Source organism: Pyrus communis, chromosome 1, assembly GCF_963583255.1.
Source record: "Pyrus communis chromosome 1, drPyrComm1.1, whole genome shotgun sequence".
Lineage (NCBI taxonomy): Eukaryota > Viridiplantae > Streptophyta > Magnoliopsida > Rosales > Rosaceae > Pyrus > Pyrus communis.
The window spans coordinates 26,446,098-26,517,266 of NC_084803.1; the positions used below are offsets into that span (position 1 = coordinate 26,446,098).

A 71,169-nucleotide genomic window follows, 5' to 3' on the forward strand; every position below is an offset into this window, starting at 1 on the left:
CATGGATTAAATGAATCTTATGTAAATACCAAATCTTAATTAATTATTTGAAAATAAAGTTTAGAAAAAGATGATTTTATGACCTAAAATATTAAAAACGAATTTAATTAAAAACAATTAAATAAATTGGCAAAGTAATGAAAAAAAGAGAGAAAATAGTTTTGAAAATAAATTTGAGCACTAGTTTTTGCTGTCACCTTAACAATCCTACATAGTTCTTCCAATTACTTATGAATTACCCATGCATATTTTGAAGGTTAGGTTTTCCTAATAGATTTCCTACTTGAAACCTCCAACATTGAACGTATATCTAACATGCAACCCGTTCATGGCATCCAGATCGAATGTGAACATGCAAGACTCATTAAGTTTTGTGAAAACCTTTTGAAAAACCATACAACCCTTAAGACGTGTTGTCCATCCTAAGAAGTTACACATATTAACCACAAGAAACCTTAGTCAATTCCAGGGACAGCCCTCCGCCAAAATTGCATCAAATTACTTTTTCAAATATCCTCATATGGTGGCCAATCATCAAGGCAATTTGATAGTTTAAACCGGTGATTAACAATTCAAACCTGCATGTATAATATTATAAGTAAATTGACAAGAAACTACATATTCTTGCTAAGGCTCGTGGCCTCGTCCTAGCTAGAGAGATTAGTTACAAACAATCATAAAACAAAATATTATTAAAAACAACGATAGAAAACACCTTGAAAATAAACTTGAATCGTCAAAAGCTGTGGGTTCTTCTCTCCGTGTTCTCCCCAAATGAAATCTTATTGGAACTTGAAATTAAAGAAAGTAAAAGCCACATGTTCTGGTATGCATGATGCATCCACACCCACCGTATGAAATGAAACAAACATATGCACGTGAGATATGTGAAACATACGAAATACATGAAACATGCAAACTACTAATGCAAAAATGAAAGAGCCAAGTTAAGATTAGTAGTAAGAGAAAAACTTGCATAAATCAATTCACCCGTGGCAGCTGAAAAAGCTGTTGGGAGAGCCTCCGATGTTTCTTTGGTTGCCCGGGTGGTAACAAATTCGTGCATATAAGGTGTTCCGCAATGTGTCTGAGTAAAACTCGGCATTGCCGTTGTGTGCACTACTAGCCTACTATCGACATTATCAACTTTTTCGGCATATGACCACATACTCGCTCTAAAGTTGTTCCCATTTGTCAACAGCCATGCAGCATGACGGTGCAAATGATTATATCCCACCAATTGTTGGACAAAGTATCACACTAAATAATTTGTGTTGTTTTGGTACAAAAATTTCCTCCTTGTGCTATTTCATGATTTTGTTAATTGAGTAAATTATAGCAATTGTTCTTCAATTTTAACCTAATTAGAACAATAGTCCTTCAATTAAAAATTCATTACCATTGGTCCCTCAACTCATCAAATATGAAAAATCAAATAACAAAAAATTGTAGCAGTGGTTCCTCAACTTTAATTCATCTGAATAAATGGTCCCTCAACTTTAACTTAATTGTAGCAATGATCCTTCCAATATAACTCATTTTGACAGAATTCTGACGGAGTTGACAAAATAACTAAACGTTTTGATGAAGTTGTGGGACCAATAGTAGTGAATTTTTAGTTGAGGAACCTATGTTCCAATTTGATTGAAGTTAAAAGACTATTGTTACAATTTATTCATTGTTAACCATCAGAATAAAAAAAAATAATAATAAATTGGTATATGAATAGGAGTGTAAACACGTGACGTGGGGGATGCTGGTGCTGTTGGCGCAAGCCGCCGTGGTTAGGAGGTAGAAGAGCCACATGCCCATCAGCCCATGCACGTGGTCTTGGCATTCTATTGTCTTTTTTTTTTAGGAAAACTAATAAAAAAGATTTGAAAATTTTGACTTTAACAAGAAGAATAAAATAAAAAGTAAAGTAAATAGTACTATGATTTATTTTTTAGTATAAAAATGTGATTCTTCGTTAAAATGAATAGTACCGAAAACTTTGCGTTAAAATTCTTTTCTTTTTTTGGTCGAATTCTCTCTATCATGTGGCTAGCTGACTGGCTGGCACACATGCTTTACATTTTTCATATTCCAAACACACGAGCTTTGTTTTGGTTTTGCTTTTGGCATACAAATCGCGACGGACTAAAGTTTCTGCTGACGAGTAGTATACTATTTAATTAAGTAAAAAACAAAACACACAACAAATCAATAACGCTAGAAAATCACTTTCACTTTTTTAAAACATCACTTTTTAATTAATTTCTGCTTGATGTGGTAAGTGATATATAAATATCATGTCAACAACTTTTTGTTTATATAATATATGATTCGTTCTTTTTGACAAAAGAAAAAAAAACAGAAGTTGATATGTCCTTGCTAAGCAATGTATATGCTATTTTATATGTTTCGAGCGTAACCTGGTGGTAAAGATGAGTGGTAAAGAAACGAAATAGCTAAATTAGGGTAATTAATTACAAAAAACAAACAATGAATATGAATGTGGTAACGAAACCAACTTTTTTTGAGAACCTACAAATACCCTTGAAAAAATCATTATTTCCGACCAAAAATTATTCTCCGTCGAAAGTGGTTCGACAAGAGGCGTATTATTTTCTACACTCAAAATGCCCTTGGAAAAGGGTTCTATTCCTGCCAAAAATAGTTGTTTTTGGAGGAAATTTTTGGCGCCACATTTATTTACGATGAAACTTGTATTCATTGGTAATAGTTGTATATTTTTTCAAGGGCGTGTTTAAATTGTCGCAAATAATTGTTTATTTCTAAGGGAAACAAGTGGTCGTCGGTAGTAATTTCTTTATTTTCGAAGGTTGTTGTCAGAATTGATTGTGTATTTGCAAGAGGAACTATGCCGTAAAAAATGATTATCTATTTACTCTTTATTTATTTATTATTCTATTATAAGAAGTGGGATAAATTTTACATGGGATGTTCAAATCAACTCGTATACATCAAAAAGATTGGTAGGCTGACAAATTTAGAGTTAATCTAGCAAAGTTTTTTACTCTCATACTCATAAATATTTTATTCTTAATATCACATACGTGAGATTAAAAAATTCCAAAGCAATTTTTGTGACATCCCACATCGCCCAGGGGTGTGATCCTTATATGTATATTCCCATCTCTACCTAGCACGAGGCCTTTTGGGAGCTCACTGGCTTCGGGTTCCGTAGGAACTCCGAAGTTAAGCGAGAAGGGGGCTAGAGCAATCCCATGATGGGTGACCCACTGGGAAGTTACTCGTGAGTTCCCAAAAACAAAACCGTAAGGGTATGGTAAGCCCAAAGCGGACAATATCGTGCTACGGTGGTGGAGCAGGCCGGGGAAGTGGTTCCCCCTGGGGCGGGATGTGACAATTTTAAGATACCAAAGCACATGAAAAAATTCATAATAATTAATTTACAAGTGTGAAAAATATGAAAAAAAAATAAAAAAAATAATGCAAACGCTCATAATAATTAATGTAGAAGTGTGAAAAATGTAAAAAAAATATACAATCACTTGTAATAACAAGCTTTACAACTTTCGTGAAGGTGTAAAATCCGAAATTTGACACCAGAATCCATAAACCCTAGATTTATATTTAACTGTCAATTGTTATTTACGCTCTATTCTTCTCACCGGATTTTGTTTTTCAAATTTTGTTTTTTGAAAACATGATCTTTTTAGCAGATGCAAACAAATGAATGGTTTAGATCGTTGATATCACATTCCGATATTTACGGTTAATTGAAATATGAGTTGATGTTATATAGTTTCTATATACTTTATAAACTCAAAGCAATAATTTCACTAACCGTAAAAATCTGAATGTGATATCAACGATCCGAACCGTTCATGTTTTTGAATTCACTAGAAGATTATGTTTTCTGAAAAGAAATTTTGAAAAATGAAATTCTGTGAGAAGAATGGAGTGTAAACGTAAACGACAATCAACGGCTAAAATTTAATCTACGGTTTATGGGATGATAGTTGCGAATTTCGGAGTTGATCTCTTCACAAAAGTTGTAGAGATTGTCATCACGAGCGTTTGTATATTTTTCTTATATTTTTCACACTTCAACATTAATTAAAAAACTTTACTACAATAATAACTGTAGGATTTAATCTCACATAAGTTTTGGCATGGCGCCTTTATTTTTAGCTCTCTATTTTCAAAATTTTGGCGTGGCGCCCAAAAACTTAACTCTCTGTTTCCAAAGAGAGCGCTGATTATCTCTTTCTCGCAGCTTCTCTGTATTTCCTCTTCAGAAACAAAACCCTAGCATCCATCTGTGGAAATTTTCAGGTCGACGGGCCGAGGGCCCACTCCAACAACACCGATACTGTCCCCACTTAACCACCTGCACAATCCTCAGGTGTGGGGTTTTATCACAAAAGGCCTCGGTGTTAATTAGAGAGGAGTATTTCTATTTAAAGCACTCTTCTCTTCTCCCTCTGTCCGATGTGGGACTGGGGGTTCCAACACTCCCCCGCACGTGAGACCCCACTTATGGGTCACACGTGAATTTCCACACATCGGCAGCCACGTGGAGCCATGTCGGGACTCACCCAATCACGCGGGGCCAATGGGGACCCACCCAAACACGTGGCATCTTTGGCCTACGTGGACTTCTCTTCTCCCTCTGTCCGATGTGGGACTGGGGGTTCCAACACTCCCCCGCACGTGAGACCCCACTTATGGGTCACACGTGAATTTCCACACATCGGCAACCACGTGGAGCCATGTCGGGACTCACCCAATCACGCGGGGCCAATGGGGACCCACCCAAACACGTGGCATCTTTGGCCTACGTGGACAATCACGCGGGGCCAATGGGGACCCACCCAAACACGTGGCAGTACGGGCCCGTCCCCTGGCTCTGATACCATGTAGAAATTTTCAGGTCGACGGGCCGAGGGCCCACTCCAACAACACCGATACTGTCCCCACTTAACCACCTGCACAATCCTCAGGTGTGGGGTTTTATCACAAAAGACCTCGGTGTTAATTAGAGAGGGGTATTTCTATTTAAAGCACTCTTCTCTTCTCCCTCTGTCCGATGTGGGACTGGGGGTTCCAACACCATCCTCCATCCTCTAGTAGCCATACGTGATGATGATAGAAACCATGAAATCGTCACACATGTTGTTTTTCAGTTTATATCATATAAGGTCTGACATATATATTTTCAGGTCTCGCCTAGATTTGAGATTTAGAAGCAGAAAACGAGAAGGCTAAGAGGATGGTGAAGGACGTGGCAACCTACTTCTCTATGACTTTGGGGGCTTTTGTGTTCTGGCAATCCATGGATGAAATCCACGTCTGGATTGCATTGCATCAGGACGAAAAGGTAAAAATCTCTTCTTTCTCATGCTGCAGGTGCAATTTCTTTTGGGGGCTTTTGTGTTTTGATTTTTTCATAGTGAAGGTGCCTAACGAAAGGGTCAAGGATAAGGATGAGTCAGCAGAGAATCCAAGCCTTTGTGACTTACATTCAAATATCTGCAATGTGTACGGCGGTAGACTGGTAATAGTTTCATGATTATTCAGTGATGGTGTTAATCTTTATTTCATTTCTGTTTTTTTCAAAGTTCTCCTTCTCTTTACTGGTTTTCAGGTTTCACTTGTAGAATAATAAATGACAAGGAGCTTGAAGGATTTATTTCTGCAGACCAAATTGGCTTAGCTCTGTTGGGGAGTTTTTCTGTACTGCTTTCACTGGGAGGAAAAATGGCTGCCACGAAATTGTGATCTAAAATTGATGCCTTCCATAGACAAGGACACGAGGCAAGGACAGGCCTGGCATGCAACCTATCATCCTTAATTTGACATTTGTTTCCACAGATACACACATATATATATTCTTTGAATTGTTCTGATATTGGTATCGTAATTAAACTTGTGGTTGTGTGGTTTTGGTGTAGTGAGATATGAGGAGTGATGAAGGAGCTACATAAACTCTAGCGAGCTCCTTGAAGTAGTGAGATACATGAAGGAGCTATATGAAGGAGTGATGAAAAAGCTATATGAAGGAGTTACATACACTGTATGTACGAAAGGGAAGATGCTTTTATCTGTACGTATTCGAAATAATTCAAGTTTGCATTTTCGAAGTTTGAGGACTAGTGTTAATATGTTCATACACATATCTTAGGTTTGTAATGAATGTATTGGCTTTACCATATTGATCTTATATACGTTTGTTTTTATTAATGATAATACAAAATATTCTTTAAACAATGCTCAGTGGAATTTTTACCAAAAAACATATATTTCTTGCCTCAATTCCCATTGGAAATGTCTATTATTTTTTTTTCCGATGAAAATAATATTTGTGACACGCTAGAGTAGTAGTTAAGGGTTGAAAATTGTAATTGCAACAATTGTGCACTCTCACAAATAAAAATTATTTTGTTGGAAATTTTTTTTCTGTCACAATTATTTGGAAATTTTGACAACTATATAATGATTTACGACCATATTTTCATGTCAAAAATAAAATAAGTTTGTCATTTTGAAAATTCATTTCCGACAAAAAGCTAACTACTAACTACAAATCTTGTGTGTTGATAATAAAGTATTTTCGACGGTTAGTTGGAAAAAAAAGTGTTTTCAGTGGGACAATTTGCGACGTCCAACGAGGGCTTTTCCCCTTCAAAAATAAGTATTTGTGACGGTAAAATGTCTTTTTCAAAGGTATTTGACCATCGCTAATGACATTTCGTTTTGTAGTGGTGTTGCATGCTTTTGCTAGAGTTGAGTAAACTGTCATTTCATTGTTTTTGTATGCGGCGGGAAGGTAGGATTATGAGTGAACATATCCCTATTAAATGCTGGTATAATTGAACCATATAGTTATATGAAAATGCTCCTATTTTCAATTGCGAAAAAATGACTTGAAAATATGGAAATTACAGTGTCCACCTACCAACCACCGGTGACCCGCAAGTGAGTTGATGCTAATGCTACCAAACCCTTTCGTCACCATTTTAATACCTACGCGGTTGGTAGCATGTGGAACAGTCACAGCCTCTTGGCAATCTTATCCGTATTCCACTGCCATGTAGACCATTCATTTTAATATATAACAACTACAAGTTGCGGAATCCGGATCCTTGCTCTTTGTGAGAATTCCGAAAATTCTTGAATCGTATCCATTCATCGTACATGATGCGGTCAGAAATTATTTTAATATTTTTATTTAAAATTAAACATAAATAGTACTTGAAAAAAATTGACTGCACCATGTAAAATAAACAGACACGATTCACAAAATTCTAGGATCCTCATCAAAAGATTCCACAAAGGATCCTGTTGGCAAATTATGTAGTCCATCGCATTACCGATCATATCAAGTGACCCAATAGTATAGTACAGATTGCGATTTTCCAATAAAAAAATATGGAAGGTTTTGAGTTCAAAACCCTGAGCTAGTAAATTTGCTTAAATGCTGTCATGAGCAGAGTGAAATTTCCAAGAACTTCTTCGAGCTCAATAAAAGATAAATGTAACTTCTTGTCTTCCTTTAAAAATAAAATAAAATAATTTGCTTTACCATCACGACCAAGCTGCCTTGGGGGCACAGAGATAGAGCGTACCCCTATCGGTGACTCTAACACACACACAAGAAAAAAAAAAAAAAAAACCGAATTCTGGTACACTACAAAATAGAATAGGTGGAGAATCCTCCTCCCATGCTCTGTGGCACGTCGCTTTAAATAAACAATGTGTTTGCAGAGAGGCGTGAGCGAGAGAGAGAGGAGAGAGAGAAGAGAGAGAAACACCATAGCCTGAAAAAAAACGTCTCAAATCTCTCAGTCGTCGATCCTGCTTCTGGTAATACGTATAGGTACGTGCCCCGCTCGTCATTCCAATATTCCTCCAATCCAAATTGTTGATGTCAAATGTTTGTTTGTTGCGCCGCCGCTTTTCTTTTAGATTTGTACCACATTATTTCGAGATTGATTGAATAGTTTTAATCTGATTGCGGTGGCGGTGGAATCACAGCTGTTGAGCTGCTTGTCTTGTTTGAGGGAGGATGACTATGGAGGCGGCTACGGTTGCGCCGAGATTGCAAATTTCAACATGGATGGTGGATTCCGACAAGGTTGCGAGGAGACTGCGGACGCGCTCGGCTGCCTCCTTCTCTCCGAGATTGAAGGACCGAAACATGACCCAGGTGTTGCTGCCTCACCTACCAACCCCAAAAGTCTCCAATCGACAACGACATGTCGCTTTGGAGGTTTCATGCTCTTACAAGAACTTTCCAGGTAACTTGTTCAACCGATTCAATTCAATTCAGTATGTTTATTGAATTTTGGTAATGTTTAATCTTGATTTGTGATGTTTATTTGGTGATTGAATCAATTCCCCATCTCCTTTTTTATTACCAAAGTTAATTAATCTCAACCTTGGTGTTGAAATTGCATAAGATGAAGCATTAAGGACAAAAAATTTAATGAATGTATCGAAGAAAGAATTACTGTTTAGCATGGTTTCGTGGGCCGTGCAAAATTTATAAAAGGCCCCCTCTTAAGATAGTTTTCCAATAAAAGTGAGATATTCTAAATCGCATGTTATCCTGTGTTCGATTCCTGGCGCTGACAAAATTTATAAAAAGCCGCTGCTGCTTTTTGATTAAGGAAAAGTAATCAGATTTGAAACTAGTTTTGTTGCATTAAGTCCTGAGTAAGTTGCCAGAGTTGAAACGTTGTTATCGTAATCATCGTCTACCTAACTTATGTTTGGTGTGCACCATTTACTTTAAGAAAAATCTCAATAATAGTAATTTAGCCTCAGCCATGACAAGCTTTACGACTGTGACGCACATTCATATTTAACCCAACTTAATTTCCATATAGTAAAATTCCGCAACTTGAAAACGACAATGGAAATAATTTGTTTTCACTGAATTTATTGTTTATAATTTCATATGGCGGAGCAGAATTGCTTCTCTTTTGAAATCCTGGAGTGTGATGCCCTCAAGGCTTGAGAATCTGTTTTAATGAGGTTTCACAATAACAGAAAATCTTACTTGTCATCTGGAAATATCTTTACGCAATCTATTTTCTTTCTGAGTACTGAATTCTCATTTAAAATCTCACTTGTCTAGCTTCAACAGTGGAATCTGGAAATTTTCATACTCTCGATGAATCGCTGGTTTTGAAGGTATGCGTCACACACCTTTTTCTAGTTTGTTTGGGCCGTGAAATTCTGTAAATCAAACCCCTTTCGGTCTTAATAAATAACAGAATCTGTCTTCTGTCAAATGAGAATGTGAACTTTGGCCCAAAGATATATCAAAACCATATATTTTACTTATTTATTTGTTTATGTGTGTGGCACACACATGCATATGTCTAACTAGAATTTAATAAAATTGCAGAATAAGGCACTAGCAATCGAGCCATATTTGAATGGACGTTGTATATATCTTGTTGGTAGGTCTCTCTATAAGCCTTTATATATAGTCTAGGATTTAATTACTGTGTACTTAATAAACTAATTCTGAGTTGCAGGTATGATGGGATCTGGGAAAACAACCGTTGGCAAGATTATGGCGCAGGCACTTAGTTATTCATTCATTGATAGGTATGTAATCTGCCTACTTTCGAGTTTGGTCTTTATAGAAAAAATGCATACTCTGTTGGGATTGCATAAAGGATGAGAGGAAGGACAAAGAGTTCTTTTTTGTCAATTATCTCATTTTTCCAAGTCTATCTGAAGCCTTAATGGTGTATTTAGGTTACTTCTTGCTAAACAGAATTCTGTATTTTGGTATATTCTTGTGGATGCTCTAGTGATTCATTGGTGGAGCATGATGTTGGTGGAACTTCTGTAGCTGAAATTTTCAAACTCTATGGAGAGGGCTTTTTCAGAGATAAGGAGGTCAGTTGAAAACTATTCCTGTTGATTCATTTTCTGCAGATTTCATGGTTGGAGACTGTTACCTAATGTTTCATGATGTACTAAGAGAAATATGTCTGATTAGCAGTTAGAGCTCAAAACTGCCAAATTTTATGTTTTCTGTATTATTGTGAAACAACATTAAGGTAATCAGCTTGTAATTTCTAAAATTGGTGTCCCATGATTGGTGGCATAGTTTCATGAAGTGCCGCTCGTAATAAAAAGTGGAAGGTGCAGGTTCTATTCAATTCTGTACACCTCACGTACATACGTATGTACGTACATACATACATGCATACATGTCTGAAAGTGAAACATTCTTAGTAGTTGTCCATTCAATATAGTTGACGGTAAAGAAACACCAAAGTTCCACTATGCAGCCTATTAATGTAGTTATGCACTATAGGTTGATTATATTTTTTTGCCACTCTTCTCTCTTCCATTACTGCAATTTTGGTATATAATTATACGTACTTCTTTTAGACTGAGGCGCTACGTAAACTGTCTTTGATGCATCGTTTAGTTGTTTCTACGGGTGGAGGTGCAGTTGTACGCCCTGTCAACTGGTTAGTAGTAACACAATTTTCTATGTTTTTGAATTATCTGAATATTATATTAACTTTGTTAATAACTTACCATATGCATATTGGTGCATCAGGAAGTGTATGAAGAAGGGGATTAGTGTGTGGTTAGATGTTCCCTTGGAAGCCTTGGCTCAGAGAATTGCAGCTGTGGGAACTGGTTCTCGGCCCCTTTTGCATCACGGGTCAGGGGATGCATACAGAAAAGTATGCCATTTATTTATAGCTGAAATTGTCACTAAAATAATCCTTAATTTTATGATTGGTCTATCAAACGAAAAGGAACCAACACATTGGTATGTTGACACTTTGCCTTCCATGCAGACTTATATGCGTCTGACTAGTCTTTTTGAAGAGAGAGGTGATTCATATGCCAATGCCAATGCTAGGGTTTCCTTGGAAAGTATGCAGCCTTTTGGCTTTAATTCTCGTCTTGACATAGTAAAATTAATAAACGAAAGAGTTTCACTTGTAAGATATTGATACCTTACATTATTTGTTGTGCAGATATTGCAGCCAAATTGGGTTATAGTGATGTATCCAATCTCACACCTACTGCCATCGTGATTGAGGTTTCCTCTCTTTCTCTCTCTTGATTTGCATTCCGATATAAAAATAACATTAACTAATCATCTTTTTAAAACAAAAAAGGGGCCATACCTGTTGGGGACTGCTTTTGTAATAATCACTTCTACTCCTAAGCACTTTTGCTAAAAGTGAGTCAAATTTTTCAATAAAAATCCAAGTGCTTGGGTAAAGAAGCTTTGAAAGTGGCTTTATAACCCAGAGGGAGGTTTAATGTTTTCTCCAAAGAGTTAGCTAGAAACAGTTTAGTTTTCTTGAAGTGCCTTTTGCCCTTCAGTAAGCATTGCGAAATAGGCCTTAAATGTTGCAGCATTATCATTACTCGGATACAAATTATGTGCTGTTTTGCATGAAGTTGTCTATAACCTATTCTTTTCGCTTAGCTTTACTGTACCCTTTGCCAGGCGCTTGAACAAATTGAAGGCTATCTGAAGGAAGAACACAGGCATGCACATATTACGTTCTAAGACCGCAGAACTTCTGTGTTGCATTCTTGTGGTATATTTATTATTTTCCTTTGCAAACATGTTAAGTTTCTCTGGTAACGAAAGATGGTTTGGTCTCGTGTTTATTCTGTTAATGGGGGTTTGTCATGCAAAAGTTAGCAGCAAACAAGTATTGTAAGATTTTGAATGTAATGTTAAGTACGCTGTAGCTGTATATATATGTTGTAGCTGTATAATGTTAGTTTCTGTACGATGTTCTAGTAAATTTTGGGAACAAGTTTTCTCCTTGAGCAATGAAGTCGTCGCCAAATTTTTTTTGCAGATGAAACCTTTGATTGTTAACTGAATTTTGAAATGATGTTGTGAATGTTCCCTAAGTTGCAGTTGGTTCATTTTTACTTTTCGCAGTGGCAGAAAGCAATCGTGCTTATGCATTTTGATTGGGTTTGTCCCCCACCAATCTCCCAAAGTAGAGTTTGGAATAGGGTTTGCCGTTGATATTTCTAACAAATTAATTTTTTTTCTACTTGTAAAATATATTTTCCGTGTATGCTACAGTTGGGTCATTAAGAAGGAATAATGCTCTAACAAAGGCCTTTGTATAGATACAACATTTAACAGTACATTAAAAAAAAAAAAAAATATTTGGAGCCCTCTACGGTCGCACCTATTGCCTTGCTCACAAACTGACCCTCGGATGTGATATGGTATGGTAGCGAGTATTAGACGGATAATCTACCAAAAGCATAAAGACAAAAAGAAATAGAAGAAAGCCCGAAATTCTTGTCTAGCAACTTAAAACAATAAGCATAATAAATAATAGGGTGAAATGTCAATTTAGTTCCTAAACTATCACGTCAGTGAAAATTAGGTATTTGAATTATTTTTTCAGTAAAATAAGTTCCTAAATTCATTAAAAATTTCTAATTTCATCCCTACTTTAGAGTGTAATACCATTCTATTCAAAGCTAATTTATCCAATTTTTTGTCAACTTAAGTCACGTGACATACTTTAGAGTGTAATACCGTTCTTTTCTCGCCAATAAGCCTTTAACATTTCATATAGGTTGTGAATCTAACGTTTAATTTACCCTCTAAAGTTAACTTCATACACTATTTCTTTATGTAAAAGTATCATCTACCCTCCAACGTGTATCACATACAAGTAACGTGACAAATTAATGGAAAATTGAATATAATAACTTCGAATATAATATTAGGGATGTACTTGACAGATTTGTATAATTTAAGGATTGGCTTTTTAAAAAAAAAAAAAAAGTTTAGGAATGTAATTTTCACTTAGGTGGTAATTCAAGAACTAAATTGGCAATTTACCCTAAATAAGATCCTCAAAAGTAGAGGTTTTGCAAATGCTAAATGCTAGGATGCTATTAAGCTCTTGCCACATCGCGTGACACGTCATCATTTGTGAAATGGTTTTATTGGTCTATGTGTAATATTTGCTAGGAAGTTAGTTTGATCTTTAGCTTGCAACAGTTTATATACTGTGCCCTTGTGTCGAGCAAAGTATGTTGAAGATATTGATTGTATTCTGGTTCTTGAGTACTAGCAATTATTCTTGTGTATACGAATCAAGGTTCGGACGGAGTCTAAAAATAAATGATTTAGGACACACATTCACAATGTGGAGTTCGATCTGCTTCTTCATTTGGAAGCAAAAAATTCTAGATAAATGACACTGATTGAACGATTTCTCAAACAAAAAACAGCAACCAAAACAAAGACTTGAGAACAGTTGTGCGCAAGTATCAAGAGCATAAGAAAGATCATGATGCGAAACCAACTTACGTATGTTCCTCGGAAGCTAGCTCGTACAACTTCAAATTCACTGCTTCCTTCCATACAAGAATCACCGTCTAACATATGCATTCGCACAAACAATCGAAAAAGTGAAGTCCACCGACATGACATTGCACTAAGAAGTTGAGCAAGTAACCATCATTGACCAATGAGTTTGCTGATGCAGCAGCGTGTGTATTAGAAAGCAGCACATATTCTGAAGAATTCCGTGGATCTAACTAAATGAGTTTCTCAGCCGGGTGTTGTCCCTTTCACGTATCTCCATGTAATCTGCAAGCAGCAAGTTTTGTGGCCCAAATTATAGCATTTCGTTCAACTACCTTCCCTGCAGTGAGGATGCTACACGCAGTGAGGACGCCAAGGAATGTGACATCGTCAGGCATAACATGAGATTACCTCCTGTCATCAAAGATCTTCTGTGAAACCCTGTCCTTGATTTATCGTATTTTGTACTATCGGATTTATGAAATCACCATTGTACCCTTGAGTTGACTTTCGTTGACCATCTTGTCGAAATGCGTAGTCTTAAGTTAATTAATTTATTCGTATTGTACTCGTCGTCATGAACGCGTAGTCGCGAATGGATTTGAAATCGGATGTATAACGAAGATTCTACGTTCAAACCATCAAACATTTTCAAATATTTGTGTTTCGTTTTATACATTCGTAAAGTGCGAACCAAGGGGGACCCACTTGGGATTCTTGTCCCCTTATCCTTCTACCCAATCCGGATTCCCCCTTCCTTTTTGGGATATTTTCTTATCTCCCTCTCTCCACCTCACTTTCTCTCCCTTCCCTTTTAACTTTCCCCGTGCTCTTTCTCTACGATTTCCCTCTCCTTTCTCTTTGAGTTCACTCTCACAACAACAACAGCCCCAAGACTCAAGGCTTGGACGTTGGACCTCGCCAAACTCGATACTTCCACTGTGATAGTCACGGTGCACCCTCCCCTGACAAACTCCGACGATTTTTGTGACTTTTCTGACATAGGCAAGTTCCTAGAAACCCTTGGGATGTGTTTTAAGGTTAGATCAAGGCTTGTTGCAAGTTGTTTAAGCTTGTTAAACGTAAAAATAGCTCGGAGTGAGTTTTCCCCAGTTTTTCAACAAGCACTGCCACTTTAGAGGTGTTTTTGGGCCAATCCATGGTGAGTTGGCCATTGTGCTAGGTACTATTCTCTTCATATCGTCGAGAACTACAACTTTTGTTTTTGTATCACTTGATTTGGTTGAGTATTGAAGAAGTTATGAGTGTTTGAAGGTTTGCCTAGAAACCAGTCGATCCACGGCCTGAAACCAGGTCGACACGACCTAATAACCCTAAAACCCAAATCCAAACCCAACTGTTACCTGGCCTAAACCTTTGGGCCATGCTATTGGCCCAACTCAGAGACCTAGCCCACTGAGCCAAGCCCAAACCCAAACCCTCGGCCCAAGCCCAAAAACCAAGCCCAACCCAGATTCCAATTAGCGCGTAGGCTTGCGCATTGGTGCTTATCTTGGCCAGCGCATGGAGCACACACACCTCCATCGGAGGTACTGTGTTTCGCCGCCATGGACAGTGTCGACAATTTTTTCGACCAACTTTCTGGTGACCCAACGCGACGCGTGCAGGTACCTGAGGTTCCCCCTTAGGTTTTTTGAGGTCCTGAATCCGTTTATGATGTCCGTTTCCCAAAATTCAATCATTTTAGTATAGTTTTATTAATTGATCCCTTTATGTGCTTAGGTGCATTTGTTAGTGGCATTTTTGTCCTCCCTAGTTCACACGACTCTTTGACTACAGAGTATCTGTGAGTGGACTCCTTCTAAAATGCATGATTTTACTATTAGAAATGCATACATGAAAAACATGATTTTATGGATACGTTTTATGAAACGATTATTAGAAATTGAATTCATGCTTTATAAAATATCATGCTTCACTGGATTTATGCTTATTGAGATATTCACAAATAATGATTTAAGATATGATGTTTGAGCTATTGAGCTTCGTTGAGATATTTACATATATTTTAGAAATATTATGTTCATATTTTTATTGTGCTTATTCAGTGGTTACTCATACTATGTGCCTACGGGCGAATGATATCTATATATGGCTTTGGTCTGGTGCTATATATGGCTTCAGTCGGGTGCTGTAGGGACCTACATGCGAATGATATCTATGTATGGCTTTGGTCGGGTGATGTAGGGGCCTATGGGCAAATGAATATATATATGGCTTCGGTTGGATGACGTAGGAGCCTACGGGCTAATGAAGGCCTTCGGGCGATTTTGATACCACTACTAAGCACACTATATATGATATATGTTTTATGAAGTTTTATGGCATGCTAGGGTTTTTGGAAAAACATATTATACTATTGAGTTTTCATAAACTTTGGGGATTAGTACATTGATGAATCACTATTTTAGTATTACTTATATATCAACTTAGTCCACTCATGTTTTGTTTTGCACCCCCTCAGGATCTAGGAGTGAGGCATATGATCCGAGCTATGAGGCATTCCCATACCAATGACTTTGTGTCCTTTCCGCTTGGACATTCTTGTAATAGCACTTTCTGTTACACATTCCACTTGTATTCTGAATTAGTAATTTGTTCTGAACATGTCATGCATTATCACTATTATTTTGTTGGCAATTGAACTTATTATATTATTTTGCTAAATTTGTATTTGAATATTACATTGCGTAGTTATGCGCAAAATTTATATGCATGTTTTATATGTTCTCGACATATGCATTCATAAAATGGCTTGCGTCACCTCGGGTGTTGGCCAGCATGTGGCCATCCCGTTGTCCTTCGGACATCAGGATCAGGGTGTGTCATCTTCAAAGTTGAGATTAACTAGTAAAACTAACCAAATGCATCTGAAATTTGGAATAAGACACCGGCAGATATAAAACTAACCAAATGCATCTGAAATTTGGAATAAGACATGAGCATATATAAAAATTACAACTTTAAAGATGTCTAGAAATCATAATTTCATCATCCAAGTTGAGCTTGCAGCCTTTGAAAGCACTGAGAAAGTGAAAAAGAATCTAGGCCACATTGATGGAAAAAAATAGGTGTAAGACCGTACAGGGACATGTGAGTAGAAAATTTCACAAGTTGAGCTAGACTAATTAGTAAAATTTTAAGGAGATACATTTTTCTCTCTCACATTTGTAGGCATCAAGCACTATGTATTGATTTGTGTCATCCGAACAAAGAATGCAAGTATGAAAGAAGAAAATAAATCAGGAAGAAGAGACCGACGAGTAGTAAGTGCAGGCAGTAAGGGAGTAAAACTAGCAATATCTGTCTGGTTCTTTTCACCCAGTGGCGTAACACTCTTCCAGGATTAGAAATCCTCGAGGACCTCGACGCATTGTCTTCAAATGCTCGTCTTTTATCTAAACTTTCCAAATACCACCAATGTAATGAAATTTGCATTCCACACTTGCCTCTGATACCTCTCTAGTCTTGCTTTAAGCTTTTGTGCTAAACAAACAAAACTTTTGCAAGTTTCCTGGCATAGCCGCAGAGCAATAGCATTATGCATGCACTCTCCACCACCTTTTATGTGCAAACATCACTGGCAAACTCCTGCATATATAAAATCTACGTGCATTCCAGTTGCAGTCATAGTCACAGAAGCAAGGCCATACCCAGATAATGGTACATAGAGGATCAAGGCGAATTTCAACACTTTTATCACAGACTCACTCATTACCTTGCCAGAAATGTTTAGTTCATGTGTTTTGGAATCCTGTGCCACCGTGTAATGCCCTGGGTGACATATGTAAGGCAAATACTAATTTCGATATGAGGTCTATGTTGTGCACCTAGTGCCTATGTATTGCTTACTTATTGCCTATGTAATGCCTTTTTCAGGAGTTCATCCTCAATGTTGAGAAGCGAAGCTCTGTCCTCAGTAAAGTACACAACAGTTGAAAGATCGATTACGACGCACATGTTCTCAATCTATGATCAAGATCTCGTCTTTATACAATAGAGAAGTCATCGACATTTTATCGAGATTTTTAAATTTTCCTTGCAATGCATCAACCAAACTACTATTATGGCTTTGTATAAAAGAAAAAGAAATTAGATGATTTATGAACTGAACAATTGATTACATATAACATAAAAGATACTTGTGTCTCTAAAAAGCTACAAAGAAATCATAACTTGACATCAATTGCATGGTTGTCTAGCAATTCATCATCATTTTCTCAACGGGTAAAAATGCTTTTCTTGTCCTTAAGTAGAACCACTTACCTATACATTGCTTATTTATTCAACATAATGCCATATACAAACCAAAATGAATTACACGGGTAGCGCATACAGGGAGATATATTAAAACTCAATCATTACCAATCACTGAAGCAGTTGAGTGTGTCACCTGACCTAACTCAAAGGTTCTTTTATTAGGACCTTTGCAGTTTGCAGTAGTCCTCCCCAATACATAAAAGCTGTCTGCGAGAAGAATGGGTATCAATTTGAAGTTTCCCTTGGTGCTCCCTTGCTGAGAAAGAATTTCGGCGACCTACATGTGAGGAGGAGGGGAAACAGACCTGCATTATGTAGCTACAAAACATCGCAGTATGGCAACCAATTATAGAAAAAGTACAATAATAAACTTGAACAGAGGGCCTCTAGCACAACAATCTAGTGGTTTTCTTCTCCACTTGTAAGTAGAGGTTCCAGGTTCGACTCTCATGGACGGCAAGTTCAAGACTTACTTATGACTAGCTTATTGTGTGATTTAACCCAAATCCCTTCCCCAAAATCATTGCATGATTTTTTTTTTGGGCACTCCAAAAATCTCATTCTACACTCCTCACAAGTGTATTTTTCTTTCTAATTATAGAAAGTTTGGAGTGCCAATTGAGATTTTTGGAGTGCTACTAACAATTCCTTTTTTTTTTTTTTTTTTTTTTAATAAAAAGAATGAAATTGAGGGCGGGAACAAACAAGGACAGAAATCAGTAGAGTTGGGGGAGGTTGTCAAAATCCTATGCTGGATTTCTTGGGGAAGATTGTGAGATAATACCCCAAGCAGTAAAACCATTGGTTCTGAGTTCTATTTCTGTGTCCAACACACCAGTTCACTTATTTCTAGCTGCAATAAACCTAGCATGTGCATAATATGCTTCTCTGCTCAGTGAACTATGAAATTGCAATATAGGAATAGCGCTCGCATAAATATACAAGGCATTTAGATATATTATACACCCCTAAATCAAATTTTCGGGTTGGCTTAAAGTTTGATGAGTTGACATTCATAATCTCATTGTCATTTACAATTGCAAACTTAAATGATCAACTTTTCTGGCATCAAATAAAAAATCATTGATCATAATATCCAGAAGAAAGCTTACCAGTAAAGCTTGTAATCATATTATACAATGCAATGGAATGAACGAGCAAACATCACAAGGAAACTGCCAAGCAGTTGACGATGGAAGAGCCTTTCGGAACTGAAAGAAGCTTATGGGACCAATCGATGTTTCCCCACAGCTCCCCATCATCTCCCTTTTCCTCCAACTCAATTTCAGCACACCAAATCTCAATTTCTTTGCCATTTCCCTTCCCTTCCCACAACACAACCAATTTCTCTCCCACATTCGCCATCGTAGCACCGCACAAAAACTTGGGCAGCCCCTTCTCCACACCCTTGAGCTCCTTCCAAGCCCTCTTCTTCACATCAAACCCTCTGATTTTCCCCAAATAGTCATAGCAATACAGAATCCCATGGACCACACAAGTCCTCCCTCTCCACCCCAAATCAAGCCTTTTCTCAACTCCTTCCCAAACCCCAGTTTTTGGATCGAAAACTACCCCACCCCGGTCTGCCATGGCATACACGCGGCCGCCGATCACGGCGCTCGCGTGCATCCACTTGCCACGGACCTCAATTGCAGAACTCGGCACCGCCTCCCAGCGGCCCTTCTCTGGGTCTAGAACCTCCGCCCAGTGCTCGGTCCGCGCCCACGAGTCCACAAGGCAGCCGCCGATGACGTAGACCCTTCCGTCCACAACACCCGCGGCGGCGAACTCACGCGCCACCCGCATAGGGGGACCCGGTTGCCAGGTGTGAAAGCGGCAGTCGAGGAGCCACACGTGGGAGGAGGGGACGTCGTTGACTGAGCCGCCGAGGACGTAGATGGTGGAGCCCAGCACGGCGTAGGCGGCGCCGAGTGATGGGGCGGGGATGGGTGGAACGGGGATGAGAAGAGGAGGGAGGTCGGTGGGGTTGGGGTTTTGGTAGAGTGTGAACCAGGCGGAGGGGTTATGGTGTGAGCGGAGGGTGAGGTAGAGGACATGTTGGGTCGAATTGAGGAGGGAGCGGGTGGTGAAGAAGAGTGGGGATGAGAGGAGGGAGCGGATGGGTCTCGACACTATCGACAGAATCGGGTGGTACCAGCGGGGGACTCGGGCTATGCAGTTCAAAGCGACGTCGTCTGGGAGGGATGGGATCAGTTGTGCCGTTGCGGCGGCGGCGGCAGCGGCGGTGGTGGAGGTGGAGGTGGACATGGCTGTGCTTTGTGTCAGCTGATGGTTTATTTGATTAGATTTGGATTTTGGATGATGATATCAGACCTTTCCCAACACAAAATTCTCAACTAAGAATTTTCTTCTCCAGTCTCAAAAGAATATACCCAAGTTTCCCCTACCGAAGAAATAAGTGTTAGGTTGATATGGCCGAGTTGGTCTAAGGCGCCAGATTAAGGTTCTGGTCCGAAAGGGCGTGGGTTCAAATCCCACTGTCAACAAAAATCCTTTTTATTTTTTCTCTATTTTCCATGTAATTACGTAAGCTGACGTGGAGCTTCGCCACGGGCTGTTGCACAGAAAGTAAGAGAACTGTGTCTGCAGCAGATTGCAACTGAAAGGCACTACTGCTACGCTAACTCAACTCCTGGCGCCAAACCTTATCCGCTCAAAGTAAACAACAGAGAGAGAGAGAGAGAGAGGCATGGCGAGGTGCTGCTTGGACATGGCCGCAAAGGCTGCTTCCGCTTCCAGTTTATTAGTAGCCTCCTCCTCTTCCTCCTCCGACTTTCACCGTCCCCGGCAACTGCGAATCGGAGCTTCTTCCTCTGCTGTTCCTTCTGGTGTCGAGCTCAACACCCTCCAATCCGCCATTGCAAAGGTTCTTCTTCTTCTCCCATTTCGTTTTTGTTGCAATGCTGTTAGTAATTTCTCTTAAAAATTGCACCATTGGACACGGTTATCCATTGCTAAAATCACTCATTGAATTTGTATAGGCTTAAGTAATTAATTAATGTGCATGGAAAGTACATCGTCAATTGGTTTAAAGTCGGGTGCTTATTTTTCTCCAAGAAAAATCAACGAGTTGAATACATGCCCCGTATAATTAGTATTCGAATTAAAGTAGGAAGGATGTGATTGACAAGCATGTAATGTATCTGCATATTCTTGCTGCAGAAAGATAGCAGTGCGGTTAAACAGGCACTTGATCAGCTAAGTGAAATTGGTTGGGCCAAGAAATGGAGTTCTCAGCCATATGTCTCGCGACGTACGGTCAGTCTCCATCACAAGTGTCAAGTTCAAGTCCTCTACAAACCCATGCATACATGTACTATACTTGAATTGATGACGATCATCTTTTCAAAGTGTATTCAATCATGAATCTTAAATACTACACTACTTATTTACCTAATTGTTTCGAGTTCAATTCCTAATTTCAAGTGGATTCAACGTTTATGAATGCATTGGACCGTGCAGACATCGCTTAGGGAGCTGACAACTCTTGGGATTAAAAATGCAGAAACTCTTGCAGTTCCCAGTGTCAGAAATGATGTAAGTATTACTTGTTCAGGATGCAATACTTGCAACCTTCATCGTAGCTTCTTATCCTTATGGTCTTTTGTGCAAACATGGTCTTCTTCTCTGTCACTGTCTCTCCCTGAATCTAAAATTTATTAATTGTATGAAATATGGGATTTGTATCAGACTAGTTTTCTGTGAAGTGTTAATATTGTTCATCATACGTACAGGCGGCCTTTCTATTCACCGTGGTAGGGACGACGGGATTCTTAGGTCTTCTTGCTGGCCAACTTCCTGGGGTAAATTTGATTATATCTCCTTTTCTCTGTAAGTCCATATATAAATTATACATCAACTATCTAAACAATAGGAATAATTAGGAGACGTTTTCGCATTCCTACATATATACTTATGCAATGATTCTTTTAGGGAATTCTGTAGCATTCTATGTTTGAGGTGCAAGCATGCATTTTGCTACTTGTACATTAATAGGGGAAAGTTGTCTTTGCAAACCTCCCTCTTTGATCTCGTGATGGTTTTTGAACTTAACGGTCGCATTGTAATGCCCCTTGCATCAGAATATTACTTGTCTCTCTAGTGTAGCTTGTTCCCTAAAAGTGGAAGGCAAAATCTCAGTTCCTTTGGTTGTGAATTGATCACGTATTATGCATGTATTGAATAGATGGTCAGGTTATATAGCTGCTCGACATTTTCGCTAAACAAAGAAATTAACTTCCGTATGAACACAACTTCAATTTTAATAGAAGATTTAGACTGAATACAAGGATTTTGTTTCACCATTGCCGTGTATTTATCGACTGCTTTTTACTGACATCCATCTTGGTTTCTCTTGCACGATACTGTTGTTGTTGTAGGATTGGGGGTTTTTCGTACCATACTTGGTCGGGAGCATCTCTTTAGTAGTTTTGGGTGTGGGAAGCACTGCCCCTGGGTAAGAGTAAGAGTAAGATTTTTTGTATGGAATTGAATTTTAATGCGTCGATGACTTATTTATGTTTGGCAGTATTTATGAGTTATTACCAAGATTGAATTTTCTTCCATAAAAATTTATCTGTATCTACTGCACTTTAGGCTTCTTCAAGCTGCGATATCTGGCTTTTCAGCATTTTTCCCAGACTATCAGGAGAGAATTGCTAGGCATGAAGCTGCTCATTTCTTAGGTATTTCATTAACACCAGATATTGTAAACTTCATAAGTTTTTGTTAGTTGCTTTCTTGGCAATTTGCTTACTGATTACGAATTCTCTCTCTGAATAGTTGCATATTTGCTGGGCCTTCCTATTCTGGGATACTCTCTAGATATTGGGAAAGAGAATGTCAACCTTACTGACGAAAGGCTCGAGAAACTGATATACAGTGGGCAGCTCGATGCAAAGGAACTAGACAGGTAGGGGCATAGCTACTGGAAGTCTGGAACTTAGCATTTTCCTTGAGTAATATTCCGCTTGTGAAACTGCAACAAATGTGCTCTTGGTTTGTTTGAGAATAGTACAGCTTTCCTCTGTAAATCTGTTAAACGAATCATTCCCTATAAACTGGTCCGTTTTCATGCACAAACAGTCCATTTGCATTAAGTAAACACCTGTTACAATGTCTTCACTTCACATAAACTTTATCAAAACAAATCCCATACATAATTGCAGTCCAATTCTGCAAAAGTTGTCATGTGAAATTCATAAATTTTTATGGTACTTTAGGTTGGCAGTGGTAGCAATGGCTGGACTTGCAGCAGAAGGTCTGAAATATGACAAAGTGATCGGTCAATCTGCTGATCTTTTCACTCTACAGGTTAACCACCATTTCCCTAAGATTAATTGTTATCTTTCAAGATAATATGTTTATGTGACCTTAGTTTCCGAGACTTGCCTGTTTATGTCTCGTGTTCAGAGATTTATCAACAGAAGCAAACCGCAGCTCAGCAAAGATCAGCAGCAAAATCTTACTAGATGGGCTGTAAGTTCATAATTATAAAACCTCCTGCATACAATAAATTACGCTTTTCTAGTAGTAAATAGTAGTGATGATGCTGGTAACTGTATGATGTATTGCAGGTTTTGTTTGCCGGATCGCTCTTAAAAAATGATAAGGTGATTCATGAGGCCTTAATAACAGCAATGTCAAATAAGGCAACTATCCTGGAATGCATTGAAGCAATTGAGAAAGCTGCTTGATTCATTCTGCTCTGCTGCTGCTGTCATGAAATCCGACATGCGTCTACTGCTTGATCTTTTTCGTGCTCTCGTCGTTCTAATTTTGCAGCTATGAAATTTGTGAGTTATCTTTTCCTGCTGGATCACAAGATATATTCATTCAATCTGTATCAAGTAAACCCTAAGGCTACAAAGATCATTATTGCATCCTTGTATTCCTGCATCTCCATTTACACGGGACTTAAATGTCCAGGTGATCAGAAAATGTTTTCTATAATGTGGTAATTTGAAATTGCTCGGGGCTTGTAACTCAGTTGATTTAGATTTAGAGAAATGCGTCTTCTCTTTCCTGCTGTGATACAGCTTGTTAATGTTTAAATTGCTGATTCTTTTCTAATTTACCCTAAGAAAAAGGGAAAAGTTTGAGCTTGGGACGCAGTGGTTTGAAGAGGAAGTTCTAACTATCAGGGCAATCCACCAGTTGCAGGATCTTCCTCCTCAATGATCTAAAAGACGAGAACAAGGAAATAAACAAAAATCGAGATGGCACTTTATTTTGGTGGAAAAAACACCTACTATGCCATTTTATTCAACTGCAATTTATACGATTCAAACATTTTTATTCAAGTTACATAATTTGTTTCATGATTAATATCTGTATATAGATTATTCTGATACAACAGAGTCGACTCATTCATCTGACTTTAGTTCGTAACCGAGGGAATGAGAGATAAAATGAGCATCCATAATCTACAGCCGCCCATACATCGACAACATATCCCTCAGTTGCAAAGTTTCTGACTCCAAGCTATCAAAGCTCGTGGAACTAGGTATCCTCCAACCCCAGTTTCCAAACTGCGCATAGAAAGAAAGACCATTGACATGCTTAAACTTTCTGCTCGAAAGAAAAGATTCGTAATATTCTAACTGTTATGTGAGGTAAAAATTAAAATGGTGGGGGGTAAGTGTATAGATAGAAGTAAACGAAAAGCCTAATAAGTGTTTTCATCTTGTCTCCGACCCCGAGTCCCAGTAACACGGGCTTTATAAGTTGGCCTAAACGTCCCGACAATAAAACAGCAAAGGCTGGGAGCACTCCAAGCATGATGATAATCTGATTTGGTCTGCACTCACCTGCATTGATCTCCATCCCCTAACCATTCTACCAACCAGGTGCCCGTTACAAATTTATGTGCATCTATGTCTGAACTTTTACTTTTATTTACCTGAGTAGCAGGAATGTTCATCCTTGCAGAATTTCCCAACCTAAGAATATCTTGCATAGGTATGATTGCTGTTCGTGCCACAGAAGATAATGCAGCCTTTATGAGTTCCCATGAGATATCATCCTCTTCAGTGATTGAAAGATACTTCAGGACCTGTGATAACAAATAAAACTTTATAGGCACAAGAAAAAGAAGCTAAATCTTGTTCAACATGTAATGCAGAGTTCCGTATGCCAGGGAGAAGTTTCAACAACAAAAAGGAAAAGAAAACCCCACATTGGACTTCTCTTCTTGCTTCAAAACATCCCACCAACCTCGAATCTGTAATACAATAACATAAACTATTAGAAAGGGAAAAGAATAATCAGATGTCAGAATCATATGGGATTGGAAAAACCACTACAATGTTTTACCGTGTCATTGTCATGAGTTCCGGTGTAAACAACTTGATTGGGCTCATGATTATGCGGTAAATGAGGGTTAGCAGCATCACTTCCAAAACCTACATAGGTCATTTGCAGAGGAGGAGGATATGACAACAAATCATCTAAGCTTAAAGTTATTTCTCAAAGCTAATTATAAAATACAATAGTGTAATCAACTGGAAAAGAATTCATTACCAAACTGGAGGACGGCCATTCCAGGCGCCCCGATGGATTTCCTTAGCTGAATTACATCCTCAGTGATAACTCCCTGTCATGCATTTTGGATATGACATCACAACTTCGCAGAATCAAAGTTTTTGCACTCATAGTTATACGTTTTTTTTTTTTTGGATGACTTGTATACAATCAACTAAAACATACCAAGTCTTCAGCTATTATGTTAATCTTCCCAACTGCTCTGGATATGGCGTCAAAAAAGGATTTTCCAGGTCCTGCCTACCATCATTCAAATAATAAAAGTTTCAGATTGAATGTGATAATAAATAACAGAGTTTTAACTAGATTAAAATATATGGGAACCTAACCTTCCATCGTCCAACCGTTGCAACTTTTGCTTCTGTGCACACACCATATATTAGTATGATAAAAACATCGATATGTCACAGGAGACGAGAACAAAAATCAGAAATATGTTTGGTAATTTCTCACCAGAAGGAACGGCCCAAAAACCAGCAAGTCCTCTAAAATGGTCTATTCGGAATTCATCATATATATTTTGTGCTCTTCGTATGCGGCGTATCCACCATGAAAATCCTTCTTTCTCCATTGATTTCCAATCATATAGAGGGCTTTGATTCAAACATTAAGCTTACAGTAAGCTCAGTGATATAGAATAGCACACTGACGAAAACAAAATTGAAGGATTATGTATGAGTAGTATAAACCTGTCCCATAGCTGACCAGTTTCACTGAAAGCATCAGGGGGAACGCCACTAACTTGAAGAGGAAAACCATTTCTGTTCTGCAAGACTAATATATGATCAGTAAATGACACCTGGTACAGCATGTTGTGGCATGAACGTGTTCCTTTACCCACTAAAAATTACTCACCAGCAAAAAATGTTTTTTATTGGCCCAAACATCTGCACTGTGATAACCTACGTAAATAGGCATGTCTCCCATGATACTAATTCCCTTCATCTGTGCATACTTGCGAACTTTCTGCCATTGCCTTTGGAACAAAAATTGTTCGGCAATGAAGACATTTATCTGCACAAACAAAAGCATGAGGGGAAATGGGCAATTATGGAGTTCCTGACAGTAAGTATACATGCAATAGCAAACTATTAATCAATAAGTAATAGTCAGTCACCCAGATCTCACAAAATGCTGTTTGTTCTGGTAAATTTCTTCCAGTGCTGCAAGATGGCGATTTTTTAAAGGTTCAGGCCACTCGTACCAACTGAAAGCATTGAAACTGCTGTCAATTGCTGCAAAATAAGCCGCATCCTCGAGCCAACCTACAAAATTGTAAAACAAGAATCACAACTAAAAGAGGGACAAATCTACACACAAGCACAGAATAGCACCCTAGTTCTGCATTCATAATTTCTTAGTGCATGTAAATTGCACCAAGGACCACAAGATACCAAGTTCAAGAAAATGAAAGACGGGATAGCTTTTCACTAAGTTGGTAACCAAAATTTTAATACTTTCTTGAAGTAATATAAAGAGGCTAGTTGCAACCCAACTCCATCTGTGGTATTTCTGTGTGTACTTTTGCGTGTGTTTATATATGTGTACATGTATTAAGCATGTGCTTGTATTCAAAATGACAGAACCCAGAACAATTAGAATCATGCCGATCTGAAGATTATCGAACAAGAACTAAATTTAATGTAATTTTACCACGTCTATTGATAATGATACGAATATTGGTGCACAAAATGAAAGATCCAACTTGATATATCAGGTTAATTGTAGGAGAGAATTATTAGTGCAAAACAAGGAAATCTCACTTGATATATCAGGGTCATTACGGAAATCTTCAAGCTGACTTTTAAGTTCACCTTCACTCCTAATAAGCCTCTCTGCAGCCTGAGAAAGCACTCAACTAAGTAATTTTCTTTCGATATACAAGCAGAATCAAACTACATTTTCTCCCCCAAGGTCTGGGGGTGTTTTCTAAAATTGGTCACGAGATTTCAACTTTAGCAATTTGCACCCTGAGGTTTTAAATTACATCACCAATTTAAACATTTCGTCTGATAAACAGTTAAGCATGCTGTAAATTTGTTGATGTGGGAACTGCAAGGACCCACATTACTAACACTGACTTGTCGATAGAGAGGAGGATATACAACTGGTTGCATGGTAGAATTCGCCCAGTGGTGGTGGCATGCTGGAATGAGAAAGGGCTGGGGATGAATTTCTTCCACACATCAGCACAACAATGGGTTCCGCAGTTGCCACATCATCAATTTAAAAACAAAACTGATGGTCAAACAGAGAGAAGGTTTAAACTGATGCAATGTTAAAATTGAGAAAATTGAAACCTCTTGGCAATCAAAGCCTCGTGGAAAAGGCATCCAACTGGCTCAATGCCCTTCATAGAGCCCGAACGTGAAAAAAAGAAGAATCAAGTAAGGTAACCCGAGAAACTCCATAAGAATTATGTTGGTGATAATCTTGATAAACAACACTTGGTAGTTGCACCAAATGGCAAAGACACGAACAAGAGTACTAGTTCTTAATTTTAGCAGAAGAGTCTAAGTTAACCATATGTTTCCTCCGCTTTTCAAGTTTCATAGTTAGTTATCCAGGCAGATGCTTACCTTTAAACACAATAACCCTATCCGTTTCACACGGTGCAACATCACAAGTGTTCACTAGGCAGTCTGAAATGAAAGTCATGTATCGGAATTGCAGAAACTCTAGCAGTAGCAACATTGTTTACCTTAGTTATTAGAGGATCCTTGATGTCAGCAACAGTTGAGTAGTTCACACGCTCAGAATCACTGCATTGAATTGAATCAGTGTCACACTACCATCCTAGAGAGAAAGAGAGAGAGAGAGAGAGAGAGAGAGAGAGAGGGGAAGCTTACATCGGTTTTGGAAGCTCTTCCTTTGTCAACAAACCATCCTTAACAAGCTCCTCAAGAGATATCAACAGAGTGTTACCACAATTTGCATCCTGAAAAAGTCATCACCCATCCATCAAGCTCACTTAATTTAAGGGGCCGTTTGGCAATCATTTTGTTTTCACTTTTCAAAAAAAAACTAAAACTATGAAATGAAATGGTTAACAAACGGCCCTTTAATTACATAAACTTTGCAATTTCAAATCATCAAATATCGCCTTTTTTTTTTTTTTTTTTTTTTTCTCACAATTCAATTTCTTCACATATGAGACAAATGAAATGAATCCGAGCGAGCAATTGGGTTGTTAGGTTGAACATTTTACCTGACCCGAGTAAGGGGATCCCTCCTCGTTGGCTTTGCGACCAGGAGGGACAAGCGGAAGCACCTGCCAAAGGGAGCAACCCCCCTCATGAAGCCAATCTACGAACCGAAACGCCTCCTCTCCGAGATCGCCAATGCCGTGGGGTCCACGGAGCGACGTCGGGTGGAGCAGCACGCCCGCTCTTCTGCGCTCGCTCGGATCGGCCTTGGGGAACATGTCGCCGTAGTCGAGGGGCCAGTCCTCGCCGACGCCGACTTTGGCGGCAAGAGGAGAAAGGACGGAGCATTTCATTGGGCAGGGGTTCTGAAGGAATGGAATAATTCTGGTTTTGGGTTGGAAGTGGGTGGGGGAGAGGAGGGAGGAGGTGGAAATTGAGCAGGAGGAGGAGGAGGAGTTGGCGGAGAGCTTGGGAGACAGAGTGGAGGGGAGGAGTGAGAGAGAGCTATTCAGTTTCAAGGCCATTGGTTTTCAGACTTCCAAGAGAATCGAGAGAGAGAGAGAGAGAGAGAGAGGAACTGTGGAAACGTCGATGGTGATGGTGATGATGAGGAATCAATGATCGGCGTTAGGCATCACTGAAGATATTATGTCTTATTGTTGTCTCCTGCCCAATAAAATGCATGAATCTCGAGTGTCATGTGTATTGGTTATTGGTCCGCATATCAGATCTATGAATCTCGAGTGTCAGTCGTGCACAACAATTTATATGACACGGCAAACCGTCATCGGCGTTCTATTTTAATAATATAAAAATAGAGAATTTTAATTAAAAGGATTTTTCAAAACTTTTAATTAACCAAAAACTATTTACTAATTTTATTTAATAAAAAATGCTTAAACTTAAATAAAAAGAGTTCAAATTTTATTGAAAATGACAAAAATTTTACATAATAACCAAAAAAAAAAAAAAAATCAACAAATATTGACGCGCAGGACCGCGTGTCACATCACATAGATACACATACACATACTTTTTCTCACTCAACCGTTCAACATCTTTCTCTCTTGGAGTAGGATTATTTTCCCTTCTGTTTTCTTTCCCTTTCCCTCCTCTCTTAATTGAATGGTCACGATTAAGTCATGTCAACATCTTATATTAATTTTTTATAAAAAGAGAAAGACAAAATAGAGAATGTGAGAAGAGTGGATGAAAAGAGAATGTGAGAGAATTCTAATCCTTCTCTCTCTCTCTCTCTCCTTCTTTCACATATTTCCATCAATTTTTCTTCTCCTTTCACCTCATCCATTCACATCAACTTTTTCTCTCTTTTTTTTTTTCACCTCTCCCCACTCTTCTCTCTCATTCCACCTCACCCCATAAACATTTTTTTTTTTTATTTGTTTATTTGACTATTCTTTGACTTTTTTTAAACACAAACTAAGTAATAATATTACAAGATCAAAAATAAAGAAAAATTTTCATTATTTAGCTTTTATGAACACTAAAACTGTCATTATTTCTTAAACAGAACATTGACTACTTCTTAAACTAAACACTACTTCTTAAATCGAACTGAACATTGACTACTTCTTAAACCGAACACTATTTCTTAAATTAAATATTGACTTCTTCTTAAACTGAACAATATTTTCTTAAACTAAACATTGACTATATCTTAAATGGAATACTAATACCATCACTATTTCGTAATCTGAACACTGGCTATTTTGTAAACTATTGACTGTTCTTAAACTGAATGCTAGTACTATTACTATTTCGTAAACTAAACATTGGCTATTTTTTTTAAACTGAACACCTTATAAACTAAACACTAATTATTTCTTAAACCTAAGAACTATCACTATTTCGTAAACTAAATAGACTATTTATTAAACCAAGTAATAGTACTATCACTATTTCGTAAACTAAGCACCGACTATTTCTTAAACCAAATACTAGTATTATCACTATTTTGTAAACTAGTATTGTCACTATTTCGTAAACTAAAGTATTTCTTAAAATCGAACACTGGCACTATCCCTGTTTTTTAAACTGAACATTGACTATTTTATAAACTGAAAACTAAAAGGTTCATTGAAGCTCTCTTCTCATTATCATATGAATCACTAGCAATAATATTTATATTCTTACAGAGTTAGAATAATGATTTTCACATTCCTATTTGTTCTTTAACATTTCTTCAAACAATTTATTTGACTTTCCTTTAATTTATTCAATACAAAATTAACAACAAAAGTATAAATGAAAGATCAGAAAAGCTAATGTGCTTTCATTGAGGATCATAATCTAATATTTTTTATTTTTAGGTTTTAGCTGCTTAGGGTTAAAATTAATAAAGAATTCCATAATTTGAAAATGGGGTGATGATGAGAGGCTACTCCACATGTAGGGCTAGGTGGTAGTCATGTATTGATGTCAGTTTGAATGGATTTGGTTGGCATTCTCTTTTTTCTACCCTCACAGTCTCTCTCTTTCTCTCGCTCTCTCTCTTTCTCTTTCTCTCTCTGAACCTTTTCTTTTCTGATGAAATACTTAAAAAGTAATTTGTGTGCTGCTTTTGCACTATTGGTTTTCTGTTGAATTGGTTGATGCTTGATTTCGCACTGCTCGTGTGCGCACGCGCTTTGGGTTGAATAAGTTTTTTTTTTTTTTTTCATTAAATAAAGTTATTAGGTGACTTTTGGTTAAGGTTCAAAGTTTTGAAACCCTTTTCATTAATTTTCCTATAAAATATCAGTTTTTTTTTACATGTTCTTACATTATTAGTTTAGAACACCACCGTAATGATGTAGACGTGTCATACATGACTTTTTGTGAAATAAAATAAACACCAATTAGAGTTGTATAATTTGTTAGAAGTGAGAAATAAGATAGTGCTCCGGTGTCAATAAGGATATGTGTTAGTTTTTCTCCACTTGTACTTACATCATAGGCATGAGACACTACTGTAACGATGCACATGTGCTATACAAATAAGTCATGACTAATGTGAAATAAAATAAACACTTATGTTACAAAAGCGATAAAAGTGTTTCATTACTAAAACAATCAAGCACAAGAGGTACCATATGAATACATAATTTTCAACGATCAATTTCTTGATCTAGAGATATATTTCACACAAAAAAACAAATAATCCTAATTTTAAACTCCTAAACGACCACCACCGCAAAAGACTACTTGAACCAAGAATGTCTAGAGAATGACACCGCAAACACTATATTAGCCGCCACCACAAGAGACCGCCAAATCGGTTAGAGCTGTATAATTTAATAGACGTGGCAAAATGACGTCTATGAGTGCCATTTATCTTGAATAGGACTAGTAAAGCTGGTGATGATGGATTGGTAGTTGTGACGGTGATATTGTTGTAATATACTTGATTAGTGTGTGTTTATATCAAAATAAATCATTACTAAAAAGACTTCCATGAATGAAGATCTTAGTAGATAATAAAATAAACCATCGGGATCTACCTACGTGCTTTACTTCAATCTCAAGTTAAAGCCACTGACTGCTTTGCACTTGCTCTCTATGCAAGATTTGCAACATGTGCAGATTTAATTAGGACGACAATCGTTGCATGATAGAAAAAGAGAATTTGAAGACATTAGACACATTTACAGCATCTCTAATGACGACCTTAAAAGGAGTCCTTACAAACGCATAACCTATTACCCCAGTTGAAATATATCATTGAACTATTACCCCGCCGTAGATTTCGTCCACTGATCTGTCAAATTCAAGGGCAAATTAGTCTTTTCATCATCAATGCTTACTTGTCAGTTATAATCACCAATAAAATAATAACACGTGGATACGGAATAATTCAAAAACTTATAGCATAATATGAAACATAAAGAAACCAAACATTTACATAACAGACTATTTCACATTGTCATTACACATTATTATGGATCCCCATGTCATAATTTTATTGATGGTTAAAAGTGACATGTAAGTATTGATGATAAAAAATCTAATTTGCCCTTGAATTTGACAGGATAGTGGACGAAATCTAACGACAAGGGGTTAATTGGCTTGTTTCAAACAGTGTTCTAAAAATCGGCCTAGGCGTTGGAAGGCAGCGAACCGCCTTGCATAACTCTTAATCGGCTACAAAATCGGAGAGTAGATTAGGCGGGCGTTGGACGGGATTAGGCGGGACTAGACGGAGATATGCAAGTCTGGGCGGGGCTAGGCGGAGCTAGGTGAAGACTAATTGGGCTTATATGAAGATGCTGGAATCTGCAATTTTTTTTGTTGCAGAGTCGGCTCTGCAAAGAAGAAGATTGTTCCTAACCTGATTTGCACAATTCAATTAAGATGGTCCCACCATCTTTTATCTATAGTTGCAACGTTTTCTTTGAAATGGTCCCCACCATTTTTTTTTACTTTTCATTACATTTTCTTTTATACTCTTTTCCATTACTTTTCATTCTTTTTTTTTTTTTTTTTGTAATGTTTTATTATTATTTTTTAAAGATCATACCATATGCATTTTTATTATGTACCTAAAAATTCTTATCCATGAATTTCATTCAATTATAATTTTTTGTAAGTGTCAATATGCACTTATTTACAAGATATACAAGTAATTTACCTAAATCCGCCTAACCCGTCTAGAACCCACCTAGCCAACTAGGTGCTAGGCACTAGCCCGCCGCTTGACTAGCACCTAGCGTTTTTTAGAACCTTGGTTTCAAATAGTTGAGGGGGTTAGTTTACCAAAAAAATAGTTTAGGGGGTTAGTTACACAAAAAAAAAAAAAAAAAAAAAAAAAATTCAGGAGAGACAAGGTTACATGTTTGTCATTTCCGGGCAAGAAAACATTTCCCAACCTGGTTACAACCGTGCAAAGTAGCTTGGTTTAAGGCTTTTTAAAAAAAAAAAATAAAAATAAAAAACTAGATAAGATTTACGGGCAAAACAGCCAAAAGAGTACAAGTAAGCCTACAAAGAGGCAGACAGCCAGAAAGTACACCACAAACAGGCAATACAAGGAGATACAAGGATCCTGACGTCGCATCTAATGCTAAAATGTCACTCCTTATACTACCCTTCGAGAGACCTAGTGTGGACAAGGAAGTCCATCATTGTGAAGCACAAAAACCAGGGAAGATGGAGGTCTGAGAACCCAAACCCCAATGCTCATCTCCCGACATCACCGCGACACCACAAAGTGCGCAGCCTTGTTAGCTGATTTTGGAATCCAAGACCAGCGATAGACATGGAAAGAATCTCCCAAGCGAATACACTGCTGAGGAAGAGGGAAAGCTTCCCACCTGCCCTTTGAAGGCGAGTCCCGCAAAGCTAAAATGGTTTTAGAGGATTCAGATTCAAGAATCGCAGAATGCCAACCCAATTGATGACCAAGCTCACATCCAATCTGAACAGCCAACGCCTCTGCCATAGCCACACTCCGAGCCTTCACACTATATCTACCTGCACCCAAAAAACCCCCAGCATTGTTTCGTGCAACCACCCCAACAAAAACCGAGCCCAATAATGACGTTTCCCAACTAGCATCCACATTAAGGGCTGGTTTGGTATTGTTGTGCTTTGAAAAAAAAATTGCTTCTGCTGTGTTGTGAGAATAAGCAGCTGTGAAATAAAGCAGCAGAGTGCTTGGTAAACTTTTTTGTAAAAGTGCTTTTGAAAAAAAAAAAAAGTATTATAGTGTTTGATAAACTTTTACGTAAAACAGATGTGAAAAAAAGCTGGTTTTTTAAAGCTGGGTTTTGCAGCTTTGTGTTTTTGACTTTTTTTTATCAAAAACTATGAAAAAAAGCTAAAACTGAATGTTTACCAAACATAAAAAAAACTCCCAGCTTTTTTTTATAGCCACCTTTTTCAGAATCATCTCAGTATCAAACTAAGGCTAAGATTGATAAACCCGGGGTTTGGAGGAGTCCACGTGACAGGTACCACGGGTAATGGAGGAGCATTTGTCCGAGAGCCGGTTACCTGAGTAGCAAGCAGAAAAGTGCCGATAGAATTAGAAATTTCAAAGACTACCTTCGAGGGATAAATGGGTTGATGGTTGAAAAGGAAATTGCAGCGGGTTTTCCATGTATTCCAACATGTAAAAGCAATATAAGAGCTTTACATTTGAAACCCTATAGGGAGATCAGTCGGCATACTGAAATTGGAAGATATAATTTATACAAAATTCATATATTAATTTGGATTTATTTGACTACAGATCTCTCCTTGTAAACTGTAATGGTTAATTTTACAGAGGATGACGAACTCATGAACTTAATTTGATACTATATTTATACACACACTCAAACACAACATTCACTCCTATCACATATGTAAGTTCGTCATTATTTATTAATCTAATAGTATTTGCTCTGCTTGTTTGATGACTTTGGAGATGGGAAAATCGATCCAGCAATCACTAAGGTAGGTCGGTGGGATCATCGTAAAATAAGCCATCCACAATCTGGTCAATGAGCGAGTCAATTAACGTGTTGCAGCTCAAACTCAAGATCCGACCCACTCGGGTTCGGGCACTGGTGAGCCATGCACAAACCGCCGCACACGTCACCGCAGCCAAACACACCCCAGCCGCCTCCGCAATCCCCTCCACCTCCACTTTCCTAAACAACGAGTTCCCGGTCACCACCTCCACCGACACCGTCGCCGCGAAAACCACCATCGCCAGCCGACCCGACAGGATCTCGAAATCCTGGCTCTTCTTCGAGCTCTCGATGTACTCCGACAGCGTCGCGAAGAACGGCGACGTCGTTTCGTCCTTCGTCTTCATCACCCTGACCAGATCCGAGCCGTACGATCTCAGAGTGCAAAGCCGAGGCTGAAGCACGATCTTCGCGCTCTTCGGATCTGAAGCCGCCGGTTTCGGAACCTGAACCGGAGCAATCGGTTCGACGCCGCGGACCGCGGGGCTTTGGAACTTCCTCAGCTCGCAGCGAATAACGCGCGCAGCCGTCGCCATGGAGGGCAAATAAACGCGCCAAAACGGTGTGTATAGGTGGAACTGGGGTTTTGGATTTTGGAGTGAAGGGTTGGGAATTTGAGACGGTTTGGGATATTAGTGGGTGGCTTGTGAGGTGGAGGAGTTTGGGAACGTGGTAGCTGTTTTGCTCGATAACGTGCCTTTCACTAAATAAATAAATAAATAATTAATTAATTAATGAAACAGTATTTGGCCGGTATGTGAAAATGTGATGTTGTCGTATGGTTATTGGGAGACGCTTTTCACACAATTTTCTCTGTTTTGCGTTCTTTGTTAATTACTGTTTATTATTATTATTTTTATTTATTGGATTAGTGGTGGAAAATTAAAAAAAAGGTTGAATTACATAAAATATCTTAACTATGGATCGAACTACAATCTCATACCGCATGTTTTAAACATTGCAATGTCATACCTCAAATATGAATTCGTTACAATGTCAAACCTCGATTAAATTTTTTATCAATTTAACTGTTAAATGATAATGTGGCAAAAATAAGGCCCATTCATTTTCTAAACTGAAATAAAAAATTAATTAATTATTAATTTTTTATTTAACAATTAAAAATAATTAATAAAAAAACTCTTCCTCACTCTCTCTACTCGCACTTGTCTCCTTTTTTTTTTTTTTTTTGTTTTCCTTCATCTTTCTGTCCTTCTTCCTGGCCTTCTTCAATTCCCGTAAAACAACATCAATCAACCACAACCTGCATCTCCGCCTACAACCAATCATCTCCGCCACACTTGCATCTCGCCTGCAACCAACCACAAACAAGCAATCGCACCTCACCTGCAACCAACCACAAACCAGCAATCTCACCTGCATCTTGTTGGCACTCCCATATCGTCCACCTACCTGCACCGCTCGAACCCCTTTTTTGACGAACAATCCTCCCTCCCAGAAAAGCAAAGACTTCAACTTTCTGTAAATTCATGCTTCTATTCAACAATTTACTCATAATTTAAAAATAAAAATAAAAATAAAACTTAATTTGCAATCTACCATTCCAAATTTCCACATTTTCCCAATCAAATTCCAAAAATGCCATCTCAGAAACCATCTGAAATCATACAAACCAAAATCCCAGTCGCCCATTTGCTAACCCACCAAATCCAAAGTATCAGAGTCTCTTGAAATCAACCTTGTTCGTAGGGTACCCTTTATTTACGAAGCCCAGACGCGATCTTTTTTAGTCAGCCCAGATCCGACTCTTTGAATCAATCATGTTCGGCAATTTGGAGCTTGACGGTGATGCCCCTTTCTCTCTCCAAGTCTGTTCTTGAGAAATTGGGACCTGATGGGGGCGACGAGCCATTGTTTCTCTGCAAGTGAGAGCAGAGAGCGTGAGAGAGGAAGACAAGTGAGAGGAGAGAAAGAGTGAGGGAGAGAGTTTTTTTTTTTTTTTTTTAATTATTAATATTGTGAAATAAAAAATTAATAACTTATTAATAATTAATTAATTTTTTATTTCAGTTTAGAAAATAAGTGGATTCCACTTTTGCCACGTCATCATTTAACAATCAAATTGACAAAACTTAATAGAGGTATGATATTGCAACGAATTCATAAGTTGATATATGATATTTCAATGTTTAAAACATGAGGTATGAGATTGTAGTTTGACCCCATAGTTGAGGTAATTTTGTATAATTTACCTTTAAAAAATGTATAACAAGTAAAAAAAAAATGTAGGGATAACGCCTTTCTCAATCCATCTATAAGTAAGAATTTATAGGTTTGATTTTTATTGAAATCCAGTGTGATCCAAAATATTAGAATTGACTTACCATCTTAGTCCAAGTTCTCTATTCTCTTTATGCAATTATATCGTCATAATATTTCTGAGCAGAGTTTCTACACAAACCTATTTCTGCTCCATTCACAGAAATGATCGAAACATGTCATATTATAAATTATAGGATAGGATTATATTTACAAAAAAAATCAATTAATAATTAGATCACCATCCTAATGTCATTTTAAATCATGTTATTGGTCAGGTTACCACCCTAATACCAGCCCAATGTTTGAATTTAATCTTTCTTTTCTTTTGCCATTTTATATAACTGTCTAGTGATACTCTTTTTTAATTGTAAGTGAGAGGTTTAAAGTTTGATTCTAGCCAAAGAAGAACTTGAACCATATTATTGCTAACTCATTATGAGACTAAATCCATCATCTCCCATTAGTGTATATAATATCGTTTGTTAAAAAGAATTTCTTTGTTTTTTGAGACCGTAAGTTTAGAGTGGTGATACCTATACACCTCTTTTTACCTTCTTCACATGCCTGTTAATTTCTTTTATTTGGCCTGTTTTAATTTATTCGATATGCCTATCGAAAAATAAGAGAAGTGTATCAATAGCATCGCTCTAAGTTCAATAAATAAAAAGAGGCATTTAGATCTAAGTCTGAAATCTTAAGTTGCATTTAGATTTAGTATGGTTCCATTTTCTTAGCAATTTAGTTCAAGTTGATTTTTTCTTATGCCCGTTTTACTCTCTATAGTAAAAGTGAAATATTTGTAAATTTCTTGGTTTATGAATCAATTACTGGTATTTCAATTTTAAATTTTGAATCCTTAATCCATAACCTACTGTTAAGTTAAATTTTGAATCTTGTTAATTTTTTTTTTTTTTTTTGAATCATTTACTTAAGTGGTGGATTGCTTTGTGGTTAGGGTCTTCCTTTGCAAATCTCTCCTAGGTTCAAATCTTCCCCACTTCCTCATTAGTGTAGATTAATGTACAATATTGCTTGTACTAAAAAAAACTAATATACTAACAAATATATATGTTTATCAACAACATAAACAATGCTATAGATAGATAAATACAATACCTTTTTGGTCAATGAGAATTTTCATAACAAAGTCCAAAAGGACAAAGTACAATGACTCTGCTGGAAAAAGCAAGAAATTAAAAAAACAACAATCCCATAAAAGGTATGTACAAACATAATGTCACATATGCTTACAATGAATGAGTAAAGGTTCATATCCGTACCCAAAATAAAATTTACATAGGAGGCCAACAGCTAAGGCCCACATGAAGAGGCCCAAACATGACCACACGGGAAAACCTAAAAACCCCAAAGAAAGCTTTACACCCTGCCCCCACCGCCATATAATTGGTGGAGACGACTAGTGTAATGCCCCGACCTAAAAGTTTTATTACGGATACTAATTTTGGTGATAGGCCTTCAACTCTTGTTTAACTAACTACCATTAATCACAATTATTTATTTAAATTTCTTAATCACTCACAAAATCTATAACTAGAATTTACTTACCAAAACACATAAGATTAAATTTTCAAATAATTCACTATAATTTCTCTTCTTCAATCAAATTCCCAACACAAGAATAATCTCAATTATTTAAGGATGCATCTAACCCATGCTAGACTACCTATGTACCCAAGCCTTTCGTAGTTCACAATTTATGCTTTTATCCATTTCCGAAAATATTCTATTAATGGAAATATTCAACATTAGCATTCACAATTGAATCACCTCAAATAGGTACCAATTACAGATTTAAAATATCAAAATTTTCATGAAAAGGTAGCATCTGCCCACTGGCCATGCGCCGCTGCCGCAGATGGCGGTTTCCGGTGAACGGAAACCTAATTTTCCGACAAACTCTAAAAATTAGCAAATTTCACAGGTAAGTAGAGTTCAATGAGAGGAACAACTTTCATACCTAGGCCAAAGTCCAATTTGGCCAGGAAATGCCTGAAATCGCCCACAAACTGCCAAAAACCCTATAATTGGGTATGCTTCAATTCGACCTCCATACTCGCTCCGTCGCCCCCACCATTGCTTGAGCTTTGTTCCTGAGGTTTAGGGGAGCCTATTGGTGTTGATAATTAGTTGAGTTAGCTTCACAATTGGCGGATCGCCGCTGTACAACCACACGGACCACCGTCCGTTTTTCCCCAAAATTTCCGCCAAATTTCTTCTAATTTTGGGTGGAAATGGAAGAGGGAAGGCTAGGGAGTTGTTTCTAGGTGGCGAGTTGCCTTGATTCGCCGTGAATGGCATCGGGTTTGCATGTCACCGAGTCGGGTCAGGAAGAACATCTATTCCCCTTTCCTCCGCCCTTTTTTTTTTTTTTTTTTTTCTCTCTCTCTTCTTCCTTCTCTTCTTTCCCTCCTTTCCTCTTCCTTGATTGGTCCATGTCCCTCCCTTTTCTTTCCTTTCTTTTCCATCACAGCCGTTCATTTCTCTCATTTTTCTTTGATCCCAGCCACACACGTGGCACATCTTATTGCTCTAGAAAATCTGGAGCCTTCTAGAATGAAGGAAAGTTACCAAAATATCCTTAACTTTAAACGCTAATAACTCCTTCGCTATAGCTCCGTTTCACGAACGGTTTTCGCCTATGCGCTCATAAGACTGAGCTCTACCCAAAATTTATTCATAGACGATTGCACTAGAATGACATGGGTGTACTTTCTGAGGTATAAGTTCAAGGCAATGACTGATTTGCAATGTGGATATAAGGTGAAATGTCTTAGAAGTGATAGAGGGGGAGAATTCCTTTCTGCAGAATTTGACAAGTACTGTAGTGAGCTAGGAATTCAAAGATAGTTGACCATGGCCTACACTCCCCAACAAAATGGAGTGTCAGAGAGAAAGAATATGACTGTGGTGGAAATGGCAAAGTCAATGTTGCATGAAAAGAACCTTTTATATGTATTTTGGGCAAAAGTAGTGAATACTGCAGTTTATTTGCTTAATAGGTGTCCTACCAAAGCTTTGAAGAAAACAACTCCATTTGAAGCTTATAGTGGTAGATAACCAGGGATAGCTTATTTGAAGGTCTTTGGTTCACTTTGTTATGCACACATCCCTCCAAATTTGAGGCACAAGTTGGAAGAAAATAGCCATAAGTTCATCTTTGTAGGCTATGGTGCTAGTGAGAAAGGTTACAGATTGTATGATCCGATTTCAAGGAAGATCATTCTATCAAGGGATGTTACATTTGATGGGAATGCTTCCTGGGATTGGACTGCACTACCAGGAATGAAGTGAGATTTCCAGCTGCCACTGAGTATCAAAGTGCTAATGAAATATATGAAATTGGTGAAAGTTCTCTTTCTAAGCAACCTGTTATTTCTCAAAGTGAAAGTGTGATTGACAGGTCTCAAGTATATGATTTTACACCTAAAAAGTGGAGAAGTGTGAGTGAAATCATGGCTCAGTTCTACATGTATATTATTGAACCTGAAAGCTATGATGATGTAGCTAAAGATGAATCATGGAGAAAAGCAATGGAAACTGAGTTAGAAATGTTAGAGAATAACAATACATGGTAGCTTGTTGAGAGACCATTTAACAAGCCTGTCATTGGTGTCAAATGGGTTTATAAGACCAAACTCAATCAATCCACAAAGCACAAGAATTAACATGGGATATACTCACCGTGTCTCATTCAATCCACGAAGCACTCAATGTGAAAATGAAGTGAAAAGAATCGTTCATCATCAAAATGAAGTGAAATAAACTAAGTTTGGTGGTTTTAAAAAAAACTTGATATGTTACTTATGGATGTCATCACCGCATATTTATGTGAAGAATTAGATACTGATACCTATATGAAAGACCCAGAAGGACTAAAGTTGCCTGAAACAACTGACAAACCATGAAGTATGCTCTCAATCAGATTAAGGTAATCATTATATGGGCTGAAACAGTCTAGATGAATGTGGTATAATCATCTCAGTGAGTATTTGATCAAGGAAGGATGTACCAATAATGTCACTTGCCCTTGTGTGTTTATTAAGAAATCAAACTCTGGATTTGCTATAATGGCAGCATATGTCGATGACATAACTTAGTTGGAACTCCTAAAGAGCTTAACAAGATTGCTGAATATTTGGAAAGCGAATTGAAATGAAAGACCTTGGGAAAACAAAATATTGTCTCGGCATGCAGATCAAGCATTATGCTAATGGAATTTTGGTCCATTAATCAGCTTATATTGAAAAAGTCCCAAAACGATGTGGCATGGACAATGCTTATCCACTTAGCATGCCAATGGTCATTTGGTCTCTTGACATAAAGAAATATCTGTTTTGCCTAAAAGAAGATAATGAGACCATATCTGAGTGTAACATGTGCTTTATTGTATTTCACACAATGTAATAGACCAAATATAGCTTTTTTCAGTCAACTTGTAAGCAAGGTATAACTATGCTCCAACAATGTGACATTATAAGGGAGTCAAAGATATTTTACGATACCTTTATGGGGCAACAAACATAGGCCTCTTCTAGTATGAGAAATCCACATATGACCAGAATCTTGTTGGATATGCAGATGCTGGTTTTCTCTCTGATCTGCATAAAGCCCATTCACAAACTGGATATATGTTCACTAATGGAGATACAGTAATCTCGTGATGCTCAACAAAGCAAACATTTGTTGCTACATCTTCCAATCATTTAGAAATACTTGTTCTACATGAAGCAAGTTGTGAATGTTCTTGGTTAAGATCAATGATTCATCAAATCTGGTATTCATGTGGTCTACCTTCAAAGATAAACACTTTAACTATCATTCATGAAGATAATGCAGTGTGTGTTGCCCAAATGAAGGAAGGATTCATCAAGGGTGATAAGACTAGACACATATCTCTAAAGTTGTTCAGTGCACATGAGCTTCAAAAGGCTAAGGTTATTGAAGTAAAACAAATCCGTTCCAATGAAAATCTAGCAGACCTATTTACCAAATCTCTACCAAAGTGCACATTTCAGAAGCTAGTGCATGGTATTGGATTAAGTAGGCTTATCAATCAATCAATTTGAAGAATGCAGAATCAGGGGGAGCATCCAAGACACATGCATGTTATACTCTTTTTCCTTTGATTAGGATTTTTTCCACTAGGTTTTTCCTATCAAGGTTTTAACGAGGGAACATAACCATACTTAACATTATATCAATAATCCAAGCAAAGTTGTTTTCTTTTTCCTTTGCTACGATTTTTTTTTTCCACTAGGTTTTTCCTAGCAATGTTTTAATGAGGCTAATGATGTTGGTAAATGGTCATCCAAGAGTTAGTGTTATGAAGCTTAGTGTGAATTCCACATAGGTAATTTTGTAACGTAACAAACCACGTTAGACTTTTGGTGGCAACCTTTGAAAGTCTCAGGTAAAAGTTCTAGCATGGGAAGTTTTTTCTCCATGCATGTAAGGATGTGTCGGTTGAAAATTCCTATAAATAGAGGTATGTTTATAATCTCATCACAACACACCAGAGAGTGAAAATAATAATACCTATATCCCTCCCCTCTCTTTACCTACATCCTTTGTGTGATACAATTAAAAAAAAATAATGATATTTTGTATCCGTTCCACATCTATCCCTCGTAAAGATTATCTCTCTTGCACTTTTATCTATTTATAACAAAAATAGATTTTTATTCTCAGCTTTTCCTCATATTTTGTTTACTAAAAAATGATATAAAGACACCTCCATGTATAGTGGTTTTTCACCCAACGGAAAATTTATATATCAAATGGTAAAGACCAAATTTCAGTATTTAAGCCATGTGGCTTTGACTTCTCTTTCTTGGCCAAACTTGGCTGTTCACCTTTCTAATGGGCATTCACACCAAACACAAGATAAAATAAAATTAAAAAAAAAAAAAAAAAAAAAAAAAACTTGCTTGGAGTTTTCAGTTTTAGATATCAAATTCCTGCTCCTGCATCACCTTGGTCACATAAAACTTTTTCAATTATGTATGTTTTTAGTTTGAAATGTTATTAGAAAAATTTCTTGTCGTTTATGTGTATGCATATAATTGTTAATAAAATTGTCAAAATTAAGATTTGTTTGATAACTAATTTACTTTTAGTTGTCAATTTTTGTTCACATTTTTTTTTATTTAAATAAAAATTTGTTTGGTAGCTACTTTCAAACCAACAACCAAATGCTATTGTTTGAGTTTCAAAAGTTGAATTTCAATTTTTAGTTTTTGGTTTTCAGTTTTCATTTTTTTTGAAAACTGAAAATACTTATTGGACAAGTTTTAAAAATAATGAAAACGAAAGTTTAAGTGGTCGTTATATAACCATTTTGTTTTCAATTTTTAGATGTTGTTTTCTTTCTTTGAAAACAAAAAACATGTGTGATAGTTACTTTTAGTTTTCAAACTTAAAAAAAGTAAATAAAAACCAAAAACCAAAAACATAAGGCTACCCTTCTTCGTTATCAAAATTTAGCTTTCAGTTTTCAGGTTTTGGTGGTTTTCAAATTTCAGTTTAAAAAAAATTGAAATCTACAAACTAAATTGTTATCAAACATCCCCCCTCCCCCACAAAAAAGAAAAAAAAAAAGAAGAAGAAGAAGAAGAAATAATTAAGAAAAAATGAATGAGATTCCATTTCACAATGTTTTGTTCATGAATCTTTTTGCTGACTAGTTATGGTAAAGCATATTTATTTTAGGGGTAAGTTAGGGAGATCAAATTTCTAAATCGAATTTTGTAAACCAAATGATATGAATGTTAATGATTGGATTATAAAAATTTGATCTCCCTAGCCTTATTCTTATTTTAATAGCTGCTGTTGGGATTAGAAATTAGGTAATATATGTACAAATAATCTGAGTTGGTAAGATTTTGGCAGGTAGGAGAAAGTATAAAAGGGTAGATAGTAACAAGCACAAGTAGAATCATGAGAAGAGAGGAGAGAGGAGAACTGGAGGCATCTGCAGCAGCAGCAGCAACCTACATATATTTCCACCCTTGCTACTATTTCAGGCTGGCAACACTTGCATTTCTCAAGTGCCTAGGCTTCGATTCTACTTCTGAGTATTCTTCAACCCCACAAAGAGGAAAGAGAAAAGAAAGTTGACATGAATTTGGAATTTCTCCGCCTCTCCCACTCATGTATATTCCTCGTCTGCTCAACTCGAAGAAAATTTTATCAACAAACCACAGATAGAATTAAACTATGGAGTTCTGTTACGGTGTTGGGAAATTCCGAGATGTATATCCGAGCATGTAGGAGCTCACCGAGATCAAAGGTTAGTATCGTTTGATGTCACCAATTTGTTCACTAAACTGTAAAATACCACATGGATTGAAAATGGTATTGAGTAATTTTAGGCCCACTTGACGAGCATGCAAAAACGTTTAGACATAGTCTGGAAATTGGATTAAGCTTGTTTTTGATGGATACATGTGTAACTAAAAGGATTTAAACGATGGGAACAGTTGTGTTGGAGTTACTTTTGAGCCTCCACTAACATGATGTTTAGCTAATTTTAATCTAGATTGTGCTACCAGATAACTTAATCTTCTCCAATTAGATGCATTGTGACTTGGCATTTGTATATACACGTGAAGAAATTCAAGCAGACTTGGTCCTTAGTTAAATGCGCATTCCAGTATTGTTAATGGGACTTGAAGTTTCCTGAGACAAAATTTGAACATCTGGAAGAGAGAGAAAGAGAGAGAGAGAGAGAGGGGTCGGTGGTTATAGGAGAGGCAGTTGCTGGCGGCAGAGTGGGGTTGATGATGAAGTAGGTTAGAGTGGGTGGGAGGATCTTTGGAGGCATAGGGGTGTTTGGCTGACGAAGTTGGGGTGGATGGGTGAAGTGGTGGCTGTAGGTTGTTTGTTTTCAGTTCAACTAATTGTTAATTTTTTCGGCCACTTAGCACTAGTGGTATTCTTGTGCTAAGTGGGTATTATTCTTCACTTGAAAGTGAAAGATCTTAGATTCGATCCTCGCTAAAGGTAAATTTAAACCACATTATTTCTAACCCAGTATGAGACTAAGTCCACCCATCTTCTTAGTGTATATAATATTGTTTGTTAAAAAAAAATTGTTAATTTTTTGGTAATTAATCTCTGTTTTTAATTAGGAGATTAAAAACAATAAAATCCACTTCATTGCACTTATTGACTTGGCATGCCATATTAATATGCCACTTAAGATTTGTAAATGTGGGCTAAAAAGATGGTATAACAAATATTTTCCTTTTTGAATAAATCATTCTTTAGATCTTAGTAAACACACGCAAGGAAACAATACTTATTCCTCTTAGTAAACATGAATAAGAATGATACACATTCCTTGCAAGTAAACATGTTTTTAGTGTTTTAACGAAACACTATGTCCATTAGCTAATAAACAATTTAGTAATAAGAAAACACATCAATGACCATAAGTTTTAGACAGAAACCCTTCAATAGCTCAATAGGAGGAGGAAAACCCCCTTATCTATCCACTTATCATGCTTTAGTTGATTCTTAGTTATAGTGCTCCTTCTTCATTACAAGTCATTTAAGTTTTTTCTATGGTATGAGAGAAATTTTCCAAGAGTCACCTCGTACATGTAAATCTATCATGCCTCGCCTCCGAGGCTTGAACAAGACACCGTTCAAGGTCCAATAGTAGAATAACCTTTCGTTTACTTTATGGCTGCATCTAACCTCTATGTTAGATTGCCTACCTACCCTAGAACAGGATCAAGCCATTCGTAGTTTGTCATTTGTTAAACTCTGACATTTTGCATGCTACTTCTTAGCAGATGAATCACTCGATGGAACTCGAAGAGCATAAAACACTGAATTCTAAACTACACAAAGAATCATGAGAATCAGAATCGTCACTTCATCATCCTTATAGATCACCCCTATTATCCATCAACAAACCATAATCAACATCATATAATATTTCCATGAAACAATGATGCACAATATTAATCTTTAATTATACTAATCAACCAACCAATCAACATCATTATAAAACCATGGTTTATAAAATTAATAAATAAACTAACTGAAAATCTCAAAGTAATCTAGATGTTCATCGTCATTTCTAATTTTATTCACAAAGACTCTCAATTCTTTCGTTCATAAACATGTTGAAAATTAGAGTTCGAGCAATACAAAGGAACCATAAAGATTTCTAGAGATCTAGTTCCAGAACAACTTAATGGAATCATATGGAAAGAGGGTTTCCGCGCCACTCAATGAAACCCCAGAACGTGTATGGTTCTCCAATGCGGATTAACTAGGTGGAGCCATAGACATCAATCTGATAGCGTGGTCCTCCAATGCGGATTAACCAGGCAGAACCATCTATGAATATAATGTGACCAAGAAGGCAGTGACCCCCCAATGCAAATTAATCAGGCATAACCATAATCATATAATAGTGTGGTCCCAACTGTTCTAAAAATCGGCCTAGGCGGCCGCTTAGGCCCTGGGTAGTAGAGCCTCACCCCGATTTTGGGCAAAGCGTTTGGAAAAATTGGCTGGAAGCTAGGCGACCACCTAGGCGGCCCTAGGCAGCGCCTAGGTGGGCTAGGTAGAGAGCTAGGCGGGGGCCTATGAGGTCCTAGGCGGTTTTTTTATTTTTTATATTTTTTTATTAATTGTATGCTTTTTTCTTTTTTGGCTTCATGGTGGTATACTTATGGAAATGGTGTACCTAATTTGCAAATGATGGATTTACTACAAGTTCATCCAGTAGTGAAACGAATTGGAGCATTTTTAAGGGGATACATACAAAGAAAAGAAATAAACTAGATACAACAAGGTTAAATAATTTAGTCTATATCTAATCCAATACAAGGATCATGATTCATGAACAAGAAGAATTTAGTCTATCATCTAAATGCTCCTCATTATGATTATATGCTTACTGTTTTTTAAATATTGAACTTTTTGGATGTATATAAATTGTGTATTCTTCTATTTCTATTTTTGCATTTTATCATTCTTTTATTATCCATACAAGTATAATTTTTTTATAGGTGTAAATAGACACTTATTTACAAGATATATAATAAATTTACATATATCTGCCTAGGCCTGGCCTAGCCGCCTAGGCGTTAGGCCCCTGTCCGCCGCCCGACTAGCGCCTAGCGATTTTTAGAACCTTGGTAGTCCCCCAATTCGGATTAACCAGGCAAGACCACCTATGAAAGTAAACCGAGTAGGTAATTAATGCAGATAAACCAGGCGGAGTCACCCCTAGGGTGCGCGTGGTCTCCCAATACGGATTAACAAGGCGGGATTATCCCTAGAGTTCGCATGGTTCCCTAATGCGGATTTACCAGACGTGACCATAAACATGCCTCCAATAATGTGGTTTCCCAATGCGGATTAACCAAGTGGACCACTTGTGGGATAATGTAACAAGGTAGGCAATGACCCCCCGATACAGATTAACCAGGTGCGGAGTCACCCGTAAGAATGTGTATGGTCCCCAAATGCTGATTAACTAGGCATGACCATAGGCAAACACATAATCAAATTGTCACCCAATGCGGACCATCCATGTACGACTAACAAATATTTTATACTAATATATGTACCAAATGTTTCGGTATTTGCGGTTGTTTTTTTTTTCTTTTTTTAGTACATATTTGGTCGGTTTTGGATGAAAAGTCTTTTCGTCAACTCTACAGTTAATGAGTTGGGTCGTTAACGAGTCATCTGTTCGGAAGCTATTAAGATAACGGGTATGACACTTAACAACACAACCCGTTTGCCAGGTCTAGACATTAGGGATGGAAATTTCTTGCATGACCTATTAACTTGATGAAACGACATGACCCATTAACGAGTCGGTTGTATCAAATCATTTGTTAAAAATATGTTAAGATAACGGGTTTGACACGACACGATCTATTAAGATAACTGGTATAACACAAAAATGATACGAACGCAACAAACATGATCCGTTTGCCAGGTCTAGATTAAATGGGGGCTTTGAGAAGGGAGGTGTGGGTGGGAGGTAGATGGTGCCTAGTGGTAGGGTTTTGTTGGTTTAAATTCAAATACAAAAGCTAATTAATATAAAAGAATTTAGTGTAAATTAAAAATTAGTAAGTCAATGGTTTAATACTATAGTTTAGTGGTATTTCTCTTTATTTGTAAATGAGAGGTTTATGTTCAATTTTCGCAAAATGCGAATTTGAATTATATTATTGCTACTCTATTATAAGGCTAAACCAGCCCCTCTTTCTTATTATAGATGATATCGTTTGTTAAACAAAAAAGTTGATAAGCTAATGGGGACATTTGTGAAAATCAATTAATTTTTTTAACACATTAAATATTAAATTTTAGGGTAAAGTATAAAAAACTACCTCAACTATTGGGGTCATGACAGTTTCATACCTCATCTTTTAAAATTGACAATGTCATACCACATCTTACGAATTGGTGACAATGTCATACCTCCTTCAATTTTTCTGTTTTTCTGTTAAGTGCTGACGTGGCAAGAGACGAAGACCACTTTCTATTAAAAAATTAATAAAATATTATTAAAAACTAAAAAAAAAATAATAATAATATTTTTTAAATATTAAAATAATAAAAAAAGTAAAAAAAAAAAAAAAAAAAAAAACCTTAATCGTCCCTTCCCTCCCCCTCTCTCCCTTCCCCATCTTCATCTTCTTCTTGCTTAATCTTTAACACAAAATAAAAAAAAAAATAAAAAAAAAAATTTGAAAACCCAACCCCACCAGCCCCCCCAGGAGAAGGAGGAAGAACCGAAGAAGAATAAGGAGAAGGAAGAAGAGGAGGAGACAAAAAAAAAAACAAAAAAAAAATTTGAAAACCCAACCCCACCCGCCCTCCCAGGAGAAGGAGGAAGAACCGAAGAAGAAGAAGAAGAAGAAGAAGAAGAAGGAGGAAGAAGAGGAGGAGAAAAAAAAAAAAAAATTGAAAACCCAACCCTCCCCCCCCCCCCCCCCCAACAAAAGGAGAAGGAGGAAGAACCGAAGAAGAAGAAGAAGGAGGAAGAAGAGGAGGAGGAAAAAAAAAAAATGGAAACTGCAACCCGAAAAAAAAAAAAAACAAAAAGAAAAAAAAAATTCATACCTAGTTTCGGCTCAAGAAGAAGAAGAAGGGAAAAAAAAAAAGTGACAAATCTAGTTTCGGCCCAAGAGAAGAAGGAGAAGATGAAGAAGAAGAAGGAGGAGAGAGAAGAACAAAAAAAATTGAAATTGGTGCGGGTGAAAGAAAGGGGATGCCGCATCCCTAGGAAATTTTTTTTGTTTTGTTTTTTTATTCTTAATTTTTTAATATTTAATTATTAAAAATATATTTAATTATTTTTTAATCTAGCTAGATTAGTGAGTGGTCCCTGTCTCTTGTCACTTTAGCACTTAAAAAAAAACTAACAGAAAAATTGACGGAGGTATGATATTGTCACAAATTTGTAAGATGCGGTATGACATTGTCAATTTTAAAAGATGAGGTATGAAATTATCGTGATCCAATAGTTAAGATAATTTTTTGTACTTTATCCTAAATTTTAAGTAATAATAAAGTATATATGACAACAAATAAATAGAAAAGGCAAATAAAAGTATTTAGCATTCCTCTAAATTGCACTCGTTGAAAGTTGAAACCACTGTTTTCTTACGCGCGTCAGTTGGAGGTTGCCAGGACATCATCAGTTAACCTTCTCGGCTGCACCTTCGTAAATACGGTACTGCCTTTTCACTATCCATTTCTTTACTCATTCTCTCTCATTCTCTCTCTCTCTCTCTCTCTCTCTCTCTCTAGCAAAAGAAACCAATTTCTCACCTTACTCTTTTTTATTTCTGCAAGAATTTCTGATTTGCTCTGCAGGACTGCTACCTCTCTCTCTCTCTGTCCACATCTTGTTCTTGTGCGGTTGATTTGTATTGTTATACTTCCAGCGGGTCAAATATTTGAATATGTACAATTTTGGGGATGAGTTTACAATGGAAAGCTACAGAATCCCATGGCTGGTATGGATCCAGGTAATGGTGATGGTCCTCCTCATCATCCTTCTCTACTGCTTCAATTTACTAGTCATAGATTTCTCCGATGGTGACACCACCACCACCACCACCACCACCACCACCAAACCTTCATCTTCCGCTAGCCGCATAGTTTCTGATGGCACCGCCACCTCCAACACACTTTTCACCAACCGCCTGCAGAATACCCAGGTATGAAATCTGGATCTTCCCTCAGTTTGACTTCTCTGGTTTCCTTAATTACTCTTCTATGTTGTTTTTCTTTTTTGCCTATCAATTTCATCCTCTGTTTTGATGCTTTTGGCGGCTACGAAAATGTTAAAAATATAACTAAATAATTCATTGGATGAAAGATGCTTTTGCCCATCCCTTCCAATGTGAAAAAAACGATGTTAGGAAAAACAAAGAAAAGATCCATGATCATGGAGTGATTCCTAATCACTTGTACTGCTTCCTTCTTTTGTACTGATTAGTCTAAAGCTCATAATTACTAATTAGTTGTACAATGATTCATAATTTAGTTTCCTTTTTTTTTTTTTTTTTTGGGTATCGCTGGGGCAGGTTCACGGTCGCTTACTAATAAAATTTTATATACTTTGAAAAACTTGCTCTTTTTACTGTTTATAATAAGTTTTATTAGTGCATTTCTAGCCTTTGAGTTAAAATTTAAAAATTTTTTACCTATAAAATTTAGGTTTTAACCTAAAAACAGCTTTTCTGTTTCAATTCTAAATTTTTTTAGCCCTGTATTAGTAAAACATGAATTTAGGCTATTTTTTTAAAATAACTTTAAAAAAAAAATGTAAACTATCATAAATTAATTTTATGAACATTTTATCCTAAAAATATTTAAATTTTGATAAATTGAAAAATCACTAAACTGACATATAAAACTCATGAAATACTATGGAAGAATACGAAACACGTGATATAAATGTATAAAAACAAAACATACGAAACATATATAAAACACGTGAAATGCATATGAAACACACAAAATACATACAAAACACTACAAAACACATGATACAAATATATAACAAACCAAACACATGAAACACACGAAGCACATACCAAATACATAAGAAACACATGAAACACAAACCTATATACATAAAACACAAATTTTCAATTATCCTCTATATAAACATAGGTTGAATATCTAACTATCACACACCATATTCACCAACATAAGGTTTTTGTTTCCTAAAATTCATCAATATTTCATCAATGGATGATAAAAGAAGGCGTAGCTTAGCAATGGAGATGACACAATACCAAGCAAATGTTGCATCTGGCGAAGTAGAAATGAACAATGAAGAAGCCGAATTTGTAAACTTACTTATACTATATGGGCACTATGCCAAATCTAGCTATTGTGGTTCTGTGTCGGGCTGTTCATTTATTCAAATGATAGAGAAAAGTGTCATGACTGGATGATGAAACACTATTTCATCGAACGTCTGAGATATCCTCTTCATGATTTTTGGAGGCGGTATCCGATGAGGAGAGACCTTTTTGAAAGCATCTTGAAAACATTTGTCCATCAAGACTCTACTTTGCAAGGAAGATAGATGTCGTAAGCCGACAAAATTTATCACCTCATCAAAAGCTCACATATGCATTTCGAATGCTAGCCAATGAGTGTTTTGCAGACTCAATTGTAAATATTGTCGACTTGCAAATGACACTATTATTGTGAGCCTCAAGTGCTTCTATAAGGCAATTGACGCCATATATGGACACACATACCTCCGAAAGCCAAATCATGAAGACTTGAAAATGCTTATACGCAAGGACAAAATAGGCTTCCTTGGCATGATAGGAAGTCTCAGTTGTATGCATTGGGAGTGGAAGAATTGTCCTACTGCTTGGGTTGGCCAATTAAAGGCTTGTCGTAATAAGCCAACCATCACGCTTGAGGTTGTGGCCTCTTACAACACTCGAATTTGGCATGCATTATTTGGTGCTTTGTAATCAAACAATGATATCAACATTCTTTGGTCTTCTCTTTTGTTGATGATGTTGTCAATGGATGGGCACTACAATGGAGGTACAAGGTAAATGGTAATAGACATGAGCTAGGTTACTACCGAACTGATGATATTTATCCTGTTTAACTGTGTGCAAAGTTATCCTAATCCCGATAGTGCAATGAAGAAATTATTTTCCCAAAAACAAGGGTCTTACAGGAAAGATGTGGAGGGAGTGTTCAAGATCTTAAAAACTCAATGAGCCATTGTTGGAGGGCCTGCACTGTGGTGGAGTGTGGAACACCTTCATTTAATCATGGTGACATGCATAATTTTGCACAACATGATTGTTGAAAATGAGTATGTAGAAATTGAAGAAGATTTTGACAAAGATGTGGATGTCGACCAACCAACATATGCGAGAGCTATGACTATAGATGTTGAATATCTCCCTACAACCACATACGAGATCCGACAGGATAGAGTTACATTGAGTGAGTATATGAGACGTCTAATTAGAATTCAAGCTTCTTAAGTTCATGACACACTCTGAAAGGATTTAGTTGTGCAATATATGGCATCGAGAAGGAGAATGGTGATGAAAGACTGCCGCTTGTAATAAAGTGTACTAGTGTAGTTGTTTCTTTTAATAAATTTAAGTGTGTTAGTGTGGTTGTTTTCTTGTAATAAATTTAAGTGTGCTAGTATGTTGGTATTTCCTTGTAATAAATTTAAGTGTGCTATGTTGGTAATAATTTGAAGTGTGCTAGTACGTTGGTAAAAATTTTAAGTGAGTACATGTGTACATAATATGACATTAAGTCTTTTGTCTAGTACATTGGTAATAGTTATTGAAAGCCTTTGAATTATTGAGGGCATTTAGTGCGCATCAATGTGTACAACAATTGTTAAAGGTATCTAGAATAGGCCATAAAACAATCGTTAATTATTATTGTATTAAGAAGCTATAAAACATCAATTAAACAACAAAAATGCATAATTGATAGAGACAATAATTAGCAATTATTACAATTAGCACATTTATAAATTAGCACAATTAATAGCACAAAATGGATCTTGAAAGAATAAACCATAATTAATAGCAACAATATTACATAAAATTAATACCAACATACTAGCACACTTAAAATTATTACCAACATACTAGCACAGTTAAATTTATTACAAGGAAATACAAATATACTAGCACACTTAAATTTATTACAAAAAAACAACCACACTAGCACACTTAAATTTATTACAACAAAACAATCACACTAGCATACTTAAATTTATTACAAGAAGTAGTACATCATCACCATTCTCTTTCACGGTGCCATATATGCTTAATAAATCATTTCGGAGTGTGTCATGAACTTGAGAAGATTGAATTCTATCATGTTGGGTCTCATATGTGGTTGTAGCGAGATATTCAACATCTCTTGCCATAGCTCTCGCATATGTTGGTTGGTCGACATCCACATCTTCGTTAGAATCTTCTTCAATTTCTACTTACTCATCTTTAACAATCATGTTGTGCAAATTATGCACGTCGTCATGATTGAATGGAGGTCTTCCACATTCCACAATCGTGCAAGCCCTCTAACAATGGCCTATCGTGCATGTAGAATCTCGAATGCTCTTTCCACATCTTTCACGTAAGACTCTTGTTTCTACGAAAATAATTTCTTCTTTGCACTACCGGAATGAGAATAACTTTTCATAAATGTAGACCAACTGGGATCAATACCATCAATTAAGTAGCAAACTAGCTCGTGCATTTTACCTTGTACCTCTATTCTGGTGCCAATTCATTGACAACATCATCAATAGAGGAGAAGACCAAAGAACGTTGATATCGTTGTTTAATCCAGAAGTGCCTAAGAAGTCATGCCAAATCCAAGTGTTGTAAAACGCCATAACCTCGACCACGATGGTTGGCTTGTTGTGATGGCCTTTGAATTGGCCATCCCAAGAAGTAAGACAATTCTTCCACTCTCAACATACAATTGAGACTTCCTATCATACCAGGGAAGCCTTTTTAGTCTGCCTTGCGTAGAAGCCTCTTCAAATCTTCACAATTTGGATTTCAGAGGTATGTTTGTCTATATATGGCTTCAATTGCTTTACAGAAGCGTTTAAGGTTCTCAATAGCAGTGCTCTCCACAAGTTGACAATATTCGTCAGTTAAGTTTGCATAACACCCATTGGCTAGCATCCGAAATACAGATGTGAGATTCTGATGAGGTGATAGACTTTATCGGCCTATAACATTTATCTTTCTTGCAAAGTAGTGGTCATGATGGACAATTGCATTGATGATGCTTTCAAAAAGGTTTATACTCATCAAATACCGATTCCGAAAATCATGAAGATGATACCTTAGATGTTCGATGAAGTAGTCTTTTATCATCTGGTCATGACACTCTTCTCTATCACCCTGCACAAATGAAGGGCATGGTGCCCATGTTGCATAAGTGAGTTTGCAAAATTGACTATTTTCTGCTTGACTAGCTACAACGTTTGCTTGTTATTGTGCCATCTGCATTGTTAATCTACGCCTTATTCTATAATCCATTGATGAGATTTTGATGATTTTAAGAATACAAAAACACTATGAAAGTTGGATGATTTTGAGGAAACAGAAACACTAAGAAAGATGGATGATTGATAAATATATTGTGTGATAGATATTCGATCTATGCTTATATAGAGGATGGTTAAAGGTTTGTGTTTCATGTGTGTAGGTTTGTGTTTTGGATGTATTTGGTATGCTTTTGGTGTGTTATACATCTCTAATATATGTTTTGTGTTTACACATTTGTATCATGTGTTTCATATTCTTCCATAGTGTTTCATGAGTTTCATGTGTCGATTAGTGATTTTTCAATACTTATTGGAATTTAAAATATTTTAGGTTAACATAAAATCAATTTAGAATAGTCTACATATTTAAAAAAAAAATTAATTTTAAAAAAATTATCCTAAATTCGTCGTTAATAACCTAGGGCTAAAAATTTAACCCCAAGGGAAAAGCTGTTTATGAGTTAAAACCTAATTTTTTAGGGCTCAAAATTTTAGGTTTTAATCCAAAGATCGGAGATGGTCTCAGTGTTGATAATATCGTTTGTAAAAATATATTAAAAAAAGTTTTATTTGTTGTAAAAGTTGTGGGATGAATGCTCACAAGCTTTTGGCAAAAGGTGAAAAGACTTTAGAATAGTGATCATGTTGTTGTATAAAGTTTGTCAAAGAACACTCATTTCACCTTTGTAAGTTTTAGTGGCTTTATTTAGAGAGCATTCTGTGTGTGATCACTATACACTGCAAAAGGAAAAGAACTGAAAGTAATAATATCAATATCCCTAACTTCTTCTTTTTACTTGCAATCATTTTGTGTTATACTTACGAAACTAAATAGTGTGATATTTTTCACTCGCTTTGCTCTTGTCCATAGCAAAGGTTATATCTATAACTTTTGCATATTTATAACACGTTATCAGCACAAATCTCTAACCTTAACCAGTTCTAATCTCCCTTCACCGAAAAATGCCTCTTCCAAGAATTTTCCTGTTCTTTTTCCTCATCTGCCTCACTTGCTTAATGTATCCTCGAGAAGAACTGCTAGCACCATGCCTGCTTCTAGTTCTCAATATAACAATTACTTATATATTTGATTTCTTGTTTGGTGTAGCTCTGGATTACTAACCAAGTGTTTATTTATGTTAATTTTACTGCAATCAAAGATGATGCGGTATCATCGCCTATCTTGAATTGCAAATTTAATTTTACTGCAATTTTAGCTGGTGCGGTATAATTTCCTACCCTGCTCTGCATATTTAAATTATCCTGCTGCTTGAGTGGTATGGTATAATCGCCCATCCTATGCTATATTGTTTCAATGAGAATGGTGCGGTACAATCGCCCTCCCATTAATCATGTAAATCTTGAGCCTGAAGTTTCGAGTGCTTATCATTTTGGCCTGAATATCAAAATGAAAAATTTGTTAGAACCAGAAGTTTGAACACTACATTCCTCCAAAATACATATTATTGCAAGTTGTTACACATCTCATTTTTTTCTTTTAGAAAAGAAAATGGCTAACTTGGCAAAGCTGAATTTTGTTGCCTTGAATATTACTGGGAATAACTACCTTACCTGGGTAGTGGATGCCAGGATCCATCTGGAGGCAGAGAATATTGGAGAAACCATTAAGGAGGAAAACAATGCATCATTTCAAGATCAGGTGAAAGTTATGATCTATATCCGTCGCCACCTTGATGAAGGACTGAAGAGCGAGTACCTAATGGTTGATAATCCATTAGCCCTCTGGAAGGCATTGAGAAATAGATACAATCACCAGAAAACGGTGATTCTTCCAAGGGCTCGTTATGAGTGGACACACCTAAGGATCCAGAATTTCAAGTTGGTGGCTGTGTACAATTCTGCAATGTTTAGAATTAGCTCCCAGATGAAGTTTTGTGGGGCGACCATCACCGAGGAAGATATTCCGTAGAAGACTTTCAACACCTTTCATGCCTCCAACGTGCTCATGCAGCAGCAGTATAGAGAGCATGGCTTTACTGAGTACAACCAGCTGATATCGGTGCTCCTTATGGCTGAACAAAACAATGAGCTTTTGATGAAAAATCATTAGTCTCGACCTACTAGATCGGTACCATTCCTAGAAGTGAATGCTGCTTCCCTCGAAGTGAACACCACATCTTCTCGTGGCAATAATTAGAAATGACGACGTGGCCACAAGTGAGGCCGGTGGAATGAGAAAGGCAAGAATCATAGTGTCCATTTTTACAATCAGGTGCCAAGGCATAATTCAGGGCCGAGCTTCAAGAATGTGAATCGCCACAAAGGTAAATATCATATGAATAACACTTTTAGAAATCTTGAAGGAGTTTGCCATTGGTATGCCGACAATGGACACTGGGCGCGTACTTGTCGTACCCCAAAACATTTGGTGGACTTGTATCAAGCCTCCCTCAAGGAGAAGGGTGTCGAAGCCAATTTCCTCGACAAGGCTAAACTGATGGATATACCTGATTCAGTGTTCGATTTATCAGGGCAATTGAATGCAACTCACCTGGATGTCTCAGACTTCATTATGGAAAGAGGGAATGAAGTGTATCGATCCGATTGAATCATTTCTATTTGATGTACTCTTATTTCTGAACTTGTAGTTTAAAGCTCGCATTTCAATTCAATAAAAGTGACATTTCAATTTCCTTTTATCATCAAGATGCCTCGGTGGTGAAATGGTAGACACGCTAGACTCAAAATCTCATGCTAAAGAGCGTGGAAGTTCGAGTTCTCTTCAAGGCATAACATTGAATATTAAGAATGCTCATTGACTTGGAATAAGTTTAGCAGCGGATTACGAAATCTTGGTGATCTTCTCTATCTAATGAATGGGGAGTTTGCTTTGAAATCGTCTGCACTACACTTTAATGGTAGTCGTTACGTTTTCCCTTTTACTAGTAGTATGGGGAAGGAGTGAACTACTCTAGAAGTACTACTAATTGAGTTTTGGAACTAAACAGGATCACTTTTTTTTTCATAGATCGTTCGGCAAAGTTTTTTATTATTTAAATGAACAAACTGTTTTTAACTGTGATTCCCTTACTCAGAGGGCATGGATAAAAACTATGGTTATTCTCAAAACAAGAGAGGAAAAGCCCAAATCATGTTACCAAATGGAACAATATTGTCCATACAAAATGCGTTGTACGCAACTCAATCTAATCGAAATTTGTTGAGTTTTAAAGACGTACGTTTAAATGGATACCACATTGAAATGAAAAGTGCAGAAAATGTGGAATATCTATGCATTAGATATGTATGTATAATTCAATCCACTCGATAAATCACGCAACTTTTTCAGTGTACGCTTATGGGTATCTTTGGAGGTAATACATAGATATTTCACATTTTTTGCACTTTTGGTTTCAATGTAGTATCCATTTAAATGTATGTCTTTAAAACTCAACAAATTTCGAGTAGATTGAGTAGCGTACAAAACATTTTGTATAAACAATATTGTTCCATTTGGTAACATGATCTAAGCTTTTCCTGAGCCTTCAATTACATCTGATTGGCCTGATATTGTTGTTACCTTTACTTTTGTATGCATCAAGCTTGAGAAAGATTTTTGATTTCAAAGTATTGTATGTGTGGTTGCGCTATCTGCAAGACAAATATCTCCGCCATTACTCTTATTTTGAGAATAACCATAGTTTTTAACCATGCTCTCTAAGTAAAGGAATCACAGTTAAAAACAATTTATTCATAATAAAAGGAAATTAAAATGCCATTTTTATTGAATTGAAATGCGAGTTTTAAACTACAAGTTCAAATAAGAAGAGTACATCAAATAGAAATCATTCAATCGGACCGATACATTTCATTCTCTTTCCATAATAAAGTCTGAGACATCCAGGTGGGTTGTGTTCAATTGTCCTGATAAATCAAAACATTGGATGATGTATATCCATTGGTTTAGCTTGGTCTAAGAGATTGGTTTCGACACCCTTCTCCTTGAGGAGGCTTGATACAGGTCCACCAGATGTTTTGGGGTACAACAAATACGCGCCTAGTGTCCATTGCCACCACACCTATGGCAAACTCCTTCAGGATTTCTAAGAGTTACATATGAGCTTTACCTTTATGGCGATTTGGTTTCTTGAAGCTCGGGTTTGAATTATGCTTTGGACCTTGATTGTAAAACTGGACACCATGATTCTTGCCCTTCCTGTTCCATCGGCCTCACTTGTGGCCACGTCCTAGTTTGTAATTATTGCCACGAGAGGATGTGATGTTCACTTCGAGGGAAACAACATTCACTTCTGGGAATGGTGTCGTTCCAATAGATCGGGACTGATTATTTTTCATCAGAAGAAGCTCATTGTTTTGTTCAGCCACAAGGAGCACTGATATCAGCTGGTTGTACTCAGTAAACCCTTATTTTCTATACTACTGCTGCATGAGCATGTTGGAGGCATGAAATGTGATGAAAGTCTTTTCCAACATATCTTCCTCAGTGATGGTCTCCCCACAAAGTTTCATTTGGGAGCTAATTCTGAACATTGCAGAATTGTACTCAGCCACTGACTTAAAATTTTGGATCCTTAGGTGTGTTCACTCATAACGAGCCCTTGGAAGAATCCTTGTTTTCTGGTGGATTGTATCTATTTCTCAATGCTTTCCAGATGGCTAATGGATCTTCAACTGTTAGGTACTCACTCTTTAGTCCTTCATCAAGGTGGCGACGGATAAAGATCATAGCATTCGCCCGATCTTGAGAGGATGCACTATTTTCCTCCTTGATGGTTTCTCTAAGATTCCCTGCCTCCAGATCGATCTTGGCATCCATTACCCAGGTAAGATAGTTCTTCCTAGTAATATCTAGGGCAACAAAATCAAGCTTTGCCAAGTTCACCATTTTCTTTTCTGAAAGAAAAATAAGATGTGTCAGAACTTGCAATAATATGTATTATGGAGGAATGTAGTGTTAGAACTTCTGATTTTTACAAAATTTTCATTTTGATCTTCAAGCCAAAATGATAAGCATTCGAAATTTCAGGCTTAAGATTTATATGATTAATAAAGAGGACGATTGTATCGCACCACTCTTATTGAAAAAATATAGCATAGGATGAGCGATTATACTGCACCACTCATGCATCAAAAAATTTAAATATACATAGCATGGTGGGTGATTATACCGTATCACCTAAAATTGCAGTAAAATTAAATCTACAGTTCAAGATGGGCGATGATATGGCACCATCTTCGATCGCAATAAAATTAACATAAATAAACACTTGGTTGGTAATCGGGAGCTACACCAAACAAGAAATCAAAGATATAAGTAATTGTTAAATTGAGAACTAGAAGCGGGCATGGTGCTAGCAATTCTTCGCGAGGGTACATCAAGCAAGTGAGGCAGAGGAGGAAGAAGAACAGGGAAATCCTTGGAGGAGGCATTTTTCGGTGAAGGGAGATGAGAAATAGTTAAGGTTAGAGAGTCGTGTTGATAATGTGTTTTAAATAGGCAAAAGTTAGAGAGATACCCTTTGCTAGGGACAAGAGCAAAACGGGTGCAAAATATCAACTATTTAGTTTCGTAGCTATAACACTAAAGGATTGCAGGTAAAAAGAGGAAGTGAGGGATACTGATATTATTGCTTTCAATTCTTTTCCTTTTGTAGTGTGTAGTGATCACACACGGAGTGCTCTTTAATAGAGCCATCCCCATGAAAACTTACAAAGGTAAAATGAGTGTTCTTTGACAAACTTCATACAACAACAACATGATCACTATTCTAAAGTGTTCTCACCTTTTGCCAAAAGCATGTGGGCATTAACCCCACAACTTTTACAACAGAGATGTATTTGTATCATTGTTCAGTATACATAAAAGGAGGAAAAGCAGAGAGTAAAAATAGAGCTTTCCTTCACATTTCATCTTTTATGTCCATTTCACTAGACATACATCAGTAAAGAAAATAAACGGTATGATACATTGCTCATGTTCCTGGTCCTACGTTGCCTCGATCATAGATAACTTTTTCAATTATGTATTTTTTTTTAGTTTGAAATGTTATTAGAAAATTTCTTGTCGTTTATGTTTGTACATACAAGTGTTAATAAAATTGACAAAATTAAGATTTGTTTGATAATCAAATTCGTTTTTAATTTTCAGTTTTTGTCCACTTTTTTTATTTTAAATAAAATTTTGTTTGGTAACTTTCAAAGCAACAACCAAGTGCTATTTTTTTTTTTTTGAGTTTTCAAAATTTGAATTTGAATTTTTAGGTTTTGGTTTTCAGTTTTCATTTATTTGGAAGAATTAAACTACTTACTAAACAAGTTTTAAAAAATAATGAACACTAAAAATAGGTGTGGTAGTTACTATTAGTTTTCAACTTCAAAAAAAAGAAAAAAAAAGGAAAAAAAGAAAAAAAGAAACCTAAAAACCAAAAACATAAAGCTAATTTTTTTAGTTATCAAAATTTGGCTTTCAGTTTTCAAATTTGGTCGTTTTCAATTTTCATTTTTCAAAAAAATTAAAATCTAACAACTAAATGGTTATTAAGCGTGTCCTAAAAAAAAAAAAAGATGAAATGATTATTAAAACAAGCTCTAAATAATGAGGCTAGAATAAGATTTCATTTCACAATGTTTTGTTCATGAATCTTTTTGCTGACTAGTTATAGTAAAGCATGTTTATTTATCTTCTGCTGGGATTAGAAATTAGGTAATATATGTATAAATAATCTGAGTTTGTAAGGTTTTGGCAGGTAGGAGAAAGTATAAAAGGGGAGATAGTAACAAGCACAAGTGGAATAAAGAGAAGAGAGGAGATAGGAGAAATGGAGGCCTCTGCAGCAGCAACAACAACCCACATATATTTCCACCCTTGCTACTATTTCAGGATGGCAAGACTTGCATTTCTCAAGTGCCTAGGCTTTGATTCTACTTCTGAGTATTCTTCAACCCCAAGAGGAGGAAACAGAAAAGAAAGTTGACATGAATTTGGAATTTCTCCTTCTCTCCCACTCATGTATCTTCATCTTGGTTGCTCAACTTGAAGAAAACTTTACCGACAAGCGACAAACAGAATTCAACTATGGACTTGTTTTATGGTGTTGGGAAACTCCGAGATGTATATCCGAGATTGTAGGAGCTCACCAAGATCAAAGGTTAGTATTGTTTGACGGCACCAATTTGTTCACTAAATTGTAGTAGGACCACTCTTCCAAGCAGGAAATGACGTTTAGACATAGTCTGGAAATTGGATTAAGTTTGTTTTTGATGGATACATGTGTAACTAAAAGGATTTAAATGATGGGAAAAGTTGTGTTAGAGTTACCTTGGAACTTCTATTAACATGATGTTCCATAATTATATGAGATCGTGCATTCCTTTACTGTATGACAAATTTGCATTCCGGTATTCTTAATGGGACTTCATATTTCATGAGATGGAATATGAGCATTTGGAAGAGCAAGAACGAGAGAGAGAAGGGCCGGCGGGTATACGAGAGGCAGTTGCCGCAACAGAGTGGGGTTGATGGAGTAAGTTAGAGTGGGTGGTGTTTGGGCTTATATTTGATTCTGGGCTTTGTGATAATGGAGGCCCAAAGATGCAAAAGCAAATAGAAGATTGGGCTCGGGCAAGTCAATAGGCCCTAAAGGAATTGGAAGCTATTGCTGGGCAAGTCGATAGGCCCTAGAAGAATTGGAAGCTATTTCAGCAAAGGCATAGGCCACATGCCTATGTTTGAAGTGATGGGCAACATAGAACATCTCACCATTAGCCAAAAAGCACTTTTCAAGGACATGAATGAGTAAATAGGTAATTACTCATTGGCTTCCGAAAGTTATCAGCTAAAGGCTAAAGGTGGGACAGTCGGACCAAATTGTCTATAAAATGATAGAGGAATACCAGACACAAGGACACTCAACCAATCAATCAAAAGACATACAAACTCTGTTCTCAAACAAGTTCGTACGCAGAACGCTGCACTTTGTTCAGATTCTACCCTTTTTAGCTGTATTTCCCCTTAGAAAGCCATCTTTTGTCGAGTTTAGAAGCTCTACTACCTTTCCTTAGTGTTGTAGTATCGACTCCCTCTAGTAAAACCTTTTTACTTTTCATCCTTCTCAGTATACAAACCCTTGTAAACACAAAGATAAGTGGTTGCAAGAAGTTCAACCTTGCCCGACAAGGTTAAATCTTGCCCGAATCTTTTTTGTTTATACTTACATATAGTAGATTTGTCGTTTAATGCATTTTCCTTCATTTATTTAAGTCATTTTCAACTATTTTACACTTAAAAGTTTCATTTGCAATCAAATATGGGTAAATTAATGAACCTAAAGCAAACTTTGATCAAGAAAATGGTTGGAAGGGCCATGAACCCCCTTCATTTTGGATATACAATGTTATGAATTAAAAGTCCTTGTTTACAAGGCAAGAAAAACAAAACGCAAGTTTAGCCCATCTATGACAATCCTTTGATAAACAAGAAGTCTAAATAACTTAAGGCATAAGTAGTCAACCTGATTCACACCTATTCAACAATTTGTTATACAAAGATAATAGTGGCACGCTCAGATCTTTGTTAGTTTTGATTGTGAGCCTAAAGGCCTACACCAAAGACCCCACAAAGACACCTTTCAAGCTAACCATAAACTCGTATTGTAGCACACCAGGTTGCAAGATCTTGTCTGGCAGGCAAAAAATAGCCACTTCCCCGGAAGCTTTGCAAGGGACCAGATCCAGAACAGCTCGAACATAGTTTTGGCACGCCCATTGGGACCTCACATTGATAGCTTTGTATGCCAAGAAAATGGAAGGAATAAACATGCAGGTGGAAAGTAGAGTTTGGGCAACCTCCTTGTCCTACAGAAGCTAGTATGACAGATCACCTGGAAGATTTTCTTTCATTACACAGCCCTGCGATTCCCACTTCTTTTGAGAAGTTAGGTGGAAAAGTCACCAATGAAGACTTGCAAGCTACTATGGTGCAAGTGCTTAAAAGTATGGAGAAGATTTCTTAGGAGACCAGAAGAGATGTTAGCAGACTCTGTACCTTAACAGAAACTCTGCAGAGAAAGTTGGAGTTAAAGTACTTTACACCAAGAGATGGCTATACCAAGGAACTAACTAGAGAAGCAAGTCCAGAGAAGGGACCAGTGATTCCTTTTTTCCCTTACTCAAAGAAAAGAAAGACAAGGGGAAGAAGAAGGAAAATGCGAGAACCAGCCAACCTGAGGAAGAAGAGTTTCAAGGGACAAGTTTGTTCAATTCTCTATTACTCTTACTAGATGGTAGGAGACAGATCGGGCAAGAAGGAGTGAGGTTCGAGGCAACCAATAAAGTGGGATAAACAAGTAGAAAAGGTTTACCTATATCTGCAAGCAAACCTCTCCCTTATAGGCTACCACCGATGGCTAACAAAGGATAAGAAGCTAGGTGGAGGCAGCCTGAACCATAGAGGGAAGCTTTCTCGGGCATCGATCGTATCCCAAAGTGGGGGACTTTTTACACCCCACACAACAGAGCTAACTAGAAACTTATAAATGAGTTAGTAGGATGGTAGTCCAAAATGCTCAGCCACAGGCTCACCTGATGTTCAGGATAACATACCAGAAGCTTTATCCTGAGTACATTGATGAACATAATCTTCTCCCTCTCAACTTCAAGATGCCCACATTCCCAACCTTCAGTCGGGAAGATTGTAATGTGTCTTCCAGATACCATATTTTCAAGCTTTCAACCTACTGTGTGGCATTTGAAGACAACCCTAACTACAAGTTGAGACTATTTAGAAATTCATTGGTAGGCTTTGCCTCCTAGTGGTATTCTCTATTACCTCCTAATTCCATTGCTAATTGGGGGCAAATGGAGATGGTCTTCCATAAACAGTTTTATAGGATAAAGATAGAGATGACCATCAATGATCTAGTAGAGGTAAAGCAGTATGAACATGAGTCTATGGAGGATTTCATGATGAGGTTTAAGAGAACCAAGATGAGGTGCCAGTTCCCAATCAACATGCTCAGCTCATAGCCATTGCCCAGAAGGCTTTAAGGCTACTCTTGAGAAAGAAGTTTTATGATGTGCAATTTAGCGAGCTTCAAGAGTTAGTAATTGCAGCTATTAAGTATGAGAAGTTGCTGACAGATTAACAACAGGTGAAACACTCATCTAAATTGCCTTATTTCTATAAGAACAAAACCCCAATACACCAGTTAGAGTTTGAAGGCCTATAAATGGGAGAAAATGATAGCAGTTTGGGAGAAGGGATTGAGTTATGTGCTGCAGAGATGACCACTCCTTTCAAACCTTTAATAGTGAAGGGATTGGTCTAGCCTATTAAGGACCAGAAGATCGTGATGAATGATGGAGGTTTTATGCCTATAAAGCCCCTAAAATACCAATTGTATTCCTTTGATTTAACCAAGGCAGCATACATCTATGAAGAGCTAACGAAGGCTAGAGTAATCTTACCCGACATCACCAAGAAGGTGCCTTAACCTAAGGAGCTTAGAAGGAAGAAGTATTGCAAGCTTCACTACACCTTCAACCACTGCATAGCTAATTGTGTGCAATTCAAAGATTGGATCCAAGATCTCATAGTCAAGGGAAAACTGTTATTGGAAAAACCCCAAGCCAACATAATGATTGACACAGGTCTATTCCTAAAGGCCCCAATCAACATGATCAATCTTAATTGGGTTGAGAAAGGAAAAACAAAGGCTACTTGGGATGAGAGGGGAGAAAGAAGACAAGCTATTAGGCAATTAGAAGGTGTTAGAAGGTTGCTCGACAGACCCCAAGCAACTTTGGTCAAAGGAATGGTGTTATGCAGTAAATGTCAATGTGAATGCGAACTTGATATACCAGCATCGGGCACCACTATTGATCGGGAGTTAGTCAGAAGGAAAGAGATAGAGGAGAAAGATGCCCGCAGAAGTATTCTTCGGGCTGTAGAAAAAGAAACCTCCAAGAATGTGTTCCAGAGATTGGGAGGAGATTCAGAACCTAAGGGCTTATTTGAGATGTTCAGAAACTATGAGGCCTTTAAAGGAGTTGAAGACAAAGAAGCCAAAATGCCAAGGTAGGTGGATGTGAAACCTCTCTAGCCAAATTATCATAGCAGTGTGAGACAAAAATGGTGTGAGAGAACCATGAACCTAATTTCCCCAGTTACTAAAAGAGATTCAACCCGCCTCGGCCAAAAGTGGTACATAGTCGATAAAGATGGGAGGCTTGTTAGAGAGATGGGGGCATTTATGATAAGGAGGGTTCAAGGGTAGCATAAGGCTCATATGAACTCATTGAAGATCCCTACCATTTCAGAAGCTTTTGGAAATGTTAAGTTTGAAGAGGTTACACAATAAGGAAGAAGACAACTCCAATGGAGAAGTAAGTGAGAAATAGAGAGAGCTAATAGTAAAGCTGAGGGTGAACGAGATCATATACCTCAAAAGGCCCATCCAAGGAAGTACAAAATCTTGAGGATAGCTCAAGAGAGTGTAGTGGTGATGCCTACACCAAGCTAGAATCTATAGCCTATCTGTTTTGGGATCATCTCCCTTGAGAGAGAGATACCTCCACCTTTATTGGAAGATATTCCTTGTGAAATCCCAAGACAATTGCATAACTTTGGTATAGCGGAAGAGGATGAAGTACTTGAGTTGATGTTAAACAAGGATGCCCAGGCTTGGATAGATCAATTTTTGTGTCAAATGGGAGAGAAGAAAGAGGAAGTACCAAGGCCCAACAATTTCCATGTAAACATGACCTATGTCTTATCAGCTATGTTCTGTGTAGAACCAAATCAGCCCGCATCAATGAAGGGTGATTATTTGGCACCAGAACCAATGATGGCACTTGTGAACACTAAGGAAGCTTGGAAAGAAGGATCAAGTTTGGTAGACTTGCCCGACATTACACAAAAGAGCCTGAAAAGGTTTATTCTGACAAAATGGTGTTTAGCAAGCCAAGTCTAGCTTTAGCAAACCATCTGAAACTCATATATGTGATAGCTCATCTGGAGGGAGTCTACTTCAAGAAGGCGTTAATAGATGGTGGGGCAGCAGTCAATGTGCTTTTACTCAAACAAATGAGGGGGCTTTGCAAAAGCGAAGAAGATCTTATTCCTACTGATCTTACATTTTCTAGTTTTTTTGGGGCTATCACCAGAACTTATGGAATATTTCCTTTGGAGGTAGATTTGGGATCCAAGAGGATTATGCTAGCATTGGTAGATAACAGTTCTACCTATGGGGCATTGCTGGGGAGAGATTGGATCCACCAGAGTCTATCTATGTCATTCACCTTACACCAACAAGTTGTTGTCTACCATGAGGGCAGAACTAAGAAGCAAGGATTTTGGGAGATAGTGGCGGCCGAATTACTGCCATTTTCCCTTTATAGCCAATGTTGCAGAAGCAAATTTTTACAATCCCAGTGTTGGGATCTTGCAATGTGCAGGTGTTGATCCGCCCTATCAAGGTGATGGCCTAGAATCTCCTAGAGCAAGGACTTTCTCTCACCAAGAAGGAATGGCCAAGTGATTGCAGTGAGGTCTTTAATCAAAAGACTATTGGAATATGGAAGATAAAGAAGAGAGATTAAAGAAAGCTTAGATGGCTAAAGATGACATACATAAGACAACATTTAGAAGCCCAGAACATGTAGGAGCATGTGAATACATAGTCATGCCATTCAGGTTGAAAAATGTTGGTGCTACCTAACAAAAAACAATGGATGCTATTTTCCATGATTAAATCGAGCATAGCATGGAGGTATACATTGATGTCATCGTGGTGAAATCTAAAACTGAAGAGCAACACCTGGAAGACCTCAGACAAGCCTTGTTGAGAATGAGGACGCATAAGTTAAAAATGAATACTAGGAAATGTGTCTTTGGAGTCAGATCAAGCAACTTTTTAAGGTTCCTAGTTCATCAAAAAGGTGTGGAGATAGACAAGAACAAAGCACGAGCCATAATGGAGTTACCTTCCCCCCCCCTCCCCACCAACAAAGTGCAATTGCAAAGGCTATTGGGGAAGATAAACTTTTTAAGGAGATTCATTGCCAATCTGCTGAGCAAGATTCAGTCGTTGGCTCTTTTATTAAGATTACAGAATCACGATAAGTTCGAGTGAGGCCCACAAACACCAAGAAGCTTTTGATAGAGTAAAAGCTTGTCTAGCCTCTCCACTAGTGCTCATGCCCTTTCAAAGGGGGAAACCTTTCAAACTCTACATCTCTGCATTTGAAAAGTCAATATGAAGCTTATTGGCTCCAAACAATGAAAGGGGAAGGAGCAAGCAATATACTACCTCAGTAGGATCCTTACTGAGGTAAAAACAAGATATACTCTAGTTGAGAAGCTATGTTTAGCTTTATACTTCACTGCCTACAAATTGAGGCATTACATGTTACCTTGCCATATCCATATAATTGCCAAGACTGATGTGATTAAATACATGTTGTCTAAGCCAATGCTAACTGGAAGAATTGGAAAATGGATTCTAGCATTATTAGAGTTTAGTTTTCAGTATGTACCTCAAGGGGCAATAAAGGAGCAAGCAATTGCTGACTTCTTGTCTAAGCACTAAAACTCTAAAGAAGAACTTGTCAACATCCTTGGAATTTTGGAAGTGGCTAGCATTTGGATCCCAGCAAGTAAAGCTCATTCGGGCAAGGAAGAATGGATCCAACAAGAAGTAAGGAGAATAACTAGCCTATGGATCACTCCCTGGAAGTTATATTTTAATGGGTCTTGCACTCAACACGTTATAGGAGCTGGCATTGTCATCATTGGTCCAAAATGAATTCAATATTGCTACTCATTCCTTCGGGATTACCAAGATACTACCAATAACATGGCAGAGTATGAGGCATTGATCATTGGCTTAAAAATCCTGATAGAGTTAGGGCAATTGAGGTCAAAGTATATGGTGATTCTAAGTCGGTGATTAATCAGCTAAATGGAGAGTACAAATGTAGACATCTTAGAATGGCATGATATTATTTGGCAGCTACTCAGTTGCTAAACTATTAGGGTGGTGAAGTATCAATCAATCATGTCCCTAGAAAAGCAAATTTAACTACCAATGAGATGACACAGATGGCTTCTGGAGTACATATTCAAGAAAGAAGGTTTGAGGTGAATGTAGAAGTACAAAGAAGAAATCTCATTTCTATCTTTGAGGTGGATGTAATGACTGAAGAACCTAAGATAGAAGACTAGAGAACATCCATCATTCAGTACTTAAAAACCCCTTTTTCCCCCACGAGTAAGAGGATTAGGCAACAAGCAACTAAGTTTGTTATGTGGGACAAAACCTTGCTAAAAAAGACTCCAGATGGGCTTTTGTTGAAATGCTTAGGCATGGAAGAGTCAATGAGGGTGATGGCTGAAATACATGAAGGCATTTGTGGAGCACATCAAGCTAGAACAAAGATGATGTGATTGCTGAGAAGGTATGGCAACTTTTGGCCCAATATGGAAAAAGATTGTAAGACCTATGCTAGAGGGTGTGAAGAATGTTAGAGACATTGACCTTTCCATCATTTACCATCAGTGCCTTTAAGTCCAATAGTGAAACCATGGCCTTTCAGATGGTGGGTAATGGACTTCATCGGGCAAATATTCCCAACCTTCAACAAAAGGCACAACTTCATAATTGTGGCAACTGACTACTTTACTAAGTGGGTAAATGCTTTAGCTGTGAAGACCATTAATTTAGCTGTTGTGAAAAAGTTCATTGAGACTAAGATCCTATATAGATATGGGGTGCCTGAGACAATTGTCACAGATAGAAGGCCATCATTTATCTCAAAAGAAGTAGAGGAGTTTGCAGACCATTTCAAGATATAAATGATCTAGTCTAGCCCTTATTATCCCCAATCTAATGGTCAAGCATAAGTTAGCAACTAGATCTTGGTGAACATTATTAATAGAATGGTGGCATACAACCCAGAAAGATGGCATGAAAAGTTGAGAGATACTCTTTGGGCCTACAAAACCTCAAAGAGAGTAGGAACTGGGACCACCCCTTATGCATTAACATTCGGGCAAGATGCAATGCTTTCTATGGAGATTAATGTGAGTTCTATAAGGCTTTAGAATCAATTTGGCCTACATAGTGATGAATTCATCCAGGCCATGTGTCAAGGGATAGAAGATTTGGATATAGCCCGAATTAAAGCTCTGAACAAGATCCAAGAAAGGAAGAAGATTGTTGCCCGAGCCTACGACAAGAGGGTAAAATTAAAAACCTTTGAAGAATGAGAGTTGGTATAGAAGGCAGTTCTACCTTTGGGAGCTCCAATTAGGGGTTTTGGGAAGTGGGGTCCCACTTGGGAGGGCCCTTTTATCATCAACAAAGTGTTAGACAGAGGAGGGTACTACTTGGAAGATTTAGAAGGAAACTTGCAAAAGACATCCAGTCAATGCTAAGTTTTTAAAGAAATACCACCCAACTCTATAGGATGTTAGGGATTGTTACATTGATGAAACCTAAGTACTAAAAAAAATAGTAAAGGTCATCTTTATATATTTAAAGCAGTTAAGTATGGTTAGAAAATTGCAAATAAAGTAGTGAAGCAAATGAGATCTTTCATTTATAATGGAAGAAGGTTACAAGAGATCCTAGCCAAGCAAGTTTACATCCCTAGCTAAGGCAGCTATCTTGGAATGATAGGTTTGCATACTAGTAAAGATTCTGCCCGGCTCTTCTAAGGCGATGTTGCTATTGGCTAGTTGAGCTTCAGAATCTTCCACTTCAAGATTGACTCTCTTCACTTCCTCAATTTCTGATATAGTTTGCTTGAGAGGGTCATTTGCTCGAGCCCTCCTCCACTAGCTGCTCCTCCAACTTTTGGATTTCAGAAGTCACCACCATGATTCTGTCTTCCATGGCCGAGCCCTCCTCCACTAGCTGCTCCAAGGAAGTAGAAGTTTTGGAGTGTTTCTTCTTGTAGAAATTCACTCTGTTAGCTTGCCTCTCAGCCCGAAGATGCTAGTCCCTCAAAGCCCTCAAATTCTCGAAGAATGAGATGAATGATTCATATTGGACCTTTGACATCTGTTGAGCCTTGTACAACTCGGAGAGAGATTTCTCAACCTCTTGGAGTGCTTTAAAACTGAAGGAAGCAATGAAGTCCCTCTGCATCCATTCCTTGAAGACTCTGCGCAAATTTTATAGATGTTGAGGCACGGATGGGTGCCTTGAAAACCTCAACTTTGTCCTGATTTGCTAGAACTCTCTGACTAGTTCGGGCAAAGAGGTTGTGGCTAGGATAGATGCTAGAGAATGAGGCATTACTTCAACACCCCTACAGGTAGCAGTAACAGTGGTAACTTCAACAGAAATGAAGGGGAAATACTCTGAAGCAGCAACATCAACGGCTTTTCTAGGCTGAGGAATAGGGATCCCTATAACTCCAGAAGCCTTAGAAGGCCGAGGAAGGGCCCCTTGCTCACTACAGGCTAGGGAGACTTACCCAAACCCTCACTAGAAACCTGTTGAACCAAGAAAAATATAAGTTAATGGGTGGTCTATAACT

General features: G+C 37.3%; 6 protein-coding genes and 1 non-coding gene across 9 annotated transcripts; 4 read left to right on the top strand and 3 right to left on the bottom strand.

Annotated features, from left to right (window-relative positions):
* The first annotated feature begins 7,706 nt into the window (after positions 1 to 7,706).
* LOC137740070 (shikimate kinase 3, chloroplastic) lies at positions 7,707 to 11,835 on the top strand. 2 transcript variants are annotated; one of them, XM_068479871.1, is made up of 11 exons: positions 7,707 to 7,849; positions 8,008 to 8,270; positions 9,113 to 9,168; positions 9,386 to 9,440; positions 9,519 to 9,591; positions 9,801 to 9,888; positions 10,390 to 10,472; positions 10,565 to 10,694; positions 10,812 to 10,890; positions 10,995 to 11,059; positions 11,477 to 11,835. In XM_068479871.1, exons 2-11 carry the CDS (start codon positions 8,039 to 8,041, stop codon positions 11,537 to 11,539), a joined length of 924 nt encoding a protein of 307 aa, XP_068335972.1. In that variant the 5' UTR covers positions 7,707 to 7,849; positions 8,008 to 8,038; the 3' UTR covers positions 11,540 to 11,835. The 2 variants fall into 2 exon arrangements, with proteins under 2 accessions (XP_068335972.1, XP_068335978.1); XM_068479877.1 differs by having other exon boundaries at positions 9,122 to 9,168.
* Positions 11,836 to 16,325: 4,490 nt separating this feature from the next.
* On the bottom strand, positions 16,326 to 19,959 carry LOC137714271 (F-box/kelch-repeat protein SKIP6). Its single transcript, XM_068453521.1, has 2 exons — positions 18,718 to 19,959; positions 16,326 to 17,882 (listed from the first exon to the last, which is right to left on the bottom strand). Exon 1 carries the CDS (start codon positions 19,871 to 19,873, stop codon positions 18,770 to 18,772), a length of 1,104 nt encoding a protein of 367 aa, XP_068309622.1. The 5' UTR covers positions 19,874 to 19,959; the 3' UTR covers positions 16,326 to 17,882; positions 18,718 to 18,769.
* Positions 19,960 to 20,031: 72 nt separating this feature from the next.
* TRNAL-AAG (transfer RNA leucine (anticodon AAG)) lies at positions 20,032 to 20,112 on the top strand. Its single transcript has one exon. It is a non-coding gene; the product is annotated as a tRNA-Leu (tRNA).
* A 164-nt stretch (positions 20,113 to 20,276) lies between these two features.
* On the top strand, positions 20,277 to 23,672 carry LOC137737233 (uncharacterized). Of its 2 annotated transcripts, none has more exons than XM_068476670.1 (10): positions 20,277 to 20,492; positions 20,789 to 20,884; positions 21,089 to 21,163; positions 21,361 to 21,429; positions 22,006 to 22,082; positions 22,223 to 22,311; positions 22,409 to 22,538; positions 22,849 to 22,939; positions 23,004 to 23,104; positions 23,203 to 23,672. In XM_068476670.1, the coding sequence occupies exons 1-10, from the start codon at positions 20,316 to 20,318 to the stop codon at positions 23,225 to 23,227; spliced, it is 930 nt and encodes a 309-aa protein (XP_068332771.1). In that variant the 5' UTR covers positions 20,277 to 20,315; the 3' UTR covers positions 23,228 to 23,672. The 2 variants fall into 2 exon arrangements, with proteins under 2 accessions (XP_068332771.1, XP_068332763.1); XM_068476662.1 differs by having other exon boundaries at positions 20,278 to 20,492; positions 23,039 to 23,104.
* A 132-nt stretch (positions 23,673 to 23,804) lies between these two features.
* LOC137737224 (4-alpha-glucanotransferase, chloroplastic/amyloplastic-like) lies at positions 23,805 to 29,008 on the bottom strand. The gene is made up of 15 exons (XM_068476651.1): positions 28,377 to 29,008; positions 28,018 to 28,106; positions 27,870 to 27,930; positions 26,932 to 27,010; positions 26,297 to 26,433; positions 26,024 to 26,182; positions 25,858 to 25,934; positions 25,622 to 25,761; positions 25,498 to 25,529; positions 25,334 to 25,408; positions 25,148 to 25,220; positions 24,941 to 25,029; positions 24,804 to 24,848; positions 24,528 to 24,680; positions 23,805 to 24,156 (listed from the first exon to the last, which is right to left on the bottom strand). The coding sequence occupies exons 1-15, from the start codon at positions 28,836 to 28,838 to the stop codon at positions 24,052 to 24,054; spliced, it is 1,776 nt and encodes a 591-aa protein (XP_068332752.1). The 5' UTR covers positions 28,839 to 29,008; the 3' UTR covers positions 23,805 to 24,051.
* Positions 29,009 to 34,499: 5,491 nt separating this feature from the next.
* On the bottom strand, positions 34,500 to 35,425 carry LOC137708492 (stress enhanced protein 2, chloroplastic). The gene has a single exon (XM_068447586.1). The coding sequence runs from the start codon at positions 35,300 to 35,302 to the stop codon at positions 34,745 to 34,747; it is 558 nt and encodes a 185-aa protein (XP_068303687.1). The 5' UTR covers positions 35,303 to 35,425; the 3' UTR covers positions 34,500 to 34,744.
* A 20,730-nt stretch (positions 35,426 to 56,155) lies between these two features.
* LOC137725339 (uncharacterized) lies at positions 56,156 to 56,575 on the top strand. Its single transcript, XM_068463992.1, has one exon. The coding sequence runs from the start codon at positions 56,156 to 56,158 to the stop codon at positions 56,573 to 56,575; it is 420 nt and encodes a 139-aa protein (XP_068320093.1).
* Positions 56,576 to 71,169: the final 14,594 nt, after the last annotated feature.

Bases quoted from the DNA above. Each gene is read 5' to 3' on its own strand.
- LOC137714271 (XM_068453521.1), bottom strand. From the start codon at position 19,873: ATGTCCACCTCCACCTCCACCACCGCCGCTGCCGCCGCCGCCGCAACG.
- LOC137725339 (XM_068463992.1), top strand. From the start codon at position 56,156: ATGGCTAACTTGGCAAAGCTGAATTTTGTTGCCTTGAATATTACTGGG.
- LOC137708492 (XM_068447586.1), bottom strand. From the start codon at position 35,302: ATGGCGACGGCTGCGCGCGTTATTCGCTGCGAGCTGAGGAAGTTCCAA.
- LOC137737224 (XM_068476651.1), bottom strand. From the start codon at position 28,838: ATGGCCTTGAAACTGAATAGCTCTCTCTCACTCCTCCCCTCCACTCTG. The intron at 28,107-28,376 runs GTAAAATGTTCA...TGACTTTTTCAG, and splicing joins GATCCCCTTACTCGGGTCAG to GATGCAAATTGTGGTAACAC. The intron at 25,935-26,023 runs GTGAGTAATTTT...TTAGTCTTGCAG, and splicing joins ATAAAAAACATTTTTTGCTG to AACAGAAATGGTTTTCCTCT.
- LOC137737233 (XM_068476662.1), top strand. From the start codon at position 20,316: ATGGCGAGGTGCTGCTTGGACATGGCCGCAAAGGCTGCTTCCGCTTCC. The intron at 20,493-20,788 runs GTTCTTCTTCTT...TTCTTGCTGCAG, and splicing joins TCCAATCCGCCATTGCAAAG to AAAGATAGCAGTGCGGTTAA. The intron at 23,105-23,202 runs GTAAGTTCATAA...GATGTATTGCAG, and splicing joins AAAATCTTACTAGATGGGCT to GTTTTGTTTGCCGGATCGCT.
- LOC137740070 (XM_068479871.1), top strand. From the start codon at position 8,039: ATGACTATGGAGGCGGCTACGGTTGCGCCGAGATTGCAAATTTCAACA. The intron at 9,592-9,800 runs GTATGTAATCTG...TGGATGCTCTAG, and splicing joins AGTTATTCATTCATTGATAG to TGATTCATTGGTGGAGCATG. The intron at 9,889-10,389 runs GTCAGTTGAAAA...TACTTCTTTTAG, and splicing joins GCTTTTTCAGAGATAAGGAG to ACTGAGGCGCTACGTAAACT.